The sequence below is a fragment of the Canis lupus genome, chromosome X (genome assembly GCF_048164855.1).
Source record: "Canis lupus baileyi chromosome X, mCanLup2.hap1, whole genome shotgun sequence".
NCBI classification, from domain to species: domain Eukaryota; kingdom Metazoa; phylum Chordata; class Mammalia; order Carnivora; family Canidae; genus Canis; species Canis lupus.
The window spans coordinates 2,583,663-2,652,538 of NC_132876.1; the positions used below are offsets into that span (position 1 = coordinate 2,583,663).

Consider the following 68,876-nt stretch of genomic DNA (forward strand, 5'->3'; position numbering starts at 1 on the left):
GGCGGTGGGGGATGTGGGTGCGTCCCCCTTCGCACACGGGCGCACACGGAAAGGGCCTCATGTGGGCCAGTCCTCGCCCAGGAGGAGCCACTAGTGCACGCGGGCTGGGGGTGCCTGGGGTGTGGGGCTGGCTCGGTGAGGAAGGACCTTGCGCCGGGCCCTGTGTCCCGTGTGGCTTGGCCTGAGGAGGGCCAGGAGGCTGCTGTGTGGGGAAGGCAGCTTCGCTGTCTCTGCTCGGCATTGGGGAGCCAGTAACCTGCCTCTGGGGCCCCGCCTGTGTCACCAAACAATGGGGCAAGGCAGGGCGGGATGTCTAGAAGACAGGGAGAGCAGGTGAGAAGGGGTGGGGTGGGTGGGGCGGCCACGCCCGAGAGTGACTCGCATGAGCAAAGGCCTGAGCCTTGAGCCAGCCGGGCCCTCTCGGGGGACTAACTAGGTCAGAGTGACTAGAGCCGCGGCAATGTGCAACGTACAGGAATGGTGAGGTCGGAACGCAGGCAGTGGTCACCTCGGGCCACCCCCGCGGCCGGGGCGAGGGCTCTGGACTGACCCAGGGCGATGGGGAGCCACAGAGGGTCGTAGGCAGGAGAGGGGCAAGAAGTGATCTCTGTTTCTACGGGCCTCTCAGGCTGCTCTGCGGAGAACGGACTAAAGCCGGCCTGGGCGGGCGGGGGGTGGGGGGACAGGATGGCAGCGGCCGGAGAGAAGAGAGCGGGGTTGGGGTTGCCGTGTTGGAGGGGAGCCGCCGGCCTGGCTGAGGGCGCGCGGTTCGGGAAGGCCGTCTAGGGCGCCAGGTCGGGGTGCGGGGTGCTGTTGAGCTTCCGCAGCAAGGCTGCTTGGCCGCCTGCCCCGCGACAGCACCCACCGGGAAGAGGGGCACAGGCCAGGCACGGCAGCCGTCAGCCCCGGAGCCCATACCAGGCAGGAGCTGGAAGGCCGGGGACCGCCACCCGGGGGGAGGCCGAGCCATACGGTGCCCGACGGGGCTGCGCCCCGGTTGTCTAGCCTCGGGGCTCTGGGCCGCCGCGTTGCTGATGCCAGGAGGGCCCCTTCTCACTCGGGGCCGGGGCGGGCCGCCAGCCTGAGCTGTGGTCTCCGGGCCCAGCGGTCTCTGGCCCCCAGCTCGGCCTCTCCTGGCCCCCCTCCCTGGGCCACACTGCTTTGGGCCCCACGCACGCAGCCGGGGGCTGCCCCACTGCTGCCTGGGAGCAGCGGCGTGCTGGGAGCGGGTGAGCCTATGGCTGTGTGTGCCTGTGTGCGCGTACCTCCCTCTCTGAGTGTGTGCGTATGTAAGCACACGAGTGTGGGTTCCGCATAGGTGTCAGTTGCTATTTTCTTTTACTGAGTAAGAGGAAGCGAAAGAACAAGATGTATGTGGGAAGCGCCCGTGTTCACTGTCACATGAGCCCGTTGGGTAAGAGTTTCCGAGATTGCACGAGCAGCCCCCCGCCCCCCGCCTTTTTCTGTTGCTACTCACAACAGTAGACTGTGGGCTCAGGGTCACACGATCGGCCAAGCGATAGTGGACTAAGGCCCGCAGGCCGCTTGCGCTGCCCCCTCGGTGTCAGGGAACGCCAGGCTGCAGAGACGTCCACGCAGGCGCGCTGCGGGGGGACCCCTCCCCGTGGGCATGAGACGGAGCCCGGACATGGATGGCAGTGGGCTGCTCAAATGCAAATGATGGGTTTGGGGAACTCCTCTGTGTTTTTGTTTGTTTGAAGATTTTATTTATTTATTCATGAGAGACACAGGCAGAGGGAGATTGGGGAGTCCGATGTGGGACTCGATCCCAGGGCCCTGGGATCATGACTTGAGCCAAAGGCGGACGCTCAACCGCTGAGCCACCCGGGTGCCACTGTCCTTTGTTTCTACGATTACTGGAAGTTTATATAATTTCATTTCTAATCATGGTGGCGGTCCATAATCTGCTCTTCAAATCCCTAAGCATTTACCATCTATCAGAACGGCTGCCATCGAAAAGACAGGCCACAGCAAGTGCTGGTGACCACGTGGAGGGACTGGGAGAAAAGTAAGATGACACAAGCACTGTGGCTGTGTCTTAAAATGTTCAACGTGCACCTGCCACGGTGACCCAGCAATTCCACTCCTCGGTCTTTACTTACCCAACAGAGGTGAGTTTATGGGTCCACACAAAGAGGCACACGTGACTGTTCACGGCACCTCCATTCATAACAGTCCGGGACTGTTGTCCCTCCGCAGGTGGCACAGGCCACAGCGCCTCCCTGTCCCGCCACGCGGCTGAGCAACGACGGGGCTCTTGACACCCAGCAGTGGGGGACACACTCAGGGTAATTATGCTGCACGGAAGGGGCCAGACCCACAGAAGCAGCCCCACCGCTCCAGCCCACCCTGGCCAGCCACCTGCCTGTCGTCACATGTCACGGCCCGATAAGCCATGTCCACATCTGCCAATGGGGATGTGTCTGTGATCGGGAGCACACTGGGAGGACGTGGCACGCAAGCCAACCAAAACCAGAATTATTGTGGTAGAGGGACGAGACCCAAAGTAACAAGGCCGGGAGCCCTTCAGCTTGTCTTCGTGTAGGACATCATGGGATGACGACAAAGTCTGCACCAGGCCACGCACGAGCCTCAGGCAGAAAGCTGGAGCCACGACCCAGGCCCGCCGTCCTGCCGTGCTTTCTTCGGGGACCCACTGGGCGTTGGCACTTCCCGCCCACGATGCCTGGCCTCGTACAGACTTCCTACACGGCAGACGAGTGTGTGCCACACTCACACAGCCCTCCCCATGCACCAGGTCACACAGGGTGCAGCCCCGCTGCCACAGGTGCCCCCCCACATTCTTAGATGCACCTGGTTCACATGTGCGTGTATGATTCTGCATAAATGAAATTTAAAAAATATTTATTCAGGAGAGACCCAGAGAGAGAGGGAGAGACACAGGCATAGGGAGAGGCAGGCTCCACGCAGGGAGCCCGACGTGGGACTCGATCTCGGGACCCCAGGATCATGCCCTGGGCCGAAGGCGGACGCTCAACCGCTGAGCCACCCGGGGGCCCCTGACTCTGTATAAATGGTATCTTATTAGATGCCGCTTTCAAAAACTCCTAAGCACCCGTCCATTGTTTCAGAGCCTCTACGGTCCGTCTCCTGGGGGTTCAGGTGCATCGCCAGGATTGTTGCTTCAGTGTGTGCTGCGCTATCCCCTGTCTCGTGCAGACATTTCCTTGGTCTTGGCAAAGGGACAAAACCCAGGATTTTGATTCACCCTTTCTTTCTTCCTCTCTTTTTTCCCCCCATTTTCTGCTTCATTAACGTCAGCCCTTTATTTTTTTTATAAATTTATTTTTTATTGGTGTTCAATTTGCCAACCTATAGCGTAACACCCAGTGCTCATCCCGTCAAGTGCCCCCTCAGTGCCCGTCACCCAGTCACCCCCACCCCCTGCCCTCCTCCCTTTCCACCTCCCCTTGTTCGTTTCCCAGAGTTCTCCTGAGGGTTTCTAATCCTGTTGGATAATGGTGTGAGGATGTCTCGGGGGTGTATGAGTTTCCTAGGGCAGCCGTGCCAAAGCGCCGCACGCCGGGGCGCAAACTCGAGGAACCCCTTCTCCCGCAGACCAGGGGCCGGAAGCCTGAGAGCCAGGTGTGGGCAGGGTTGGCTCCTCCCGGCGACTCAGAGGGGACGGTCCTCTCCTTTCCAGTGGCTCCTGGCAATCCGTGGGGCTCCTGGGCTTGTGGAGGCGTCGCCTGGATCTCCGCCTTCAGCCCCCCCACCGTGGCCTTCCCCCTCTGTGGCTGTCACTGTGTCCCGCTGTCCCCTTCTGATACAGACACGGTCCCGTTGGATTAGGGCCACCCCCCAATGACCTCGGAGCACCTTGATCACCGCTGGGCAGACCCTGTCTCCAAATAAGGCTGCATTCACGCAAACCGGGGCGGGGGGCGGCAGGACCCCAACATCTCTTTCTGGGAGGGACACAGTTCAGCCCATAACAGAGGCCAAATCTGTCAAGAACTTGGAAAACATGTTCCACAGACTGAAAAAAAAATGCATGTCCTTAAGTGTGCTCTTCTATATTTCTCCAGGAGCTGGTGTGACAGTCGTACTATGTGCTTCACGCTTTTGTCGACGACATCGATCCACTTCTGTGGCTTTATACGAAACGGTCCCATAATAACTGCCTTTTATTGACATGTGCCTGCGTGGGTAGTAGTTGTGCGTTCGTGCTTACGGCCTCATAACTGTCTAGCAGCCAGGATTCCCCTGAGAAACACAACCAGCACGATATATACACAAGAGACGGGCTCACAGGTCTGGGGCCGCTCGGGTGCCAGGGCCCACCCACAGGAACGCAGGCTCAGCTGCTCGCCTCAGGCTCTACCGATTTCAGTGTTAGTGTCGCCTGAAAGATCCCTTCACGGCCACATTGACAGTGATGTGTGACCAAACCCTGGGGCCCCTAGCCTAGACCAGCTGACACACAATGAACCGGCACCAGGCTGTTCTCTGGGCTTCTGCTGTCCCCCGAGGCAGCACTGCCCACTTTGCGTCCTGAGGCCCCTGCCCCGCTGGCTCTAGCAGCTTTTCCTTTACTAAACAGTCTGTGAGGGCAGCCCCGGTGGCCCAGCGGTTGAGCACCACCTTCGGCCCAGGGCGTGACCCTGGAGACCCGGGATCGAGTCCCGCGTCGGGCTCCCTGCGTGGAGCCTGCTTCTCCCTCTGCCTGTGTCTGCCTCTCTCTCTCTGTCTCTCATGAATAAATAAATAAATAAAATAAAATCTTAAAAAAAAGTCTGTGAGCTTTGCTGCCCCCCCTCCCCCGCTGGCTGAGCCACAGGCCGGGAGTGAAACCCCGGGGCCACTGTGCATCTGCCCTGCACGCATTTCTCCAGCTTCAGGCCTCCAGAGCTGCCCGGGGAGCCGGCCCGCTTCGATCCACTTCTCTGGCCGATTCCTTCTGTTTGGAGCTTCTAAGAGCTACGAGGGTGTTCAGGAACGTTCACCGGGCAGTGCCCAGCTCGCTGGCAATCTGCTTGGGGGCCCGGTGAGCGCAGGTGATGTGCAGCCGAGGGGCCTTTGTCTTCTCGAGGAGGTTTTCTCTTCTCAGCTGTTAGCCTCTTCCCTTCCTGATCCTGCTCCCTAATTCTTATCTTTTGGCTGCCATCCCAGGCAGCTCTCTTTTAATTTAAAATTTAATCGTATTTTTCTTCGTTCCAGCTTTATTGGGGGACAGCATACAAAACCTTGCATGCAAGCACCGTGCACACTGCTGAGTTTGGAGTCCCTGGAGTGGGGCGAAGTGCAACCGTCACTATAGTCCCAGCGAGGCCAGAGGGGGCGGGGAGGGCCACGGGCTCCTGCGGGGCCCGGATCGTCCCTGCCCCCGGAGCTGGGTGCATCAGTTGTGGCCCCAGGCCCCCTGCCTCTGCGCCCTGCCTGCGTGAGGAAAAACTCAAGGTCCTGCCCACCCACAGCCCTCTCCACAGGTGTGGAAAAGCAAGCAAACCATTTCACTGCCGCATAAGCATTAAGCAGACGTGGCCACCGAGCATGCGCACACTGCTCAAGATCATCCACCCAGGTTCGTGGCGAGTTCACCCGCTAATCGCGGTGGCCCCCTGGGCTGGGGAATTGCCTTCATCCTAAGGACAACGCAAGCTTGGTCTCCGTGGCGTGCAGGGGGCCAGAGCCCAGAGTGGGAGCTGACGGGCCTACCTGCCTCGACGGGTGCGTTTCAAAGAGGTGCCCCTGGGACCCTAAGAAGAAACTTCCTGGGCTCTAAGGCTGGCGGGAGGCTCGTTGGGGTTTCTCACGCAAGTGCTCTAGGGAAGGGACGAGACAAAGGTCTCCTTCTAACAGGGAAAATTCTGCTGCTTTTGATCCGCAAATGCAGCAGATGCTGATGATGCATCAGCAAATGCGGCTGATGCTTCCAAGCCGGGTGAGGCGGGCGTCCAGGCCGAAGCTCACCAGGGCAGTTGCAGGCCCGAAGCGCGCTCAGGTGTCCTCCGAACTGCCTAGATTCTTCCTCGGACCGCTGTCTGCTGGGTGCAGCGGTCAGCGTCCTGGCACGCTCTGCGCCTGGCCTCCCAAATGCCTGACGTGGATCGTCCCTCCCCGGCGATCTCCCCTGCGATCTCTCTGCCTCTTCTCACCTCCACCAACCTGGCCAGACTAGGAGTCCTGGGAAGTTCTTGTTTTGCTGGCCTGGGCCTGCCCCACAGGCAAGGGAGGGAGGGCAGGCCGTGGGGGGCCAGCACACAGGGCGACGGATGATGGTGGCAGGGAAGGGCTGGTGGCCCGCCAGGCAGGGGGGTAGCAGGAGGAGGCAGGCTGGCTGACAGAAGGCTGGGCGCAGACTTTGAGGCCGTTTCTCCTATTGGAGGCCAGAAATAGGAGGGTATGTGGAGTATGTGGAGCATCTTAGCTGCCCGCCAGGGCGTGTCAGGTTGGGAACCTGGAAATCCTACTCCTGGAGAAAGAGGAAAGAGAGCCAGGAGTCGTGGACCTTCCCCGCACACGTGTCTATTGGGCCCTGGCCCCGTGGGGACAGCGAGAAGACACCCAGCATGGGCTTTGCAGCCACAGAGCCTCAAACACACCATGCGTGTCCTGTCTGTAGGGGCCCGAGTGGAGGCCATCCGGAGGATCTGTAGGTACGGCCGCATTAAAGATCTGGAGATGAGACCGTCCAGGATTACCTGGGTAGGTCCGGAAGCCAATGACAAGTGTCCTCGTGAGAGGCAAGAGAAGAGACCCAGAGAAGCCCAGGTGACATTGGAGGCGAGGATGGGAATGATGTGGTCACGAGCCAGGGAGCTGGAAGAGGCGAGGCAGGACACTGAGGTGCTCAGGATTCAGTACGACCAGCTGCTCGCGATGGACGGAACTGCAAGGAATCAGCCCCAAAGGGGAAAGGTTGGGGAAATGACAAGACCAGCCCGGAGCCTGTAGTTTGGGCAACAGTCAGAGGGAAGTTAGCGCCAGGCCCGAGTCCCCTCCGCACATGCTGGCACTCTGCCAGGAGGCGACAGACTCGCACCCTACCCCAGGCTGACCTCATCTTTCCTAGTTCTATCTGCAAAGACCCTATTTGCAAATAAGGTCACATTCTGAAGTCACCGGGGGTTAGGACCTCGACATATCTTTTGGGGGGACATCATTCAATCCATCACATCACCCAATATCCACTCTAGCCCTCTTTGGGGACGAGACCCCCGTTCTGTTCAGAGCATCATTAGGCTCAGCCTCAGGCGACAGGTCCTCTCAGGACAATCCTGTCCCCAGGTTTCCCCAGCCTCTCTTCCAGCTAAGGGTGGCCATGTGATTCAGTTCTGACTGAGACTTACATGGAAATCTCCTGGGCAAGTTTCGGGAGAAATTGTTGTTTTCTTGATAAAAGGGGACAGATGCGGTTGTCCTAGTCCTTTCCCTTTTCTGTCCTTGAAAGCATATGTGATGGCAGGAGCTTCAGTGGCCATTTTGTGATCACGAGGCAAAGCTACACTAATTGCATACTGTGCCTTGCCAGGGCTCTGCTGCGGAACCGATGCCAGCAAGCCACCCCTAGATTCCTCACATAAGAAAATCAAATCTCTATTTCATCACCACAGTCAGATTTTCTGTTCTGTTGACCCTTGAACAACATGGGAGTTAGAGGTGCTAATCCCCTGCAGAGCCGAAACTCTACGTGTCACTTTGAATCTCCCAAACCTTTACTATTAGCTGGCCATTACCTGGAAGCCTCATGAATAACAACAAACCCTAGTCACACCTATTTTGGATGTTGTAGGTATTATGTGCTTCATTCTCACGATACATCAGCTACAGAAAAGAGAATGTTCTTTTTTTTTTTTTAAAGAGAATGTTCTTAAGAAAATCATAAGGAAAGTACACTTACGGTATCGTACTATACGTAACACGGAAAAAATCTGCACATAGGTGGATGCGTGCGGTTCAAATCCATGTGGTTCAAAAGTCACCTGTACTCATGGCTACTTTCCTGATAACCTGTGTGTGTTTCTACTTTCTACACCCCATCCCCTCGTCTGAGGAGATCACCGAGGTGTGTGCTACTTTCCCTGCCCCTTGTCTTTCTCTCCCCACCCTTTCTCTGCCCGCCTGGCTCATTCTCTGTCCACCTCCTTTCACCTTGTTCCCATCGAAGTAGCCAGAATATGGAAGAAAGCACGTTATATATTAAGCAAGGAATTTTTAAATAGGATTTATATGATTTTTAACATATATCACAAAAGACCAAAGATTAATTTGGTCAAGGCCGTTATCGAATACAAGCTGCGCTACCCAAAGGCATCATAGGGACAAATGCATGCTCCTGATTCGGAAGGGAGGCAGAGAGTCATCCTCTCCTCCCAGCACCCGCTTAGATGTTACTGTATGTCTGTGGGATGAATGAGTGAGTGCACGCGAGTGCAGGGTCACCAGGGATGGTTGGAACAGCAACCCTGGAATCAACCAATGCTGACACGTGTGTAAGACTAGGATGTTGAAGTCACAAGCCGTTGCCGAGAGGAAGTAGGGAAGGCCCTCGAATGAAGAGCTATGTGATGTCCACACACTGGAGGGCTTGATCTTGTTTAGATGTCAGTCCTCCCGCAAATGATGTATGGATCCGATGCAATCCCACCCGAAATCCCAGCAGGCTTCTTTTTTCATATAAATTGACACCGTACTCTAAAACTCCTACAGAAATGAGACAAACCGAGCATAGACAAAAGAGGTTTGAAAAAGAACCACATCAGAGGATTCACGTTACCTGGTTTTGGAGACTTTTTATAAAGTCACAGTAATGAGGAGTACCACAGTGGCAGAAAGATAGACAAGCCCGATGACGGAGCGCCCTAAAGCGTGCGGAGGCAGACTTCCGCACAGCCAGTTGCTTTTCCACCAAGATATCAAGGCGGTTCAGTTGGGGAAAAGATCATCTTTTCCACAGACAGAGCTGGAGAAAGTGGATACCCAGATAGGAGAAAATTAAACTGTTACATCACCTCACACCACACGCAAACCTTCACTCCAAATGGGTCATAGATGTAAACGTGAGAGCGAAAGCCCTGCAACTTCGACAAGGAAACAGGATCCCATCGTAGTGGCCTGAGTTTTGCAAAGACGTCTTAACTGTGGTACAAATGTGCGAACCATAAAATGAAAAAAATCCATACACTGGGCTTCTTTGAAATAAAACAAATGCGTGTTCTTTAAAAAACGCTGTTAAAGGAATCCCTGGTGGCTCAGCGGTTTAGCGCCGCCCTCGGCCTAGGGTGTGATCCTGGAGTCCCGGGATCGAGTCCCACGTCGGGCTCCCTGCCTGGAGCCTGCTTCTCCCTCTGCCTGGGTCTCTGCCTCTCTCTTTCTCTCTGTGTCTCTCATGAATAAATAAATAAAATCTTTAAAAAATATTAAAAAATTAAAAACGCTGTTACGAACATAGAAAGGCAAGCCTCAGTCTGGAAGAAAATGTTTGCAAAACATGTGGGACAAAGGACTCGTATCTAGAACTTTACAACTGCATGAAAAGACAAACGAATCAATTATGATTTGGTGAAAGATTTGAACAGACACTTGGCCGAGGAAGATGTATGAGTGGCTCAGGACGCGAAAAGATGGTCACCGTCATTAGTCAGCGGGGAAATGCAAACGGAACCACTACCCGATGCCATTTCATACCGACCAGGGTGACTAGAATAAAGAGGATGGACACGCGGAGAAACCAGGACCTGCAAACACTGCTGCTAGGGACGCAAGACTTTGTCCCGAGTGGCCATAGAGCTCCCGGAGGACCCAGCACTTCCACTCCTCACTATATGCCTGGGATAAACGAACACACGTCCACGCAAACACCTGTACACGCGTGTTTGTAGCGGCTTTGTCTGTCATGGCCCCAAACCGGCAACAACCCAAGTGGGCATCCACAAGTATTCATTCGACAGGTCCTGTGGTCCAGCCACACAAGTGCTCAGCGACAGAAAGTGAAAGATTGGTAGGGGACACACACCAACCTGGATGCACCTCGAAATCATTCTAGAAATTGCAAGCTCATGTCTAGGGACAGGCACAGAGCAGGGGTCGTGGGCCTGGGAAGCAGGGAGGGGCAGGAAGGAGGGAGGGCTGGAGAGGGGCCCGGGAAGTTTTGGGGGTGCTGAGTGTCCATGTTCACCGTCTTCACTGTGTTGATGGCTTCGTGGGTGTATACGTGTGAAGGCTCATTTAATCGTGCACCTTAAACACGCACAGGTTCCTGTTGTGCCAGTGACACCGCTATGTAAGAAGGATGAAGCAGCCGTGACCTCACATCCTGGAGGGCCCCAGCACGCTCTAGCAGCCAGAATTCACGTCAACTCCCCCCCCCCCCAATCTTAGAATGATCCTTTCATGTTCACAAGAAATTGTCCCTCATCGGGAGTCACATCCACACTTCATCTGGCCTCCCAGGCTTTCCTGCTCTCGGCTTCCCATGGCCGTGTACCCCACAACCATCCTCCAGAAACTCCTCTGCTCTCCCAGGCTCCTGCCCACACCCTGTGCTCCCCCTCCTTCCCTCCATCCTGCCTGAAGTCCCTTGACCCCTACTTGGTGTTGCAAGAGCTCCCCTGATACTTCCTCCTGCTCTGGCCTCAGGACACCGCTTGTCACCTCTGCCACCTAACGAGACGTGCACTCGGCACCCGTGCTGCCCTAATGGCCAAGCAGAACCAACCCCGGGGGGTGAGAGCAAACCGTTCCACAGACATTTAGAAGCTAAGGGTGTTGGGCAACAATGGCAATGGGAGCCTGAGCGCCCCCTTCCCAGGCCTGCTTTTCCCTCCCTTGGGGGCGAATCCGAGTCCCACGAACACGGCGTCGGCCTATGTGTTTGTTCAGAGCACCTGCCAGCTGCGCAAAACACAGCGAGTCTTGCAGGCTCTCTGAGCGAGGTTCTAGACAGCCCATGCTTGCAAGGTGTAGAGCCCCAGCGTGGGTGCTGCCGTGAGCCGGGTGAGCACTGGGTGACCCACCCTTGCTTGCACTCAGACGTGGCCGCGCGCGCGGACAGGACAGCTGGGGCAACCAGGATCCAGAGCGGACGGGATCTGGTGGCTCAACGATTATACCGATAGGGGACAGAGGAGAGGACCAAGGGCCCTGGATGTGGCCGGGCGAGGAGGGGGACAGCTGGCAAGACCAGGAGAAGGGGCCTCCGGGCCCACAGGTGGATAGGCGTCCACACTGGAGCCCCTCCACGCAGGGAGGCCATGAAGCAAACCACAGAAGGGGGAAGGTGGAGCCGCCTTCCGCACACAGCCCCCCGGGGCCGGACAGGGCACCCACCCGAGGGCGGGGGTGCCGCCACGCACCCGGAACACACAGAAGCCACTGGAGCCAAGACACGGCAGTGTTTCTCAGGGCACTGCTGTGCCGCTCTGCCCTTCCTGGCTTCCACGTCCCCGTGTCCCCTGGCCTCGGATGGCCGCCCCGCGTCCGAGGTGTCTCATCCTCCAGGGTTTCTGCTCTACCTTCACCCCGAACATCGTCCCCTGGCTTGGCCCCCGCAATTGCACACTGGTGACTTTAACCCAACTGCTATCTGGTGACCCTAAACCACGAGGGTGCTCCTTTCAGGGCCAGCACTCCCACACCCTCCTTCGATCGCACCCATAGTAAATGAATTCAGTCAGGACGATTTACTCGTTACACGGGGGTACCGCCACGGCATTTCTTTATTAATTTTTATTTGTTTTTTAAAGATCTTTATTAATTATAGAGCAAGAGGGAGAGAAAGTGCACGAGCGGGGGGAGCAGAGGGAGAAGCAGACGCCCCGCTGAGCAGGGGACCCGACGCGGGGCTCCATCCCAGGACCCTGAGATCGCGACCTGAGCCGAAGGCACACGCTTCACCGGCGGAGCCCCCCAGGCGCCCCCTGCCACGGCCTTTCCACAGCTCTTGAAAAGTTCACAGCTCTCCAAAGCTTCAGAGGGCAAGTGGTGCAGAGGCTCAGGCTGCGCGGACGCAGCGTCTCCCGGGGCCAAGTGTGAAGCGGGCGGCCCTCCAGAAGTGCAGGGGCGCTGGTGTCCAGGAAGGTTCTTGGGAAAGGTGCTTCCAGTACATTCCGAGGATCCCCAGAAAGCGAGTGTGGGCCATCACTGCTGTCCCCACACAGCCAGGGGTGGGAGCCCATTTTCCAAGCACTTTCGAAGGAAAAACACAGATGTCCATCCCCCGCCCCCCCGGCCCACTCTGACTTTGATTCCAGCCACCCCTGCCCAGCTCACCCTGCAAACCTGCTCACCAGTCAGGGGGGAAATGGTACTCCTGACTGCCCCGCACTGCAAATCTCAGGAAGACAAGCAAGAGCATAAGGACAACTGACAAAAAAGATGCATTGCTGTGCTATTACAAATGTCGCGTATCCGGGTAAGCGTTTGGGGACCGTGGGGCCTTATCAGGGCGCTCCAAAGCCAGGGCACGCGTGGCCAGCATCTCTCTTGGCAGATCCACTTTCTGCTGAGAACACCTGTCCATTGCCCCCCACCCTGTACTAGTCATCTGTGGACGTGAGTCCCATGAAAAAAAGAGCTCACGTTAATAGTCAAGTTGGCTTGTCCAGGAGAACCAATGGGCTGACACTAGACTGGCCTGCAGGAGTGACAAGGGTCACTTACCAGAGCGATGGAAATGGACATCAGAGCCCACGGATCTGGTTTCTTTCTGGTTCCCCTCACGTGGCACGTGTTGCCCCAGTCCGGGTCAGGCCACAGGTGACCCAGATGAGGCTGGAGTCCCAGTGCATGGCCTCCTGCCACTGTCCCTTGCTCTGCACAGGGACGGGTTTGCCAGCCCTGACGAAGATTGTGCGTCAGGAAAACACAGACTTCCCGATGACCCACGCGTGGGCTTCCAAGGCGCTTCCTGATACTCCTTTTTCCACTGGAAAACCCCACGTTGCAGGTCTGTCTGAGCAGAGCTGGAGGTAAGGTGCTAAGGGGGCCACAGCCACGCCAAGTTTATGATGCGCCAACAAGGACGAACGTGATGCAAAGAGCAGAAGACAATCAAAGGACAAGGGGATGCAAATCCAGTGAAAGGGAACATGAGAGAAAAGCAAGTTATAAGAAGGCTAGAACTTTCCAAAAGTTGTAAATGCCTGAAACTCATTTGAACAGGGCTATGTCAAACTTCTACGTCAAGGTCTTTGTTTCTATCGGTATCTCTCACTTCTGGAGCCGTCCTAGTGACTGGAGCTCCAAGAAGCGTGCTCGGAAGGAACTCTGCTTCCGGGTCTTCCCACGGGGTCCTGATGTCGCGGCCAGCCGCCCCTGGTGGCAGGGAAGGTGCACGCTCCTCGGAAGCCCAGCCCTGGGGCTGCCAGCACACGCTCACCTGCCAGAGATCCCGGCGGTGAGGACGGCTGGAAGGAGGTGGCAAGCCGATCAGGACGCTGGGTTGAGAATCCCCGGGGCAGAATCCCTGGGCCCAGCTGGGGGGGGCGGTAGGCAGTGTGGACGGAATAGGGGGAGCCTGTCCGCCGCTCGCCACCCCCCGCCGCAGCCCGGGAGCCTGAGGTCAATGCCATTTAGAAGGGTGTGCCCTGTCTCCTCAGGGGTCTGCTTCTCCTGCCTGAGTGCACCTCACAGGGTGCGGGGGGGGGGGGGGGCGCGGGGGGCGGTGATTCTTATTTAAGGAGTGATTCACCAACACTCTCATATGGCAAAAATCTCCATCTTTAACTTACGTTACTCCTGAATGCAAAAATATCCAAAGCAGCCGAACCTGCAATATTATAAAAATGTCCTGTGAAAGGCAGATCGAACGAGAGAGCCGTTACGGGGCCCGCTCTGTGCAAAATCCGAACCCATCCTGTTTCTTTTCCGATCCGACGATCGGCAGCAGCCTCGACGTGGGGGGGGTGGGCGGCTGCTTGAGGGGGAGCAGCTAAGTGTGAAGCTTCAGGCACTGAGGGTGGGAGGAGGGGCAGGGAGGCCGGGGTGGTCATTGCTGGGGGTCTGGGGGGGCAGAAGGCAGCGAGGAGGGTGAGCCTGGGGGGCAGGGGGGCAGCTGGTGCCCTGTCTTACCCGGAGCCCACACTGACGGGAGAGGCCGGAGGGTCCCCCGTCCCCCCGCCCTGGCCCAGGGCTCCGAGAAGAGGGGACCTGGGCGCTGCTTGGCCTCTAGAGGCAGCCGGGGGCGCCCATGGGAGGCAGTGTTCAGGCACAGGGACAGATGCTGTCCTGTTTCTGCCCACGGGGCAACAGGCTCAGAGGGGAGGCGTCACCTCCTGTGGCCTGACAACTGGGCACGAGCAGTCCATGAGTTTACTGGCCCGAGTCCAACCTCAGACCCTTTCGCGATGACTTTGAGGTGATGTCCCAGTCCGGCCACAGCCTGGTTCTAGAAGTCTCTCCAGTCCCCTCCATCTACAGGCTCCTAGAGGATTAAAGTGCTTTCAGTGCTTCTACCTGGAAACACTAACAAGTCTTGGTGTGAGGCGAACGGTCCCACAGGAGGAGACAGACTGCTCCCCCGGAGCCCCAGGCACCCGAGCCCACGGCCGGCTGTCCTCGCACTTGCATGCGTAGCTGCGTGCATCTGCCCAGATGTCCGCTCTGCACGTGTGCCGGCACGCCGGTGCACGCCGCATCGTCACTGAGCACAGGGAGGGGAGCCGGGGGGCCCCGTGTCCTAATCCCAGGCCTGTCCTGGACCGGCGCCGTCACACCGCGCTGGGGGCGGCCGCACATCCCGGGTCTCCCTGGAGTCTCCGAGCCGTGGGGTGCCGCTCAGACGCGGCTCTTCGGAGGGCCAAGGACGCCAGCGCCTTTTTGCCGCCACTCTTCTCCGAGGGCTTCCCTGCACCACGGGTCTTCTGAGGACGGCCCGGCCACGATCTGCCCTCGAAGGCTTTGCCACACTCGCCACCCGTGGCGCCCTGGCCGCCTGCACAGGGCTCCTTGCCCTCCGGGGCGCGCTGCTGTCCGGGCAGCTGGGCGCCGGGGCCACCCTCGCCGCCGGGCGCCAGCCGGTGCTCCCGCCGGTGCTCCAGGAGCACGAAGCCGCTCGGGAACGCCCGCCCACAGTCTCGGCGCCCGTGGGGCCTCTCCTGGTGGTGAGTGGCCTGGTGCTTGAAGAGGTTGGCCCGGCGGCCGAACGTCCGGCCGCACTCGCTGCACTCATAGGGCTTCTCGCCGCTGTGCACGCGCTGGTGCTGACTGAGCCCCGAGCATCCCCGGAAGGCCTTCCCGCACTCCTTGCACGCGAACGGCTTCTCCCCGCTGTGCACGCGCTGGTGGTGGATGAGCTGGGAGACGCCCTTGAAGGCCTTCAGGCACTGGCCGCACGCGTAGGGCTTGGCCCCGCCGTGGGTGCGCTGGTGCTCGATGAGGTTGGAGCTCCGGCCGAAGGCCTTGCCGCACTCGGGGCACGCGTACGGCCGCTCGCCGCTGTGCACACGCCGGTGCTCCAGGAGCGCGAAGCGGCGCCGGAAGGGCTTCCCGCACTCGGGGCACGCGAACGGCTTCTCGCCGCTGTGGATGACCTGGTGCTTGATGAGGTTGGAGCTGCGCGTGAACGTCTTCCCGCACTCGGGGCACGCGTACGGCTTCTCGCCGCTGTGGATGCGCCGATGCTCCAGGAGCGCGAAGCTGCGCCCGAAGAGCTTCCCGCACTCGGGGCACGCGTACGGCTTCTCGCTGCTGTGCACCACCCGGTGCTTGATGAGGTTGGAGCTGCGCGTGAACGACCTGCCGCACTGCTGACACAGGTAGCGCCTCTCCGCGGCTGCCGAGCAGCGCGGCCCGAGGACCGGCCCCGGCCCGGCCCCCCGGCCACTGCCCTGCCTCGCCTCTCCTGCCTCGCCCGGGCAGCCGCTCTGGCCTTCGTCCCCGGGGCGGTCACCCCCGCTGCAGCCTGCCTCTGGAGAAGAAGCAGCTTTCCCTCTGTGCCCCGGTGTGTCCCCCGGTGGCCCGGCTCCCTGGCTCTTGTTATTACCGGCTGGAAGGTCGGTCCTTGGGAGTTCCTCTAAGCAATGTTTCGGCTTCGAAATCGATGTCCTGGTCTTGATCCTGTCGTCTAGAAAGACAGAGAATACCCACTAGTGTCACTCGCTCCCTGGAGCTTGATTTAGGGCTCGTTCTCCCTTCTTACTCCCACACCAGAGCCCAGGAGGGATGAATCCGGAGAGGAGGACCGGCGGGAAGGCGCAAGGTGATTGCCCACACACAGGACAGGAAGGCGGGAGAACGTGGGAATGAGCTGGAAGCAGCAGAACTGCGGTGACCCCGCAGGAGGTGCTTCCTTCATCTGGAGCCTCAGCGGGAACTCCCTGTGACGTTTAGGTCTGCCACAAAAGCGAATTGCTCACCCAAAGTGGTGGCACTACCCTCCTCTGACTGCTGCTGTTTGTGAGTGGTGCGGGTGAGGCGGCCCAGGGCCCCACACTCACCTGTCTGTATCCCTGCGGCGGCCGGTGTTCCACACATGTCTGCTCCCCAGGGCCCCTCTCCTTGTTCCAGCCAGGAGACCAGGTGAGGCTTGGAGGACAAAAAGCCTGTCCATGGAAATGAAGCAGATCAGTCACTCTGGAACCCAGCCCAGCCTTAGTATCTTCAGGAACAGAGAACAAAGAACTTTCTAGAGAGGGCCACTGGGAAGGTCCAGAGTAAGGACAGAGCCTCTGTAAGGAAGGAAAGGACTATGAATGTACATGGGCCAGGCGGGCATGGTGGCGGTGAGGGGGGCCAAGAGGATAATGATGTTACCATGTTGTCTGCAGAGAGGACCGGAGGCTCGTGGGAAATGGGGAATGTGAGTGGTGATCCCAAGGGACAAGGGGCTGGAGCAGGGACCCAGAGGGGGCAAGGCCCCATGGGAGTATTAGGAAGCAGACAGAGCTGAGGAACGCCTGTGCCCCAAAAGCCCCGTTTCCACCATTCAACGGAACAGATGTCTCAGTTCCTTAGGCCAAACTCAACCGGCGATTCCAGAACTCCCCTTGAGCCTTGGATCTGCGCAGAGGGTCAGAAAGAACCAAGGGGAAGAAACTAGCCTCCCTCTGTGTGGTGAGATTACAGAGATGAGATCTGTAGGGAAGAGATGCAGCAGGGGAGCGTGCCTAGCTCCTTTCTGGATTTCTCCAGGCTCAACACCAAGTGCCCGTCTTAGCCTCGATACAAGGAAAAGGAGCAGCTCCGCTCTATAACGTGAAATGAATGTACGAGTCAACCTTGAGAAGAATGAGTTAAGTCTACAACAGTGGATATAAATATTCAAGGATAATGTGCACCCATCTTTTGCATAGAAGAGGTGCATGTGACCCCTGAGTTCATATGCAAAGTAAGTTTGATCCCCCCACCCCCACCCCGCGCGCATTTACCACTTGCAAGTCAAAAGCATCTAGCTGCAAACCATTCTACAGACACAGAAGCCAAAAGCTGGGCTGCAGCAGACTACTGCTCCCATGCAAAAATGCATTTATTCTTGGGCCCACAGTCACCAACAAAGCAACTTAAAAATAAATTGAGTTTGGAGACAGAGTAGTGGGACCGGACACGTGTGTCACATCCTTACCCAGTGACTCCAAATGGCCATAGTTCTCCAGCATCACTCTCTTGTATAGGATCCTTTGTCGGAGGTCCAGAAGCTTCCATTCTGTCTTGGTGAAGTACACAGACACGTCTTCAAATGATACCAGCACCTAAAACGAGCCATTGCTATGGCTGAGGGGCATTCGCCCCCATGAGTCCCAGGATAAGAGGGCAGCAATTAAACATGGGGTGGGGGGACCCGAGAACCCAGCATTTAAGGGGGGACCGGGAGTTGCAGGAGCTGCAAGGTGGGGGGACACGTGGAGGCGGCAGATGGAGACAATCAGGGAGCCCCACTCACCTTGGGTCTGGCCTTCAAGAGGATGGCTGCCATCGCAGGGGTGCAGACAAGCTATGGGGGTTGGAAAAGCCCAGTGTGAGATGAGGTGCACCCAACTCCACACGACCTCATCCAAGTCAGGTCCCATTCCCAGCAACTGGGGGACAGGACTTCGCCACATCCTTATGGGAGTCAGTCCAACCAACTGACACTTTCCCAAACCGAGCTTCTGTCCTCGCTCGTCACCTGGGCAGTGGGCCATCAGACAGGGAGTCTTTCTTCCTCTTTTTTGCTTCCTTCTTGCCATGCAGGCAGCACCCCACCCCGACTTTCCAGCCACCCATAGAAGCTCCACTGTCACTACCCCTTTTCCTCTGAGTGCCGGGTTGCTCACAGGAAAACTGTAGCACGCACACACACACACACACACACACACACACACAGCACTCCACCCATAAACAGACTCACTCTCCAGGAAAAGAGAAAGATGAGAATAGCAAGACGCACTTTGGGGGGATCTGCAATAGCTGGAGGGGCGCTCTCGGAAGGGGTGAGCTGAAGGCTGAGAACTGAAGGCTGGGGGCAAGCACAGACAGTAGCAGGTAAGGGCATGGCCCATATCCAGGCCTCAGACAGGCCTGGGCTTAGGGGTCCTGGTGTTGAAACTGGGGGCGGGTGGGGAGTGCAGAGGGCGAAGCCATGTGGCTGCTCTGGGGACAGAATCAGATTTCGCTGGGTCAGTTCTCAATGCTGGAGAACAGTGAGGGCAAAAGGGACTTTGCTCTGAGGATGTTATCCCCACCAACTGGAGACCACAGTGTGGAACTTCCTGGTGGGGAAGCCGAAGAACCAGGTGGTGGCTGGTGGGGCAGTGGGTCCAGGGTGCTTAGGCTGCGTGGGTGACTGCAGCTTATTTCTGCTATAGGAGAGAGGGCGACATTTTTGATACCTGCATTCTGTCATTTGGGATATTATGCTGCTTGAAATTAGCATCTCTAGCAAGGAGAGAGAGGGTATTTTGTGTATGTGTGTGTTAAGGATTAAAAACGACTTTACAGTCGGAGAAGGACAAACATTATATGTTCTCATTCATTTGGGGAATATAAATAATAGTGAAAGGGAATAGAAGGGAAGGGAGAAGAAATGTGTGGGAAATATCAGAAAGGGAGACAGAACGTAAAGACTCCTAACTCTGGGAAACGAACTAGGGGTGGTAGAAGGGGAGGAGGGCGGGGGGTGGGAGTGAATGGGTGACGGGCACTGGGGGTTATTCTGTATGTTAGTAAATTGAACACCAATAAAAAATAAATTAAAAAAAAAAACGACTTTAACACAAACAGCAGACTTCCTTAGGGTTGAAGAAACCTTACTGAGAAACAACAAAATGGGAAAGTGTTATTTGGCTCCCTTATGACTTAGGAAATTCAAGACTATATTGGCTTTATCAGGATGAAGCAGGCAAACCAAAAAGGCTGGAAAACACCCTCCACATGATTAGCCACGGATCTTCTAAAATTCTCAGAAAAGTAGTGAAGCAATGCCAGCTTATCTCATTCCAATAAGAGCTACCCTTAGAGTCAGGCCAAGGGCGGACTGTCCTGTGTGGTCGGTGGGCCCAGTGCCCAAGGGCAGGCTGTCTCGCGATGGGTGCAGCTTCCATCAAGTGCCTAGGATGGGAAGGACATACACAAATGAGACTTGAGAAATAAAAACTCCTCCTCCTTCAAAAAAAAAAAAAAAAAAGAGAGGGCGAGGGGACAGGGTCCCAAGGCACTTAAATTCCTGCAAGGTCCCTCATCACCCAGGATCAGCTGTCAATCAACATTGGCCCAGAATAAGTAAACTCATATATCAGATGAAGAAATTTCTATTAATCAGAGAGGAAGACTCCTTTTGGGTGGGATGCACACTGAGACCACTGGGTGGAAGACCCAGGGAGAGGGGATGGCCACATGATGTCAAAATGTCCTCCCCTGTGCACTGCTGGCCACGCGACAGAAAACCAGCCTGAGGGCTGGACGGAGGCAGCAAGGACCTGCTGTGAGGACGGACGCCACCCCAGGGGAGCGCCCAAGGCTCTTGCCAAAGCTCCACCCAATTCTCACCCAGCCTTGGGACCCCACACCCAGTTCATAGGGAAGAAGGAGCACTTCAACCCGCCCTGTGAGGAAGCAACCAGCACGTCTGTCTTCGGCTCTTGTCTTCGGCTCAGGTCGTGATCCCAGGGTCTTGGGATTGAGTCCCCGCAGGGAGCCTGCTTCTCCCTCTGCCTGTGTCTCTGCCTCTCTCTCTCTCTGGGTCTTTCATGAATAAATAAATAAAATCTTAAAAAAAAACGGCCAGTAGTCAAGTGCACCCTCCTGATGAGACGCTGGCGTGCAGGAAAGGGGAGTCAAAGGCACCGGGGACTCTGACAGGAGACTGCGGGGCGGCTCTCGGAGGACAGCGGGCGGGGGCCCAGTGGTGCTGCTCACAGTGGTGTTGGATGGATAATGGCCCTGGGTCATGGAAGGACATGTCCTTCTGGAAGCACTTAGGGAGAAAGCAGCGTGGGAACTTATTTTAAAATATTAGCCCTTAGAAACGACAAATACCCACCATTTGCTTCGACGTGGATGGACCTGGAGGGTATTATGCTGAGTGAAGTAAGTCAAGCGGAGAAGGACAAACATTATATGGCCTCATTCATTTGGGGAATATAAAAAATAGTGAAAGGGAATAAAGGGGAAAGGAGAGAAAATGAGTGGGAATTATCAGAAAGGGAGACAGAACATGAGAGACTCCTAACTCTGGGAAATGATCAAGGGGTAGTGGAAGGGGAGGTGGGCGGGGGGTGGGGGTGACTGGGTGACGGGCACTGAGGGGGGCACTTGGCGGATGAGCACTGGGTGTTATGCTATATGTTGGCAAATTCAACTCCAATAAAAAAATCTAAAAAAAAAATATTTCAGCAAAAACAAAGGAAAGAGAAAAGGGGGGGAGGGAAGGGGAAACAAAGCGAGGAGCAAACATGAGGCAGGAGGGAGGCCTCTGAGCTGAACAGCTGCGCCCTATTAGGCTCCCCCCCCCCTCTGTTGGCTTAATGCCCTCCCGCTCTGATCAAAAGGGAAAGTGGTCTGCTGCCGCCTCAGGACATCAACACAGCGACCACGTGACTCAGCACTTTCACTCCCAGGTGTATGTTCAAAAGACCTGGAAACAGGTGTTCACACGACACCGTCTGCAGCCAGGCTAACTGCAGCCTAGGACAGCAGCCGGAAGGCGGACACGACCCAAGGCGGTGCACAGACCAGATGTGGTCTGTACACACGACGGAATGTTCTGGCGCCGTGAAGGGGAGTGAGGTGCTGATCCACGCTACAGGGTGGATGAACTTGGGAGCCACCGCGCTCAGCGAGAAAAGCCAGACACGGATACAAAATGCCTCACACAGGATGATTCCACGTATATGAGGAGACCTGATACTTCACAAGAGTTGTCTTGACCTAGTTTTGAGGTCAGGTGCGAAAATTGTCTTTTCTCTGCCCTTTGCGGGCACTTTGCTAAGCCCCCGCCCCAATGATCTCCCTCATTGGGGCGCCTCCCTCTGGGACCACTAAGCACACCCCCCCATCTGGCTCCCACACTCCGGGGCCAGGTACCAGACAAGCAGGGACAGCTCCAGTGCCAGAGCCGGAGGATACCATCCCCACTCTGCACGGGGCTCCTGCAGGAACTACCGACCCCTACCCCAGGTGCCCCCCCACGTGGCCCCACGGGGCAGCTTCCTGTCTCTCGCAGCCCTAAGCAACACAGTTCTGCCTTTCATCACTCCGAATGTCACTGACCTGTGATTTGCCATCAAAAAAATCTTTGAGTCTTATAAAAGGGTGGCCCCTGCGGCACAGGGAAATCCCGAGGGTCAGAGAGCAGATGGGGAGGGCATGGAGACCAATGGCTCCATGGAAGGGGCTTCTCCCTGGGGTGATAAAAAGGTTCTGGAACTAGAAAGAGGTGGTGCTTGCCCAACACCGTGGATGTATTTCATGCCCCTGGATTGTTGGCTCTACAGCCAACAATTTTATGTTCTGTGAAAATCATCTCAAAAATCAAAGGGGGAAGGCGGGACGCCTGGGTGGCTCAGTGGTTGAGCATCTGCCTTCGGCCCAGGGCGTGATCCCACGGTCCTGGGATCCAGTCCCACATCGGGCTCCCTACAGGGAGCCTGCTTCTTCCTCTGTCTGTGTCTCTGCCTCTCTCTGTGTGTCTCTTATGAATTAATAAAATCTTAAAAAAAAAAGATTAAATGGGGAAGGTGTCACTGTCAAGTAATCCTTCTGATGTCCACAGGTTACATATGTTTTGAGAAATAGCACAAACTTCTTTGCCATGACTGTACTGCTAGGTCATGATCCATTTTGGAAAATCCACAAGTCGAAAGGAAGAAGTGTTATCCCTAGCCCCCCGCACCCCCAGCATGCTGGGCTCCCCTCTGAGCCCCCAAGAGAGAAGAGATGCTTGAGCTGTGACCTCCTGAGGGAAACACCATGCACAGGGGGAGCCAACGCTGAAGCTCAACGCCACGAGGCGCACCCAGGCGAGCCAGCCATGCGAAGCGGTCACACCCAAGTGTCCATCCCTGAGACCTAGGCCCCCAAAGGCAGCATACTTTCAAGTCTCGGAAAGAAAGATATGGCAAGCTCTCCTTATGGACCCTAATGCCAAGTAGGAAAGGGGGGACACTCCTGAGCACGCGCATAAGGAAGGACCAGGAAGGTGGGATGCCTGAGCAAAGGAGAAGCTGAAGGATGATTGCAGGCCATGAAAACTCAGGTCTCCCCGAAACCCGAAACCCGAAACCCGACACTAAGCATACAGGGGAAGGGCCTCAGAGAGCAGTGCCTCAGGCAAGAAGCCAGGAAGGCCCCTCGGCCTGGTGAGCAGGTGCCCGGCATCCTCCAGGGCTGGCGCACCCCAAGGAGGGGAGCGGAGTCCCACCGTGCTCCGTGCTCGAGGCCTGGCCCAGGTGAAGCCGAGTGTGACCCCCGCCCCCGCCCCGGGGAAGGAGACCGGTGCTGCGAAGTGACATGCATCATGGCTCAGGGAAGGGAGAGGCAGCCCGTGGGCTTCGCTGCTGATGCCTCCAGGAGACCACGAGATGGGGCTATTTCCCCAGAAAAAGAAAACAGAAAACAAACAAACAAACAACGTGAAAGGCAGGCAGCACTGCCACCGGCCGATGAGGGAGACAGAACATAGACCCCTAACTCTGGGAAACGAACTAGGGGTGGTGGAAGGGGAGGAGGGCGGGGGTGGGGGTGACTGGGTGACGGGCACTGAGGGGGGCACTTGACGGGATGAGCACTGGGTGTTATTCTGTATGTTGGCAAATTGAACGCCAATAAAAAATAAATTCATTATTAAAAAAAATAAACTAGAAAAAAAAAGGAATTGGGGCTGTTTCATCTGCAAGGAGTGACGCAGGGCGGCTGCAGTCAGGCTCCTTCCTTCCTGGTGGAAGTTGCCCTGAGCTCCAGCAATTCAACACCCCAAGTCCCTCCTCCTGGCGCCGGGAGTCTTCCCTGGGGATCACAGCACTTGCTACCCACCTGGTGGAAGGGCCTGGGGCCCCAGGGAGGCCACAGGTCAGCCCAGGGTCTTCAGGGCTGCCCGACCTGGCAAAGCCCCCACCCATGACGATCATCCTTGCTACTGCTGTACCCCTGCCCTGGGGGACGGGGGGGGGGGTGGGCAGAGGCCGAAGCGCACATAAAGAGAGCCATCTCCTAATGGGGTTCTGTCCTTCCCTGCTCAGCGGCCTCCCCGGGGTGCCCGCCTGACCCAGAGTAAACCCACCTGGCCCTTCCCCACCTCACCGTCCCCTCCTCCCACCCGCTTGCTCCCTGTGCTCCTGCCACACTGCCCTCTGAGCATTCCCTCCCGAGCACCATGCCACTCATACCTCAGGGCCTTTGCACTGGTTGTTCGTCGGTGTGGAACAGTGTCATCTCCTAGCCACACTACTTAAACTTGTAACCCAACTCCTCCCCAGCCTTCCTCTGCTCTCTTCCCTCCGGGGCACGCACCGCCATGGAACACAGCCTAATTCGGAGTTTACAATGTCTGTGCCCTGCCACTGGCACTGGACCCCCGGTGGGGCGACAGGTCTGCAGCGGCCTGGCCCACCCTGGCTGCCCCGATGATCTGCTGGGCCCGAGGGCTGCAAGAACTAGTTCCCCCGGCTCCGCTCGGCTCACTCCCTCTCCGGCTCTTGAGGGGCTTCCGTCCCACCAACGTTTGGCACCAGCAAGGGGCAGGCCCCTGAGGCGCGGGGACACGTGCGGGACCCTCACGGCCTGTGCCCGCGGAGCGGAGTGCGGGACCTCGCACCGCCAGCCACCCCGCGCTCCCCAGCACCGAGGCGCAAGAACCCACACTTACCCGGTGCCGGTGCTCTCTTCCAGCCCTGGGGGCAGGGGCAAAGCGCGGTCGCAGGAGACGACCTGGGACACACAGAGGCTGCCTTTCCCGGGGCGTCCCCTGGCCCCTCGCCCCTCGCCACCTGCCGGGCCGGCGTGCCGGGCTCCGCGGGCCCCCTCCCCGCCCAGGCTGTCCCCCGCCCCCCGCCCCCCGCAGGCCCGAGACAAGGCTGCCGCCTCCGAGAAGCCCTCCGGGACAACGGCCCCGGGAGACGGCCGGATTCCCTGCCGGGTGTCGTCCCGGCGCCGCTGCGGCGAGGCGCGTTCTGCGGGGCCGTCGTCCGTCCAGCGGACCAGCGCCGAGCGGCCCGGGGCGCGGGCGGGGAGCAGGCGGGGCCGGAGCGGCGCGGCGTGGAAACCCGGCGCGGGGGGTGGGGGGCATGGAGCATGCGCGGCGCGGCGGGAGCGCGGCCCGGCCTCGCGAGTCCCCGCGCGCCCCACGGGGGTCCTGGCCCGACTCCCCGCGCGCGCCCCGGCACCTCTGCTTCCCATCCGGGCGGCTTCCAGGACTTGGGGCGCAGCGGTCCGCCCGCCGCGGTGCCCCCAGGGGACAGGGGAGGGGCGGCATTGGCCCAACACCTCCCATGGGACAGAACCGGGGCCTTTCCGTCCGGCCTGTCGTCTGTGCAGCGGTTCCGGATCCATGAGACCCTGCAGGGCACCCAGGAAGACACGGGCGCCCTTAAGCCAGGAGGGCAAAGCTGAGAAAATGGGGTGCCCTGAGCAGGCACTGGGGAGGGGCCCCGCCCGTGCAGACACGGAGGGAAAGAGAGTAGTGAGAAGAGCTGCATCCGTCTCCCCTCTGCCGCCCCCCCCCACCCCCCGCCCCACCTTCTGCACGGTGAGCCCTTGGGGTATCCTTTTTCCAACAGGTCACCATTCAGGTGGCAGAACCAGGATTGAAATGCACGGCCTACCCGGGACACGCGCCACCCCCCCCCCCCCACCCCGCCCCAGAATGAATTCCTGGAGATCAGGACTGTGAGAAAGGAGGTCAAAGAAAAGCAACAGGAAGACGCAGCTTACTGTGGGGCTCCCCCTTGTTTCACCCAGTCCCAGGGTGGGGGTCGGGGTGGTGGGAATTGAGCACAAGGTGGGCACCCCCTCTGCCTCTGAGCTGTACCCCTTCTTACAAAACCAGAGCTCAGGCACTTCTTTCTTCCCAATGGCCCTAAGCCCTGGTCGGGACAGCCTTGGTTTTTAGTGAGAGCTCTTCAGCATGCCCATGCTTTCGGGAGGGCAGCCGCTTGCCCCCCGCTTTAGCGGGAGAGCTAGGACACCCACTTAGGGTGCTTCTGGCTGCAGGGAGCAGGCCTCATAGGAAGCCAAGGGCAGCACAGCTTTGGGGACCCTTCCTCGGAACTGAGGCAGAGAGGTCGCCTGTGGTCCCTCTCTGAGCTCTGATGCTCAATCTTGTCCTCTCACCTGGTGACTGGCTGAGCCGGCCTGGGTCTGGGCTCTTGAGGTACAACTGGGTGAACAGTGGTCCCTCAAAAGATGTGTCATGTCCTAATTCGTGGAACCTGTGACTGACCTTTTCAGGAAAAAGTATCTTTCTTCGCAGATGTGATGGAGGTAAGAATCTTGAAATCATCTTGGGTTCTCCAAATGTGCCCTAAATCTGATGACCAGGATCCTTATTTTTTTAATAGTATTTATTTATTTGAGAGAGAGAGAGAGAGAGCACGTAGAAACAGGGTTGCAGGACGGAGGGAAAAGTAGGCTCCCCACTGAGCAGGGAGCCTGTTGTGGGGCTCTATCCCAGGACCCTGGGACCATGATCTGAGCCGAAGGCAGATGCTTCACTGACTGAGCCCCCCAGGCGCCCCGACAAGGGTCATTATAAGAGACAGAAGATACACATGAAGAGAAGTCCACATGCTGACAAAGACAGAGGCTGGGGTGGTGCAGCCCCAAAGCCAGGAATGCTTAGAGCCCCATGAAACTGGACAAGGCAAGGAAGACGTCTCCGCTCCCTGACTCTGGAAGGAGTGCAACCCTGCCCACACCTCTATTTTGGGCTCTGGCCTCCAGAACCATGAGATAATACATTCTTACTGTTTCAAGCTACCTGGTTTGTGGGAATTTGTTGCAGCAGCCCCAGAAAACTCATACACAAGGGAGGGGCCTGGTCATGAGCCAGCAAGGGAAGGGGCTGCGCCTCTATGCCCCCCATCAGCTAGGAGTAATGGGAGGGGGCAACTGTGGATAAGGTAGCCCCTTTGGCCTTGGGCATTCAACCCTTACGGGAGGGAGGGAGCAAGAGCCTGAGGACACGGGGAAGGTGCTAGAAGTGCATTCCAGCATCCACTGCAGCGTGCAATGGCTGTAACAGGGCTATACAAATAGAGAAAAGAGAGACAATGCACAATTGTGTTCCACGGTTTTGGGTTACCATTAACTAAAGTTAGTTGGAGGGTATTATGCTGAGTGAAATAAGTCAATCGGAGAAGGACAAACATTATATGGTCTCATTCATTTGGGGAATATAAAAAATAGTGAAAGGGAATAAAGGGGAAAGGAGAGAAAATGAGTGGGAAATATCAGAGAGGGAGACAGATCATGAGAGACTCCTAACTCTGGGAAACGAACTAGGGGTGGTGGAAGGGGAGGAGGGTAGGGGGTGGGGGTGACTGGGTGATGGGCACTGAGGGGGGCACTTGGCTGGATGAGCACTGGGTGTTATTCTATATGTTGGCAAATTGAACACCAATAAAAAATAAATTTATAAAATAAAAAAATAAAGTTAGTCTGGAGAGCATCAGGATGCCTGAAGCAAAAGAAATGGATAAACCAGGACATCTGGGGGACTCAGTGGTTGAGCGTTTGCCTTGGGCTCAGGGTGTGACCCCGGAGTCCCAGGATCAAGTCCCGAATCAGGCTCCCCACAGGGAGCCTGCTTTTCCCCTCTATGTTCCTGCCTCTCTTTCTGTGTCTCTCATGAATAAATAAATAAAATATTTTATGGTCTCATTCATTTGGGGAATATAAAAAATAGTGAAAGGGAATAAAGGGGAAAGGAGAGAAAATGAAAATATCAGAGGGAGACAAAACATGAGAGACACCTAACTCTGGGAAACGAATAAGGGGTAGTGGAAAGGGAGGTGGGCGGGGGTGGGGGTGACTGGGTGACGGGCACTGAGGGGGGCACTTGGTGGGATGAGCACTGGGTGTTATGCTATATGTTGGCAAATTGAACACCAATAAAAAATAAAAAATAATAAGTTAAACATTTTTTTTCTTAAAAAAAAAAAGAAATTGATAAGCCCATAATTGTTATCAGGGGGAAAATTTTCCTTCTAGATTTTTTCTATTTTTTTTTTCTTATGAGGAGTTTCAAACACACACCAAGCCTAGAGTAATGAAACGAAAGCCCGCGGCACAGTGGCCAGCTCCAACAGTGACTTGCACACGGCCATCCTGCTCCATCCCTCCTCCCACCTCCTTCCCTTATTGTGGAGGGAGGCCCAGCCTTCCTTGAGAGAGGCTGCCCCACCCCCACCCCCCACCCCAGCCAGGGAACGGTGCCCTGAGCGCCACAAGCCCAGATTTGGCCACTCTGCAATAGGTCCCAGGGACCTCAGTGGGGAAAGGGACTGAGGAGGAGTCCAGGGGAATCTCAAATTGTCAGTGGGAAGTGAGGGAGCCTCTTGCTGGGGAGGAAGGGGCTTGTGCCAGGGGTGGGAAGGCCAGGCCTAAGGAGGCCATGGGACAAATTTGCAGGGGGCGGCCTCTGGGGTGGTGCCTGCAAAGGATACCCCCCACCCCCCTCCGCTGTGTGCTGTGGCTGACTTGCTCTGCCAGCCCATTCATGGAGGGGGCGGTCTGGGGCACCTGCAGAGCCTGGAGTGGTGTCCTCTAGGCCCCAGACACTAGCTGAGGTTGACAGAGCCCAGGCCTGACTACAACATGTGAGGTGAGCTTGTTTGTGAACAGATGTACAAGACAAGCTGTTTCTTTTCTTTTTTCTTTTTCTTTTTCTTTATTCATTCATGAGAGACGCAGAGACACAGGTAGAGGGAGAAGCAGGCTGCCAGTGGGGAGTCCGGTGGGGGACTCGATCCCAGATCCCAGAATCCCAGGGGTCATGACCTGAGCCGAAGGCGGACGCTCAACTGCTGAGCCTCCCAGGCGCCCCAAGACAAGCTGTTTCTATGCAGGTCCCCTCACCTCTGCATGGATGGAGTGTGGAGGGGCGTCCAAACCGTAGCCCTGGGAGACAGGGGCCCTGGGGCGCGCTGTAGCTGGGGACGCACATGGTAGTCGGTGCTCCAGGTCACATGGTCAGCACACCAAGTGGCGCGTGGCTCATGTGGTGGGGGATGTCCTGTCACACGCGGGGCCAGTCCTCATACCCTTGGGGCCCTCAGAGCCAGGCTGGTGGGGGCAGCGATGCTGGGATTGGGTGCCAGGAGGGAGCAAAGCCCTCCCTTCCAAACAGGCCACTTTGGCATTTGTGGGTCAGAAGCTCAGCTGGAGCCGGAGGTCTTCTGATGACTGCAGTTGTTGCTCCGGGCCCTGAATGTCCCAGAGGGCAGCCACCATGGTCCCTTTGCCGTGTCTCCTCACTGTGGCCACCACTGTCCCCCACCGTGTGTCCCTAGGTGCCACACTGCCCCAAGACCCGGCCTCTTTCTAGTGTCAAGTCTTGGCTCTGGCATCCGGCTGCTCTGTGGGTCGGGGAAGGCCTGTCGGTAGCAATCGGGACCCGCGCTTCCTCGATCCCGCCCAGAGAGAGAGAAGCCCTCCTCAGACAGAATGTGGATCCTTCCCTTCCTCTCTGTGGGCCATCTGGGTGATGGGCTGCCCAGATCACTAATAGTCGCCCTAGGAATGCCATGCGCCGCTGGCCTTGGACCACTCAGGTGTCCCTCTGGGTTTGAGGATGGGGGGTTACCATCCCTTGAGCTGCACGGGGGAGGGACAGACACACGTAGCAAAGATGAAAGGGGAAATGGCTTCTGGGCGAGCAGCCAGCAGTGTCCTGTCTCCAGGCATTCCTTTGGGCGACAGGGACTGTGGCCAGAAGGAACACCAGCTTTTCCAAGATGTCCTGGTGGAGGGGAGGGTAACTTTGCAGGAGCCCAGGACAGTTGCTCAGCCCGAGGCCGACCTGCCACCAGCTGTACCTCGCTCTCCAGTGACCATTCTCACTAGCGGCCCATCCCCTGGCCCATGCCTACACTTGGGAGGTGGGGGCAGGTAAGGCATGTCTGTATGTGGATTTGTCCTTGGGCCGCCTGGAATTTTCCATGACGCCCCACTTCTGTCCCAAGCCCAGACGTGTCCTCAGAGTCCCTACCCCTTATATCCAGCTGCATTCTAGACATCTGCACTTGGATGCTTCCAACTCACATGTCCAAAATGGAACTCATGATTTTCTACCCAGGCTGGTGCTTTTCCCGAGCCCCCAGCCACAGCGAGTGGAATCCCCGTACACTCACGCCAAAGGCCAGAAATTGAGGCTGTACCCCTTGCTCACCTTCCCCATCCAATTATTCCTAGTGTTTGGTTAGGTCTCCACGTGTTTTAGGTCTGTTAAATCTGCCCCATCAGTTCCATGCCACTGCCACTGCTGTTGCTCAGGCCACTGCCATCTATCATGGGACAGCCCCCGGTGCCTCTCAATAGGCTTTCTGCCTCCACTTCGTCCCCCCCTATCATTCTTCCAAAAGAAAGCCAGATGAAGGATCTGGAAATAGAATGTGATCATGTCACACGCACACAAGTGAGTGCACTTGCACCGCTGACTTCGAACTTTTCAAGGTGTTCCCAACTCTTTTAGGTAAAGACCAGCCTCTCCTTGAGGCCCATGAAAACTGCCCGGTCTGTTCTCTCTAGCCTCAGTGCATGACACTCGCCTCTGCTCCTGCCACACTGGTCTTCTTTCAGTCTGATGCTCACCAGGTTTCTTTCAGCCCCAGGACCTTTGCACAGGCAGTTCCGTCAACTGATGTGTAGCCCACCTCCCCAAAGAAGAGCAGAAAATGCCAGGTCTGCATGCTCTCAGCTTCCCTTGGCTAATGCATGGTTTCACGACCCTGGCCCCATCAGTCAGAAGCACCTGCTGCCAACTGAATCCAGAGCTGGGAAGAAGCAGGGGCCACACATATTCCACTAGAGTGGGTGGGTGACAGCAGGGGCAGTTAAGACCTGTTTGCTGGGGAGTGGCTGCAGCCGTGGTTCTCGTGACAGCGCTCGCATCTTACATTGCTGGTGCAAACCAGTGTCTGTGCCCAGTTGTGGGAGGGGGCTTCCGAGGTGCCTTCACTAGCCCAGAGCAGCAGTGGGATTCAGACCCTCGCTCCTCTCTGCAAAGCCTCCAAGGAGGGCACTTGATGGGATGAGCGCTGGGTGTTATCTGTTGGCAAAATCGAACTTAAATAAAAACAAATTAAAACAAATAAAAAAAAAAGCCTCCAAGCCTGGCCCTCCAGCCCTCTGCAAATGCCTGTGGGACACCCGCCATCCTTCAGCTTATTCCCTTTGTGCTTCCAGCAACCAGTCTGCTTCTGTCATGTGCAACTAAGAACTACGATGGACTAAGGTTCTGCAGAGGCTGTGTGATCTCCCACTGCGTTAGGTAGTCCCTGCCCCGGGCTCAGGGGGGCTGTGGGCTCTTGGAGCTTGGCAGGTCTTTATGCAATCCTTTATCGGCTCTTCTTACTCCAGCCTTCTTTTAACATTGCTGTTTGTTAATAGTTATGAATATTTAGAGGCTTCATATTACTTGTTGGAAACCAGATTGAGAGAAAGGATATGTTTTGAGAAACTGAGAGGAAAAAAGATCTAAAGAAAGAAAGAAAACAACGGAACAGAACCCCAGTGATCTGTGGAACAGTATGACCAAAGGCTTAATGTGTGTATTTGGGATCCTAAGAGAGAAGAGAGAGAATGGGAGGAAAAACTGCTTAAAGAAAAAGTGACATTTTCAAAATTGGGAGCTAGACACAATTTGCAGATTCAACAAGTTCTGTGAGCCCCAAGGAAGAGAAATAAAGAAAAGTCACATGTAGTCGCATCCTGGTCAGAATAATAAATAAAGAGAAAATCTGGAAAACAGTCAGAAAGCAGTACCTTTAGCTAACCTTTAACAAGAACCCCACTGAGTTCTCATCAGAAACAATGGGCATCAAGAGTCAATTGGACTGCATTTTAAAGGGCTGAACAGGGCACTTGGGTGGCTCAGGGTGTGATCCCGGGGTCCTGGGATTGAGTCCCACATCAGGCTTCCCGCAGGGAGCCTGCTCCTCCCTCTGCCTGTGTCTCTGCCTCTCTTTGTGTGTCTCTCATGAATAAATAAATAAAATATTTAAAAAATATATAAAGTGTCATACAACAACAAAAGACAGCTTTCAACTCAGAACTCTCTATCTCTGGGGAAAAGATTATTCAGAAATGAAGTTGAAATAAGGACCTTTTCAGAGAAATGAAAGCCAAGAGAATTCCTCAATAGACCTGTGCTAATAGAAATGATAAAGGAGGTCTTTCAATCTAAGGAAACACGATAGTGGAAGGAAAATTTGATTTTGGGGTAGAGATGACGAACACCAGAAATGGTAAACACGTAGGCAAATATTAAAAAAAAAACCCACATACTTGCTTTTGCTTTGTTTTTAATACATATGACTATTTATTTATTTTTAAGATTTTATTTATTTATTTATTTATGTATGTATGTATGTATGATAGACATAGAGAGAGAGAGAGAGAGAGAGAGAGAGGCAGAGACACAGGAGGAGGGAGAAGCAGGCTCCACGCCGGGAGCCCGATGCGGAACTCGATCCCGGGACTCCAGGATCGCGCCCTGAGTCAAAGGCAGGCGCCAAAGTAGGGATGAGCCTGGCTGAGCCACCCAGGGATCCCACATACTATTATTTAAAGTAAATATTATAATTGCATATTGCAGGTTTTTAAAATTTTTTTTTTATATTGCAGGGTTTATACTACAGGTAGACCTAATACACATGGCAACTACAGCATAAGGACTGAGGTAGGCGGGGAATGAATCTATCTGGTGGAAATCTTTTACTTATCTAAAGTAGTACAGTATTGATCACAAGTAGACAAGTGAACAGTTAAGGATATATATATATAGTCTCTAGAGCAACCACAACAAATCAAGGCAAAGTGATAATTTCTTTAAAAAGCAATAGACAGGAGGTGCCCGGGTGGCTCAGTCAGTGAAGCGGCTGCCTTCGGCTCACGTCATGATCCCGGGGTCTTGGGATCCAGCCCTGCGGGCTTTCTGCTCGGCGGGGAGCCTGCTTCTCCTTCTCCCTCTGCCGCTCTATTGCCTTCTCTCAAATAAATAAAACAAATCCTGAACAAAAACAATGGACAAGTGAAAATGGAATTTAAAATAATCATCTCAGGCAGGAAAAGGGGAACATAGGAACAAAGATAGACTAAACGTTTGTGTCCTTACCAAAATTCACACATCACATCCTCAGGCCCAATGAATTAGGAGGTAAGGACTGGGAGGTGATTAGGTCATAGGGAGGAGTCTTTTTTTTTAATTTTTTTAATTTATTTTTTATTGGTGTTCAATTTACTAACATACAGAATAACCCCCAGTGCCCGTCACCCATTCACTCCCACCCCCCGCCCTCCTCCCCTTCTACCACCCCTAGTTCGTTTCCCAGAGTTAGCAGTCTTTACGTTCTGTCTCCCTTTCTGATATTTCCCACACATTTCTTCTCCCTTCCCTTATATTCCCTTTCACTATTATTTATATTCCCCAAATGAATGAGAACATATAATGTTTGTCCTTCTCCGACTGACTTACTTCACCCAGCATAATACCCTCCAGTTCCATCCACGTCGAAGCAAATGGTGGGTATTTGTCATTTCTAATGGCTGAGGAATATTCCATTGTATACATAAACCACATCTTCTTTATCCATTCATCTTTCGTTGGACACCGAGGCTCCTTCCACAGTTTGGCTATCGTGGCCATTGCTGCTATAAACATCGGGGTGCAGGTGTCCCGGCGTTTCATTGCATTTGTATCTTTGGGGTAAATCCCCAACAGTGCAATTGCTGGGTTGTAGGGCAGGTATATTTTTAACTCTTTGAGGAACCTCCACACAGTTTTCCAGAGTGGCTGCACCAGTTCACATTCCCACCAACAGTGCAGGAGGGTTCCCCTTTCTCCGCATCCTCTCCAACATGTGTTGTTTCCTGCCTTGTTAATTTGCCCCATTCTCACTGGTGTGAGGTGGGATCTCATTGTGGTTTTGATTTGTATTTCCCTGATGGCAAGTGATGCAGAGCAGTAGGGAGGAGTCTTTGAATGGGATTAGTGCCCTTGTAAGGGAGACTCCAGAGAGGTTCCTCATGCCCTTCGGCCATGTGATGATATGAGAGATGATGAAGAGAAGGTGAGAAGATGGCTGTGTGTTACCTGGGAAGTGGGCTCTCTTCAGATATAGAACGTACCAGAACCTTAATCTTGGATTTCCCAGCCTCCAAAAGTGTGACAAATAAAGGTTTGTTGTTTGTAGGAACCGCAATCTATAGTATTTTGTTATAGCAGCCTGATGAGCCGACAAAGACAGTAAAAGCATATACGTAAAAAAACCCAAAAAACAAAAAAACAAAAAGAAAAAAATAAAAGCATATACATAATTCCTACTATTCAAAAATCATACTCAGTGTTAGTGGGCTACACAGTCGGATTTAAAGGCAGATATTGTCAGAAGAAAGAGCAAGGATTTTGCTATTTCCAAGGGACACAACTTAAAAATGAAGATTCAGATAAGGACGCCTGGGTGGCTCAGTGGTTTAGCATCTGCCTTTGGCTTAGGGGTGATCCTAGGGTCCCCGGGATCGAGTCCCACATCGGGTTCCCTGCAGGGAGCCTGCTTCTCCCTCTGCTTGTCTCTCATGAATAAATGAATAAAATCTTAAAAAATAAAAGAGAGTAAGATATGTTAACGGTAAGAGAATCCCAAATTATATACGATGCAAAGAGTGAGCCTAAGAAAGTGGGAATGGATATATGAATATCAGACAGAAGGCGCTTAAGGTACTTTGACTGTTACCTGACATGAAAGGTAGTGATGATGTAAGGGTCAATCAGCCAGGAACACGTAGAATCGATCAACAGGCTTGCACCCAACAACAGAGCTTCGAAACACATGACAGAGAAGTCGACAGAATAAAGACAGAAACAGGGTCTTGCATAATTATTGGTGGCGATTTTAATATTTCCGCCACAGGGATTGACACCGCCCCATAAGATCTCAATAAAAATATAGAACATTTTGAGGACGTTACCAACCACAGTGGAAAGGCGACTTCAAAAGAAGGAGCCTCGGTGTCCATAGACAGATGAAGGGATCGAGAAGCTGTGGTCTGTGTATAGATGGAATATTCCTCAGCCATTAGGAACGACAAATACCCACCATTTGCTTCGACGTGGAGGGACCTGGAGGGTATGATGCTGAGTGAAGTGAGTCAATCGGAGAAGGACGATCATCAAATGGTCTCATTCATTTGGGGAATATAAATAATAGTGAAAGGGAATAGGAGGGAAGGGAGAAGAAATGTGTGGGAAATATCAGAAAGGGAGACAGAGCATGAAGACTCCTAACTCTGGGAAACGAAGTAGGGGTGGTGGAAGGGGAGGAGGGCGGGGGTGGGGGTGAGTGGGTGACGGGCACTGAGGGGGGCACTTGGCGGGATGAGCACTGGGTGTTATGCTATATGTTGGCAAATTGAACAGCAATAAAAAAACAATGAAAAAAAAAGGAAATGGGAGCCACGGCCCAGCGGGGCGCAAGGCCTGCCCTCCAGGCCCGGCCGTGGCCTCCTCCCCGACGGCAGGTGCCCGCCCCCCGCTCGCCGCCCCTTCGGGAGCCTCCGGGCCTCGCTCGGCTCCGGGCAGGTGGATACAGTAACACTTGCCGCGTCACGTGCCCGCCCGAGCCAATCATCTGCCGGCTCCACCGACGCCCCGAGAACTTTCTCTCGTGTGCGCCTGGGGGCTTCTGGGAGCTTCCGGAAGCCCTCGAGGCCTTAACGTCGCGCGCGGCGGAGGCTCGGCCTCTTGGTTCCCGGCTGCGCAGCTGAGGCGACCTCTTCAGCGCTTGGCTTCGGCGCGGGCCTGTGGAGCTGTCCAGGACCCGGAGGAAGTAAGCGGCCCCCGGGGCTCGCGTGGGCCCCGCGCTAGGGGGGGGCGGCTGGGGGGCGGGGGGGCCCGCTGAGGGCCGGTGTAGGGCCGCTGTGGGGGGCGATGTAGGGCCGCTATGGGGCCCGCCGGGGGTGGGGGCCGCTGTGGGCCGCGCGGCGGGGTGGGGGCCCGCGAGGGGTGGGGGACGCTGTGGGGGCGGCGGGGTGGGGGCCCGCGGGGGGTGGGGGACTCTGTGGGGGCGGCGGGGTGGGGGCCCGCGGGGGGTGGGGGACGCTGTGGGGGCCGCGCGGCGGGGTGGGGGACGCTGTGGGGGCGGCGGGGTGGGGGCCCGCGGGGGGTGGGGGCCGCTGTGGGGGCCGCGCGGCGGGGTGGGGGCCCGCGGGGGGTGGGGGACGCTGTGGGGGCCGCGTGGCGGGGTGGGGGCCCGCGGGGGGTGGGGGACGCTGTGGGGGCGGCGGGGTGGGGGCCCGCGGGTGGTGGGGGACGCTGTGGGGGCCGCGCGGCGGGGTGGGGGCCCGCGGGGGGTGGGGGACGCTGTGGGGGCTGCGCGGCGGGGTGGGGGACGCTGTGGGGGCCGCGCGGCGGGGTGGGGGCCCGCGGGGGGTGGGGGACGCTGTGGGGGCCGCGCGGCGGGGTGGGGGCCCGCGGGGGGTGGGGGACGCTGTGGGGGCTGCGCGGCGGGGTGGGGGACGCTGTGGGGGCCGCGCGGCGGGGTGGGGGCCCGCGGGGGGTGGGGGACGCTGTGGGGGCCGCGCGGCGGGGTGGGGGCCCGCGGGTGGTGGGGGACGCTGTGGGGGCCGCGTGGCGGCGTGGGGGACGCTGTGGGGGCCGCGTGGCGGGGTGGGGGACGCTGTGGGGGCCGCGCGGTGGGGTGGGGGCCCGCGGGGGGTGGGGGACGCTGTGGGGGCGGCGGGGTGGGGGCCCGCGGGGGGTGGGGGACGCTGTGGGGGCTGCGCGGCGGGGTGGGGGACGCTGTGGGGGCCGCGTGGCGGGGTGGTGGACGCTGTGGGGGCCGCGCGGCGGGATGGGGGCCCGCGGGGGGTGGGGGACGCTGTGGGGGCCGCGCGGCGGGGTGGGGGCCCGCCGGGGATGAGGGAGCCATAGCGGCCTGGGGGCCCGCCGGGGGTGGGGGACGCTGTGGGGGCCGCGTGGCGGCGTGGGGGCCTACTGATGGCGGGGCCGCTTGGCGGCATGGGGGACGCTACGGGGGCCGCGTGGCGGCGTGGGGGCCCGTCGGTAGTGGGGGCCACAGGTCGCCGTGAGGGCCCGCCGGGGGTGGAGGACGCTACGGGAGCCTCGTGGCGGCGTGGGGGCTCACTGGGAGTGGGGGCTGCGTGGCGGTGTGGGGGTCCTCCGGGTATGAGCGAGCCATGGCGGCGTGGGCGCCTGCCGGAGGTGGGGGACGCTGTGGGGGCCCGCCGGGGGTGGAGGACGCTACGGGGGCCGCGCGGCGGTCTGGGGGCCCGCTGGGAGTGGGGGACGCATGGCGGCATCGGGGATGCTACAGGAGCCGCGTGGCGGTGTGGGGGTCCACTGGGGGTGGGAGCCGCATGGCAGTGTGGGGGTCCTCCGGGGATGAGGGACCCATGGCGGCGTGGGGGCCCGCCGGGGGTGGGGGCCGCATGGCGGCGTGGGGAATGCTACGGGGGCTGCGTGGCAGCGTAGCGCCGTGGGGGATGCTGCGGGGGCTGCGTGGCGGCGTGGGGGCCCGCCGGTAGTGGGGGACACTGGGGGTGCCGCGTGGCGGCGTGGAGGCCCGCCGGGGGTGGGGGACGTGTGGCGGCGTGGGGGACCCTACGGGGGCCGTCTGGCAGTGTGGGGGCTCGCTGGCGGTGGGGACCGCAGGGCGCCTGGTGGCCCGCTGGGGGGTGGGGGACGCTGCGAGGGCCACGTGGCGCCGTGGGGGTCTGCCGGGGATGAGGGACCCATGGCGGCGTGGGGGCCTGCTGGGACTGGGGGCCGCCTGGTGGCGTGGGGGCCCGCCGGGAGTTGGGGAGGCTAGGGGTCTGAGTAGCGGCGTGGGGGCTACCCGGGAGTGGGGGACGTTATGGGGGCCGCGTGGCGGCGTGGGGGCCACTATGGGGGCCAGTGTGGGAGCAGAGGGCTCTGGACGGTAGGAAGGGTTGCTGAGAGAAGGTGGGGGCCAAGGGAACGGCACCCCAGTGTTGGGGGCCCCGGAGGCGACCTGCTGGCTGTGAGCGGTCTGGTGCGGGACATTCAGGTGGGGGGGGGGCCCTGGGGTGCTGCGGGAAGGCGGCAGGGCACGATGGCCTAGTGGGGTGCTGAGAGCACGTGAGGGTAGCTTTGGGGCGCTGGGGAGGAAGGCTCCTGAGCGCCGGGGAGGCGGGGGAGCGCTGAGGTGTCCTGGGGGGGACGGGCGGGGGAGGGCCCCCGCTGAGGTGGCCGCAGTGGAGCGGGCTCTGGGACCCCGGAGGCGGGAGGGGAGCTGCGGGGCCTGAGTGGGAAGGCAGGCGGCCTCGGGCCTCTGGCGGGAGGGGGGGCTGCCGGCGGGGCGGGGCGGAGGGCACGGCTGGGGACACAGCCGCTGCAGGCGATGGCGCAAGGCGCGCACGGGGCGAGGCACGCGGCTTCTGGGGGCCACGGAGAGGGGGATGGGCCGCGGGCGGGGACCGTGGGAGGGGAGAGCTCCCCGCGGTGAGGCTGCAGGGGAAGGCTAAGGTCTCGGCCGAGGGGGCGCCCCGCTTCCAGGACGCTAGCGGGCTCCGCCTGCGGGGGGCGCGGGCCGCAGGACGCTCGCTCCTCCGCGGTGGCGCAAACAGGACAGAGCTCGCTGGGGGCGGGGGGGGGGGGCGCCTCCGGGGTTCCGGAGGGGCTCTGGGACCCCGCACCCGGAATCCGACGGGCCCGGGTGGCTTCCGTGGGAGATGGCAGAGGGATTTTGGCAGCAGGAGGGGTGAAACCTTGTTCTCGACAGAAACTAGAGTTACGGAACAAGAGTGCTTCGCACCCATATAACACCATATGCTGGGTCGTAAAAAAGTCCGTAAATTTTAAAGGATTGTGCTTTTACGTACTAACCTTTCTGGTCTCGGGGTATTTTATTTAAAATTAAAGATAGGGGCACCTTGCTGGTTCAGTTGGTTAAGCGCCTCACCCTGGCTCAGATCATGAACCCTCGAGTCCTGGGATCGCCCCGCCTCCGGGTCCCCGCTTAGCCTCACTCCTGGCCCCCTCCCCGGCTTGTGCGCACGTGCTCGCTCTCTCAAAGAAATAAAATCTTAAAAAATAAAATGAATCATGATAGGATAGCTTGAAATATTTGGAAACCCATGGCTCAGAGAAGAAAACACGAAGGAACTTAGAAAATATTTCAAACTGAATAATAATAATAAAAAAATACCACTTACCCAATTTACTGAGGCAGCTAAAGAAGCAATGAGAACAAAATGCATTACTCGAAGTACATATATTAGAAAAGAAAAAGGGCATAAAGGTAGTGACCTAATGGTTCATTTAAACAAACTATAAAAAAGGTAAAATAATGCAAAATGAGTTGGCTGAAGAGATACTATACCTAACAGAAGAAATCAGTAATGTAAACCAAATTGGAGGCTTTTAACAAAGCTATATGTTGGGTTTTTATTTTATTGATTTTATTTTTATTTTTATTTTAAAGGTTTTATTTATTCATGAGAGACAGAGGCAGAGACACAGGCAGAAGGAGAAACAGGCTCTCTGCGGGGAGCCCAATGTGGGACTCGATCCCAGGATTCTGGGATCATGACCTGAGCCAAAGGCAGATGCTCAACCACTGAGCCACCCAGGCATCCCCCCTTTTTTTTTAATTAAAGAGAAACAAAACTGCTGAAACCCTAGCGAGTCTAATAAAGAAAAAAAAAAAAGCCACTTAACTGCCAACACCAGGAATGAAAGAGTGCTATCACTACACATCAGACATTAAAAAGAAAATGCAAAAAAAAAAATAAAAAAAAAATAAAAAAAAAAAAAAAAAGAAAAGAAAATGCAGTGAATATAATGGGAAAGTGTATGCCAAAAATGTGAAAACTGGACATAGTTCTTGGGGTGAAGTAAGCAACTTCCTAAAAGTAATGCCTGGAGCAGTAGAAAATATGACTACTTCTATACGTCCTAAATCAGTGTATTATCAGAAAGGTTTTCTAAAATCAAACAGAATGGAGAGTGGACGCACCACAGGCCACCACCATGAGGGACATGGGGCTTTGGCTATGTGGTAGGAGGTGGGCTGTGTGGTATGAACGTGACTCTCACCCCACTGCACCCACAGACTGAGGCTCACACGGTGACAGTCTGTGTGCACCTGTCCAGTCATTTCTCTCCATTCTCAGGTTTTCAGCAATGGCAGTGCCACTGGCAATACTGCATGACTGGTGCAGGTGGATGGGCGTGAATGCACACCGTTCCTTGCTCATCCTGGGCATCCCAGATGACTGTGAGGAAGAGGAATTCCAGGATGCCGTGAAGGCTGCCCTGTGGCCCCTGGGCAGATACCGAGTGCTGGGCAAAGCATTCAGAAAGGAGCTCGGATCCAGGGTCGCCTTAGTGGAGTTTGCTCAGTATTTAAACCGAAGTTTGATCCCCCGACAAATAGCAGGCAAAGGAGGACCCTGGCCTGTGGTCTTTCTGCCCCAGGCTCCTGATTCAGACTCACAGGATAGACCCGATTTCCCTGCGCAGCCCCAGATGGAAGCAAGGGCCGGCCAGGCAGGTGAGGCAGGAGCTGTAGGTAAAGAAAGGGCTGCAGGTGTCACAGGAGCTGCAAGTGAGGACAGGCGTGAAGGAGAGGAAGGAGCTACAGGTGAGGCAGGAGCTGCAGGTGTGGCAGGAGGTGCAAGTAAGGAAGGGCGTGGAGGTGAGGAAGCTGCAGGTGAGGCAGGAGCAGCAGGTGAGGCAGGAGCTGCAGGTGAGGAAGAAGCCATAGGTGAAGTGGGAGCTGCAAGTGAGGCAGGAGCAGCAGGTGAGGTGGTAGCCGCAGGTGATAAAGGATGTGAAAGTAAGGAAGAAGCTGCAGGTGTGGAAGGAGCTGTAGGTGAGGCAGGAGCTGTAGGTGAGGCAGGAACTGAAGATGAAGGGATAGTGTTAGATGAGGGAGCTGAAGATGCAGGAGCTGTGAGTTTGGTAGGAGAAGATGGAGGAGTACTCGGTGAAGAGGGAGCTGCAGGTGTGGCAGGAACAGGAGGTGAGGCAGGAGCTGCCGGTGAGGCAGGAGTTGCCGGTGAGGCAGGAGCTGCAGGTGTGGCAGGAGCTGTAGGTGAGGCAGGAGTTGCCGGTGAGGCAGGAGCTGCTGGTGTGGCAGAAGATGAAGGGGCAGTGTCTGATGAGGAGGGAGCCGCAGGTGACACAGGAATTGCAGGTGTGCTGGGATCTGTGAGTATGGCAGGAGCAGCAGGGGAGGCGGGCACTGCAGGGGAGGAAGGAGCTGCAGGAGCCGTAGATGAGGGAGGATCCTGGATCCAGCAGTGGGGCCAGGCTTGGCAGCCTGTGCCAGAAGACGCGGCCTACGGGGAATTGAGAACCTTCTCCGGGATGGAAGATCCAGACCAAGAGTCCTTTGAGGTCTGGCTGGAGCACGCCAACGACATGCTGTTCATGTGGCGCCACGTGCCAGAAGGGGAGAGGAGGCGGTGGCTGATGGAAAGCTTGGGGGGCCTCGCGCTCGAGTTCATGTGCGGCCTCCTGGCAGAAAATCCCAACATGCTTGCGCAGGATTGCCTGGCCGCAATGGTCCAGGTGTTCGGAGACAAGGATCCCTGCGTGACCGCACGGCTGAAGTTCCTGACGTGCGCCCAGCGGCCCCAGGAGACTCTGTTTGCCTACGTGATGCGCCTGGAAGGCCTGCTGCAGTCGGCCGTGGAGAAGGGGGCCATCCATCCCACCATCGCGGACCAGGTTCGCGCCAGGCAGGTGCTGATGCGGGCTCGCTCCAACGAGATGCTCCAGAGCAAGCTGAAGAGGATGCGGCTGGAGAGGAGACCACCCGGCTTCCTGGGGATGCTGCGGCTCATCCGCGAGGCCGAGGCGTGGGAGGCCGCCCCAGCTACGGGTGAGCAGTTCCAAGTGGAAGAAGGGCCCCCCGCGTATGTCAGGGTCCTGGCTGTTGTGCCGGCTGCCGCCGCCAGGCAAGAGCTTGCCGAAGCCTCCCCAGCCAACGAAGATGCTTCCCAGGCGGCCCTGGCTCGTCAAGTCCTCACGGAGGGCGCCCCTGCCGGGGCAGGTGAAACCAAGGCCTCCCCAGCCAATGAAGATCGCGCCGAGCCTGCTCCCGCCGACGTAGAGGCCGATGAGGCCGTTCCCGGCACTGCCGAAGCTGGTGGAGCTGCTCCTGAGCCCCACGATGGTGCCAAGGCCACCCCTGCCCCTGGGGAGGCCTCCAAGGTCTTCCTTGCCACTCGGGAAGATGAAGATGCTCCCGCCTCTGCAGGCCTAGGTCAGGGAAGATCCTCAGAGGCCCCTGGGGGCCCCACCCCTGCCCAGATGGGCGCTGCTTCCAGGGTGGGCCCAGGAGGTCCTGGCTGTGGGCCAGAGGGCCTCGCCCAGGCAGGAGACCGGGAGGCTGGGGATCCCCTTGAGGAGGGGCTCAAGCCCATCCCAGATGAGCCAGGAAACGAGGATGGGGCTGGGGGGACGGGCCTCCCCAAGTCCTCCTCAGGCAAATAGGCTCAGAAGGCCCAGGGGCCCCCTCTCCTCTCAGGCTGCCAAGTTCTGGAGGCAGGGGGAGGCCAAGCCAGGGCAGCAGCCTTGCCCCACATGAGGAGCAGGGCTGAGCAAAGGGCCCACCCGGCCCAAACAAATTCCCACGACCCCACCTTCCCAAGGCACCCTAGCCACCACCATTAGCCCTTCCAAGTGACCCAGATGGCCATGCTTGACACCAAATGGGGCGTGGAGAGCTGCCCCCTCCCATGGCAGTACCACCCCAGCCCCAGCCCCAATGCCTGTCAGCTGAGGCAGCCAGCCTGGGAAGCCCCCCAGTGTGGCTCCTGGTCTAGGTGAGGGGCACTTGAAGCCATCTTCCACCCACACTGCACTAGGAGATGTTAGAGGCCGTCTCAAAAGTGCCAGCCTCTTGGGCCTCCCAAGAGGGACACCCTCATTCACTGAACCCCGGGGCACGTTGCCCCATGTTCTGGGAAGCCCACTTGTGTTTCTGTGGGCTCTTCAGTGATTCACGTGTCCAGTTACTCCCCCCCACTAGTTATCATTTCCATGCAGAACCTTGAGGTGTGCAGGAACCCGCCGTGGGTGTCCTGGCCTCCGGGGCACCCACCTGTCAGCACGGGTGCCGTGAGCTTGTGTCCACCAAGGCTCTGCTCGCTCTCCTTCACTGTGGTGAGCTCAACCTCCGCTTTCTCGGTGTAGATTTAGGCCGAATGCTGCTTGTTCTTGTGGAGACGTGTGTGTGTGTTCTTAACTGAGCAGCTGCCCCCACCCCACCCCGGAGACCCTGACCCAGTTCCAGGAGACGGCGGGACGGACGGAGGAGGGCACGGCTGGTGCTCATCCCTCGTGACCTCCAGAAGGAAGAACTGGCCCAACGACAGAAGTGGCCTGCGGCTGTCTCCATGGGAACTGTGCTATGATGTGCCACCTGTTGTCACTTGTGACTCAGTTTCCTTGGCTTGGCCGAGGGTCCCCTGCTGCCTTTTCCAGCGTCCTGGGACTGTCCCGTGCCGGCCATAGGGCAGGACCAGGCCCCAGCATGTCTGCCAGAGGGGGGGGTGTCCTGGCGTGAGGGGACATGGCCAGCGTCCATCATCCTGGCCAGAGGTTGATCGTGGGGCCCTGGGGAAGGGAGACTGGCAGGAGGGCCATGGGAGGGGGGGACGCGGAGGTCCCTGAGAGGAGGAGGGCCGTGACCTATGGGCTCTAGTGACGGTTAGACATTCCTCTCTCAGTTGTCATTCCCGGTCTTCAATGGTTGCAATATGTTTTCTTTTCAATAAATTTCATTGAATGTTTCAGCCATGTCTCGCCTCTGCTCTGGGCTATGGAGGGAACAACGGTCTACTGGGGCTGGAGGAGGGATCCAGAAAAAGGATTGTCTAGTACCCATGGGAGACTTTTGCAGTGAGAGGGTAGGTGAGGCACTTGGATGAGGAGACTAGGGTATGATCAGGCCTGCCTTCTATTTTATAGGTGAATCTTAAAATTTTGGGGGTTGCATTGGTCCTCATTTTAGGATGGTGTCCCCTTTTCCCTTTCAAAATTGGGAATAATCATGGTTTTCTTTACTAAGCTATTGGGGCCACTGACATCCTGGGACTGAGGATTGCTTAAGGCGTGCACTGCATGGAGTGGGATCATGCAACAAAGAGCTGTGATGCTTCTAACGCCCATAGCATCCTTGGTGAGAAAGGCAGCATTAAAATGTGATAGGGTTTTTAAAGGGTGCCAAGTGTGTTTTAACTTGAGTTGTCCTAAATGTGAAGATCTCACCATGGAACAACATTAACAACACTTGGTGAGCAACTGAGAAAATCTGGACACTTGTGGGGTTTCTAGGAGAATGGGCACCAACATTTTCATGGCACCTCCACTTGCAAACAGACTTGCTGTCAGGAAGAAGAACCAGACCAAGCTACTGAGCTGCACAAGGCCGGTGGACCCACAGTGGCTGGGGGGGTGTTGCTCTCTGAAGGGGTGGTGTTTAGGGATGGGGGTATGACTGGGTTTCACAGTAAGGGCAGCAGGAAGCTGTTGGACCATGTAGGTGAGCCCCATGGGCACTGCTCATGTCTTCTGTCCTAGAAAATTGCTTGATGAGGCTGAGCTCTGCTCACAAGAGGAGCAGAAAATGCCAGGTTGGCGCTCTTTCTGCCTGCCTCGAAGCAAGGGCCTGGGCGTGTGGCGGATGAATCTGGGGCCACGTAGGTTGCACTCGGGTGGGCTGGTGCCAGCAGGGGCAGCGAGGCTTGTGTCCTGGGGAGTGGGCCGGGTCTGTGAGAGGAGCCATAGGAGTGCTTTCACCTGCCCAGCGCAGCAGTGGGATTCAGAGCCTGGCCCTCCAGCCCTCCCCAGGTACCCTGTGACACCTGCCATGCTTCAGCCAACTTTCTCTGGCTTCTGTCAGCTGCGGGGAGATGCGATTGACCAAGACTGCGTGGTACAAGAGCCTCCGAATGACACCTGCTGGAAGAGCACCGGCCGTGGGCACAGGAGAGGATGCTGGTACTGCGCAGCTCCTGCTGGGTGGCTGGGAGCTGGGAAGGCCAGGTGGGAGCCACCGGTGGCGGGCTGCGGGAAAGCAGGTGAGGGGAGCTTAAGGTCTTGGCCCCGGGGTATGGGTCAGTGTGGGTGGGCCTCTGCTTCCTGTTCCGTGGAACGGAGTGCTACCGCTGAAGTCAGGGGGCGTCAGTCGGGGCTGAGCAGCAGGTCACGTGCCTGAGAGCCCCTCTCAGGCCCAGGTGAGGCTTGCGTGGGAATTGGAGGAGGAACACACTGGCTGAGCAGACTGCTGGGGGAGCCCCTGTCCCTAGTTCCCCAGAGCCTCTGGTGCCGTACTTGCATCCCAGAGGAGGCGGTCACAGACGTCCCCGCAGGCCTCGATACCCCTGTCCACATTGCCTTCTCATCTCCTTCCGGCGCCCTCTGCCTGGCCCACAGTGCAAGTCCACGTCTGTCTAGCCCTGTCCTGTTGCGGCCTGTACCCTGGGGCAGCTGGTAGAGCCCCGAGGAGTGGAGAGCCGCTGTACCCCCCCAGCCACCCCATTTCCAATGGGCAGGGGACAGGTGCATGGCTGATGGCTAAGGGGCAGACGCTGAGGGAGAGCACTGCCTTCCTTGCAGACCAGTGCAGATGCTGCTGACATCTGACCTGGCCCCAGGCCTATCCGGGTCCCAGCCCATCTCCTGTCTGTAGAGGGGGTGACTGTTCAGCAAAAAGCCACTAGGACTCCACTATGGAATGCCCTGAACCATGAAAAAGAGAGAAGCCTATTGACTGCTTGAGTGGGGGGTGCAGCTTTTTGCTTGCCCTTGGAGGGCACCCAGGAACGGGCCTCAAGCAGCTCAACAGGGGCTCCGTGAGGGGGCCTGAGTCTTGTTCTGCAGACTTATCTGATGGCCTCACTGGGCTTCAGGGGACAAATCCACTGGAGCATGGCTCAAGAGATTCTTCTAGAACCCAGGTCCCCAGGGAGCCAACTTACTTCTTCTGGGTAAGTGGGGATCCTGGCTCAGGGTGGCCTTGAGGGAGAGCTTGGTGAGCCCGTGCTCCAGGGACCACCCTCTGGGCCCCAGAGCTCAGTCTTTTCCAGGTTTAGGGCTGGAGAGGCAGTGCAAGCCCGTTCCCATGATGGCCCACTTCCGTCATTGTCGTGTTAAGTCGCTGCTCTTGCCATCTGGTGCGTTCCAGATGTGCTGGGATCCTGGTGGACTTGGGGAGCTGGCCCAGAGGGCTGCACCAGGAACTTGTGCTTGAGCTGGCTCCGGCGCTGCTGCGGGGCCGGTGCTCCCTGGCCGTGCTCCCTGCGTGGCTGGGCCGGGGCAGTTTCCCCTCCGTGATCCTCTCTCCCAGCCCCGCCCACCAGCACCCACAGAGACAAATGCCCACTGGGCTGTGGGGGGCTGAGGGAGCCTCAGGCACATGTGCTTCTGAAACACAAATGGATGTCCGCTCCCCAGGGTAGACGGGGGATGGAGAGGGGCAGAGGAAGCAGGGAGGCACCCCCAGATATGGGCTAAGCTGCAACTAGTTCTCCCAGAATTCCCTGCTCTTTATGGTCTCGAGTTAGCGCTGGCCATGGGAGAAATTTGCACAAAAATTGGAAGGGAGACATGAAACAAAGGTCACTTACAAATATGCTCAGAACGTCCGGGTAGCACAGTGTTGTTGACCTGATGCTGCCACCAAATCGCCTCCTACCCCTTCCCCGAGTGCTGGGTCACGGGTGAGTGTGGCTCCGTGGGGCCAGGCACTCACCTCCTGCAGGTCACCTGCCTCGTCTCGGTGTGAGGTGGTGGCACGCAGATGTGGCTCCCACTTTGTTCTCACCCCACCCCTGGGCCTCTCACCATCTCCGTCTCCCTGGTGCCAGCTCTGCTGAAATCAGCTCCCAAAGGAACAGTTCCCCTAACTGAGAGGGGGTGATCCCCATGGTACATCACCTGCACCCCTTAGGAAGTGAGGCCTGATCTCGAAGGAGCCTTGGCAGCCCACAGCGTGGGCTCGTACCAGGCCGTCGGCCACCCACCCTGCCCACAGAGACCTCCGTGCCCGGGGCCGCCTTGCCCGGGCCGCCCCCCAGCCCGCGGCTGCTGGCTCCTCGTTGCCCCCCGCTGCGCTCTGTCCTCCTGGCAGCCAGGGCCCGCCGTCGTGCCTCGTGGTCCTTACTGCCGTTGCCTTTTGGGGGCCACTTCAGGCCACGTGCTCTTTAACTTCTTCCCAGGTGAGTGAGAAGCTCCAGTCTCACGCCCTGCTGGGTGCGGGATTAAGAGCAGCTCGGACTCGGGACTGCCCAGGAAGCTGTACCGCGCCCGTCCAGGGGGCCAGAGCCAGGCCAGGAGGCCCTAGTGAGCAGCTCAGCCAGAGGCGGGTGGCGCTGGGGTGCTCCGTGCTCCGGCCGGACTGTCAGCTGCTCGGGCTGGGAAGGACTCTGACTTAATAAAGGAGATCCCTTTGTAGATTGCTGCTCTGAACACTGGGGTGCAGGTGTCCCGGCGTTTCAGTGCATCTGCATCTTTGGGGTAAATCCCCAGCAGTGCAATTGCTGGGTCTAGGGCAGGTCTATTTTTAACTGTTTGAGGAACCTCCACACAGTTTCCCAGAGTGGCTGCACCAGGGCACATTCCCACCAACAGTGCAGGAGGGTTCCCCTTTCCCCACATCCTCTCCAGCATTTGTGGTTTCCTGTCTTGTTAATTTTCCCCATTCTCACTGGGGTGAGGTGGGATCTCATTGTGGTCGTGATTTATATTTCCCTGATGCCAAGGGATGCGGAGCATTTTTTCATGTGCTTGTTGGCCATGTGTAGGTCCTCTTTGGAAAATTTTCTGTCCATGTCTTCTGCGCATTTCATGATTGGAGTTTTTGTTTATTGGGTGTTGATTTTGATAAGTTCTTTTTCTTAAGGATTTTTTAAAAAAGATTTTATATATTTATTCATGAGAGAGAGAGGGGCAGAGACACAGGCAGAGGGAGAAGCAGGCTCCCTGCAGGGAGCCCGATGCGGGACTTGATCCCAGGACCCCGGGGTCATGTCCTGAGCCAAAGGGAGGTGCTCAACTGCTGAGCCACCCAGGGGTCCCAATTTTGATAAGTTCTAGATAGATCTTGGATACTAGCCCTTTATCTGGTAGGTCATTTGCAGATATCTTCTCTCGTTCTATAGGTTGTCCTTTAGTTTTGTTGACTGTTTCCTTTGCTGTACAGAAGCTTTTTATCCTGATTAAGTCCCAATAGTTCATTTTTGCTTTTGTTTCTCTTGCCTTCATGGATGTATCTTGCAAGAAGTTGCTGTGGCCAAGTTCAAAAAGGGTGTTGCCTGTGTTCTCCTCTAGGATTCTGATGGATTCTTATCTCACATTCAGATCTTTCAACCATTTTGAGTTCATCTGTGTGTCTGGTGTAAGAGAGTGGTCTAGTTTCCTTCTTCTGCACGTGGATGTCCAATTTTCCCAGCACCATTGATTGAAGAGACTTTTTTTTTCCAGTGGATATTCTTTCCTGCTTTGTCGAATATTAGTTGACCATAGAGTTGAGGGCCCATTTCTGGATTCTCTATTCTGTTCCATGGATCTGTGTGTGTCTGTTTTTGTGCCAGTACCACACTGTCTTGATGATCACAGCTTTGTAATACAGCCTGAAATCTGGCATTGCGATGCCCCCAGCTTTGGTTTTCTTTTTTAATATTCCTCTGGTTATTCAGGGTCTTTTCTGGTTCCATACAAATCTTAAGATTATTTGTTCCAACTCTGTGAAGAAAGTCCATGGTATTTTGCAATGGAATAAACTCAGCCATCAGAACGGATGAATACCCACCATTTGCTTTGACGTGGATGGAACTGGAGGGGGTTATGCTGAGTGAAATAAGTCAATTGGAGAAGGACAATCATCATATGGTTTCACTCATACGTGGAATATAAAAAATAGTGAAGGAATTATAAGGGAAAGGAGGGGAACTGAGTGGGAAAAAGTAGAGAGGTAGACAAATCGTGAGAGACTCCTAACTCTGGGAAACAAAGGGTTACAGAGGGGGAGGTAGGTGGGGGATGGGGTAACTGGGTGACGGGCACTGAAGAGGGCACTTGATGGGATGAGCACTGGGTGTTATCCTATAAGTTGGCAAATTGAATCCAAATTTTAAAAAGTAAAAATAAATAAAACTTAAAAAAATAAAATCCCTTGGCATTTCCTGTGCTGAAGCAAAAAAAAAAAAAAAAAAAAAAAAAGATTCCTTCAAGGCCTTGGGCTCTTTTCCTCTGTAGTCGGAGGGGAGAACGATGGGCGGGCTTTGCTTCAAAGACAGCTTCAAAGAGAGAAAACGGCATTGGGAACTGTAACAACCCCAAACCACAGATTAGGACACTCTCCAGCCAAACATTGCCATGTCTGGCCGGGGGTGGGGAGCCAGCTGGGTCAGCCAGGGCTCCCTGGGAATGGAACGAGACTCAGACTGTTCCAAAGTCAAGGAGCACAGTCTGGAAAGTCATAAAAAAAAATAAAAGAAATAGCAAACAAATCTCTGGTTAGACGAATGAAACTTAAGGTCAGGCCTCAGGAGCAGTGGGACATCACTGTGGAGACCCAGTCAGGTACCGTGGGGGCCAGAGACCACGTGGACATGTGGGCAAAATCAAGCACATCCCCAACACACCGTGGGGCCTCTCCATGAACTGGCAACAGCAACAATTGCACAAACAAGAGGATGAAAGGAGCAGGAGTAAACGTTAGCCGAAAGCACACCGCAAGGGAACGTGACACCCAAAGTACAGGAAGAGTCTGGACAACAACCAAAGCGAACCAAAATGCAACAAAGCCTTCCACTGATGTACAGCGATTCCAAAAAACGTGAGTTCTCAAGAGAAAGGTGGATTTAAAGAAGAGATGGGAAATCTCTTGCCATCAGGGAAATACAAATCAAAACCACAATGAGATCCCACCTCACCCCAGTGAGAATGGGGAACATTAACAAGGCAGGAAACCACAAATGTTGGAGAGGATGTGGAGAAAAGGGAACCCTTTTACACTGTTGGTGGGAATGTGACCTGGTGCAGCCACTCTGGAAAACTGTGTGGAGGTTCCTCAGAGAGTTAAAAATAGACCTGCCCTACGACCCAGCAATTGCACTGCTGGGGATTTACCCCAAAGATACAGATGCAGTGAAACGCCGGGACACCTGCACCCCGATGTTTATAGCAGCAATGGCCACGATAGCCCAACTGTGGAAGGAGCCTCGGTGTCCATGACAGATGATGGATAAAGAAGCTGTGGTCTATGTATACAATGGAATATTCCTCAGCCATTAGAAATGGCAAATACCCACCTTTTGCTTCGACATGGAGGGAACTGGAGGGTATTATGCTGGGTGAAGTAAGTCAGTCGGAGAAGAACAAACATTATATGGTCTCATTCATTTGGGGAATACAAAAAATAGTGGAAGGGAATAAAGGGGAAAGGAGAAAAAATGAGTGGGAATTATCAGAAAGGGAGACAGAGTATGAAGACCTAACTCTGGGAAACGAACTAGGGGTGGTAGAAAGGGAGGTGGGCGGGGGGTGGGGGTGAATGGGTGACGGGCACTGGGGGTTATTCTGTATGTTAGTAAATTGAACACCAATAAAAAATAAATTTATAAAAAGAAAAAAAAGAAAGCCGGAGTGCAAAAAATAAATAAAGAAATAAAGAAATAAAGAAGAGATGGTGAGAAAGCAGAAGGAAGCGAAAGGAAGAACTCGGAAAAGAATTGGAAGAGAGGAATACAAAGAGCACTGAGATGTGAAAGCCATCCCAGAGCAGTTCGCACTTGGAGGGAAGGTGACCGCGGGGACCACGTGCACCCTGGTCTCCCGGGGACGTGTCTATAAGTCCTGGACACAATTCGAGAGGGCAGAGGGCCGGAGGGAAGGTGGAAAAGGAAATTCTCCATGTGGATGCGAAAGCGCTGTTCCCGAGAGAGAGCGCAAGGGAAGAGCAAGTTCCATCGACCTTGTGCAGGTCGAAAAGCGGAGTCAAAATGACCATCGGACGATGAAGAGCAATTTAATTAAACAAAGAGCACACAAGCCAAAGAACAAACCCTGGATCCGCGTACGTGCAGGCCTCATATTCCACAAGTGCTGGTTCTGCACGCACACCCGGCCTGCTCTAGGGCACAATGCAAATCTTAGAAACCTTGAGAACGCAGAAGTCCCAACATAACACGAAGCCGGGGTGGAAACCCGAGGGGTGGGACGACGGGCACGGGACAACCTCTTCGTGTGTCAGAGCGGTCACTGGATACCGTGTTGGAACATGAAATTAAGCATAATGTCTCGGGTATTTAAAACCGCTTAGCCTTTTTCATAGTTCCGTTCCTTCACTTTTGTGGGATCTTTTAGGAACTAAGACTTCTAGAGAAACATTTATTACGATTTCAGCAGTTCTTTTCATTTTCTGTTTTTTTCCCCCTTTGTTCACGAATACAAGGAGTGTGATATTTTAGATTCGACATCAGGCATATGCCATGACCCTATTTTTACTGAGATATGATACACATGCCCTTTTCGTGTTCGAGTCCGTGCATTTGGTACTGTATACTCACAAAGTCATGCGGCTGTCATGACCGTCGGCTCCCGGGACTTTTCCGTCCCTCCCAAAGGGGACCCAGTGCCCATTAGCAAGCATCCCCCCATTCCCTGCTCCCCCAGCCCCTGACACCTACTGATCCGTTTGTGTTGCTTATGGATTGGCCTGTTCTGGACATTTCATATCAATGGAATCATACACTCTGCGGCTTTTTGAGTCTGGCTTCTCCTGCTAAGTATACTGGACGATCGTTTGGGGGAATAGTTCTGACTCACCTGCCTGTCCCTGCATCTGTCCACATTTTCCATCATTGCACACCCGGGGCAATGTAAATTGGTGGGGATTTCTGGTTGCTGGGATTTGGGCTGGATTCGATCTCATCTCTGGACTTTTCTGGAACACTTGACTTGTTCCGCCATGCACGTGTCCTCTTGCATTGTCTCCTCGCTGGTTGCCTCATGGTAATCTCTGTCTCCTGCTTATTTATTTAGGAAGTGTTTAGCGTATCCCTTCCATATGCAGTTGGCAAATAGTGAGGACGGGGCCTGGGACACAGTAAGCACCGGGCGGAGTGGACAGGGTCGGTGGCAGGACTGGCAGCAGCAGTCCCTGATGGGTTGGCGGAGGGTGCGAGCTTGTGGTCGAGGAAGAGAGTGGAGTCAAGGACGTGCTTGCTCCTAATCTGGGCTGTTCTCAGGTGGTGAGACGGAAGGGCCCTGGGCTAGTGGGACCAGGAAGCCATTGGACCAGAAGTCATACAATGCCTTACTCAGTGTCCTCTGCTGGAAGTGCCCTCTGCCACTGCAGTGGCATCTACGGCCACAGGCTCCCAGGAGGTCAAGGTGGCTTTCGTGGCTGGCCTGAGGGCACACATGGTTTATATGGGGAAAGAAACAGACTGGAGTCTCAGGAAGCTACTCTTGTATCAGTCTGCCCTTGGGGTGTGTGTATGTTGTGTGTGTGTGTGTGAGAGAGAGAGAGAGAGAGAGAGAGAATGGAAGAGAGAGAGAGAGAGAGAGAGAGAGAGAGAGCGCACTGCCTATAGATGGATTCAGGCGCTCTCTATGGGAAAGCAACACCTTCCAGCGCCCAGTGGGGCCCTCCCATGGTACCACACCTCCTCAGCTCTGGAACTGCGTTGGGCGACAGGGAACAGGCAGGAGGCCAGAGTTACTGCTCCCTTCCCCAGTAGCCTCCCAGTAAGAGATGGGAGAGGGCACTGCAAGCCCTGTCTGCTTCCAAGCAACAACTGCAGAAGCTTGTCTTGGCTTGAAGCTTCCCAATGTGTGCAAAGCGACGCTAGCACTCTCTCCCTTTTTGTGTTTGTGTCTGTCTCTGTCCCTGTCACACACACACACACACACACACACACACACACACACAAAGCCTACGGGCCCCCGAGGAAGGCTGAGACCCCACTGGGTACAAGGTAACTCTGTGTGGCTTCCGCTCGAAGCCAAGAATGATCTAGCCCTTCCTGTTCAGTTTCCTAGACAACGTGTTTTGTGTAATCACGGTCAAGGCAACGTACGTTTCTGCTGAGAATCAAGGTCCCAGCATAACACGAATTCACCACGGCAACGGCAGACTACTCATCTGACACGGGTGATGGGATTTGCAAGGAAACCACTCCCGGAGTGCTCGTTCCCAGCCTAGCGGTGGAGCCTGCTGGCATGGCCTTTCTGCCCCACAGAATAGGCTCTACCCTAGTGGAATCTGGAATCCACATCCTTAAAAGGCACAGAATCCCCTATAAGTTCAACAGAAGCAATTTGCCATCCCGAGCCAGCGGGGCACATGGTGCCATTGATAACCAACGTGTCACAACAGGAGCCTTCCCTCCTGACCTGGCTTTTTTTTTTTTTTTTTTTTTTTTTGCAAACAAATCCCTTTATTGTATAAGCCAGATAGAGCTGGGTTTCTCTTGTCAAGGAAAGCATCCTAACCGTGATCCAAAAACCATAAGTAAAATGCCTTTAGAGCTAACACATTGGAATGTATAGGGAAAGAGTAGGAAAAGTTTTGAAGCCAAGACCAGGTACAACAGAAACACATTTGGAGGCAGTATGGCTTGATGGTCAGAAAAGAAGGCAGTGAGCATAACTCATGTTCTGTCGCTAGTGTTGGCTGTGAGCTTGGGTAATCCGGGTGACTCTTGTCCTTGGTCCCTATCAACAGAGTAAGACTTGTACTAGATGACTGTTTCCCAGCTCTTTCACCATCAGTAGTTTTTATTATTGGTCCCTCTTGGAGATTTTGGATTTTTAAACATTTCCTGACCTGGCTTTAGCATTTAGGGCCGTCCACAAATTCGCCCGCGTCCCGTTGCCCTTGCGTTTGATGAATGCTGCCACGGGCTCCTCGTGGGCCTACCGGCACCTGCCCCTCGCGGGCCTCAGGTGAATGAGCTCTGACAGACAGTGGTTCTAGAACGAAACTTGTAGTTTAAGATTCAATCCGTTTCCCTGGTGCCCCGAAGCACGACTGTTTCTCGCAACTGCTCTCCCTGCAGCTGGAGTGAGACGCGGAGGGCCTCAGCGTCCAAGAGAGCGGGGCTGTGAGGGCTGTATGTCGGGGCTCTTGGGGCCCTGGGTCGGGCCTCAGGCCTTGAAGGCCAGTTTCAAGTTCCCCTCCCAGGCGAGGGGGGCATCTGGGGGACCTTTGGGGGCATGGCAGTAGTGAGACCCATGGCTCCCTGTTTGTGTCCCCAAGTGCCCCAGCTGGCAAGAAGGTGGCCCACAGGCGGTGGCAGGCATAGTTTGTCAAAAGAATCACAGCCCAGCAGGCCGGCAGCCTCGCTGGCCACCGGGGCCCTTGCCTCCTCAGGCTGGGTCATCTCCTCACATTTGGGACCCCTTCTGCCACAGGCACCTTCCCCCAGGGTCTCCTGCCTTGCCTCTGCTACTGCCTGTGACCTCATAGGCCACCTCTGTCTCACCCACAGGCCTGAGCCTCCCTTGGAGAGGGAGCTCCCTCTGAGGAGCCCAGCTGATCTCTTTTCTACTCGAGGGCACCATTTCCAGGAGCCCTGCCTTGGTGGTTTCTTTTTCTTTCTTTCTTTCTTTCTTTCTTTCTTTCTTTCTTTCTTTCTTTCTTTCTTTCTTTCTTTCTTTCTTTCTTTCTGATTTTATTTATTTACTCATGAGAGACACACAGAGAGAGGCAGAGACACAGGCAGAGGGAGAGAGAGGCTCCCTGTGGGGAACCCAATGCAGGACTCGATCCCAGGACCCTGGGATCACACCCTGAGCTGAAGGCAGGTGCTAAACCGCTGAGCCAGCCAGTCAACCCGGTGGTTTCTATTTCAGAACCCCGAGGCCTCCAGGTTGAGAAGTGGCCCTCAGTCAGGGACCATAGTTCCCAGGGTAGGGGACAGGGTGGGGGGTGGCCAGCGGTGACAAGATGTGTCTGGGGTCAGCAGCTCAGCTGATGGAAACCTGTGTTCTTACCTGGGGAGTCCCGTGACTCAGGCTGGGGTGGCCCAGGGAGGGCCCCAGGCAGCTTCTACGGCCACGTGGTCAGGTGATTGAAGCCTCCCTGCTGGGAAAAGCTCTGGAGTCCCCTGCTTTGGTCACCGACTTTCTGAAAGTCACATTCCGTTCAGATCTCAGTGTTCAAGGAAATACCAGAAGCGCCTCGCAGCGCTCTTCCACACTTTAGCCTCAGTTCGCCGTTACCAACCGTGATAGACAGGACCAAAGCGTGGACTATGTTAGGGAAACTGAGGCTCGCATTGGTGAGCGGCATGCCCGAGATGGCTCGGCCAGAGAGTGGCTCCGCTGTGTGGGGTCTCGTGACAGAGTCCTGCTCTGCTCGGAGCTCCTGTCGCCAGCATGGTCACTTCCTGACCCCACTTCTCTCCTGGAGAGACGCCCCTTCCCCTTTTGTGCCCACAAGCTCTGTGAGGGCCGGAAGGCTTGGCGCCCCGAGGCACCCCCAGCTCTGAGCCTTTGCGTCCTCAGGCCGGGTCACCTGGGAGGTGGGCCTGCAAGGACACCGACACTCACGGAACACCCACTCTGGCCCCCCTGGTCTCGGGGTTTGGGGCACACACCTGGTGCTCGGGGTTTGGGGAGGGACCAGGGAAGCCCCCTGCAGGCCTGGGCCCTGTGCGTGGGCTGCCAGTGACCGCGGAGGAGGTCCCTTGCAAATCGTGGCCGCAGCTGCCTGCCCCAGACTCACGCCCTGCGCGGGGCGGGTGGGCACCAAGTGCTGGGCATCCGTCCTCTCCCCACTCCCTCCCTCATCCTCCCCGGACCTTCCACCGGGCCTGTCACCCTTGCGCCTGGAACCTCTTACCTCCGCCTCCTGCCTCAGAAGGGCTGCCACTGCACTCCTTCCCTTGCCCCACATACCACGGGGACAAAAAAGGGGACCGGCACCCTCTTTGCCCTACAGCGTTAACTTCCTGTAGCTGTACTTCTCCCCGTGTGCATAGAACCCGGCCCTTTTAGGCTCACGTCACCTAGTTGGATCCCGGATCCCTCTCGAGTGTCCCTGTTGTTTGTGTCCACCCCCTCCTCCCACGGCTGCCTTGGTTCCCAGCTGTCCAGGCACACCCTGGGCCTGCTGCCGTTGCCCACTCCACCTCTCCCCGCCCCCAGGTGCCTTCTCTGGGCCCACACCTCCTCCTTCCGACCCCCCACCCACCTCTGCTCCTCTGAGACCCCTTGACCTTGATGGGAGACAGTGCCAGTCCCTGCCTCCACCCACCTTTGCCCAGCCTCTTCCAGGCTTCCTTTCTTTGCCACCGGGGATTCCAGGGCTGCCCTCTGACTGCCTCCTCAGCATCCCCGCCTCCCACGTGCCCGCCTATTCATCCCAATTATTGAGCACCAACTGTGTGCCAGGTACTCTGCTAGGTGCTAGTCTATAGCTGGGACATGATGGGCTCCCCACTCTCTGGGATTGAATAGTAGGCTCACAGTTACACGCACGGTTACAAATAGAACTGCCATGTAGGCAAATGTAGCCAGGGAGGAGAAGGGGCAAAGAAACGATCCTGGAGGGGTGACCCTGGTGCTACAGTCTGCGGGAAGAGGAGGACAAGGGTCCTCATCTTTAGCCTGCTGGAGCCATGTGCTCAGCCCTCTCTAGCCAGGGGCCAAATCATGACTGCTAAGTGTACGCGTTAGCTATCGCTGCATAGCAAATTACCACGAACTTAATGGCCTTTAACCAGCACCCATTTATCAGCTCATAGTTCTGTTGATTGAAAGTTCCAGGCAGGACATGGGTGGGTCCTTTTCTCAGGGTCTCAAGGGCTGTAAGTCAAGGTGTTGCCAGGTTGCCTTTTAGTCTGAAGGCTCATGAAAGTCATTGGCCATGTTTGCCTGTTTGTGGCTCTAGGAATGAGGTTCCTGGTTCTTGCAGCCTGTCAGCCAGGGGCTGCGCTTAGCTTCCAAGTGCCATCTGCTTTCTTTCTTTTTTTTTTAAGGTTTTATTTATTTATTCATGAAAAAACAGAGAGACAGAGAGGCAGAGATACAGGCAGAGGGAGAGGAGAAGCAGGCTCCATGCAGGGAGCCTGATGTGGGACTCGACCCCGGGTCTCCAGGATCACGCCCTGGGTGGAAGCTGGCGCTAAACCGCTGAGCCACTTGGGCTGCCCTGCCATCTGCTTTCATAGTCATGTGGCCTTCTCCATCTTCAAAGCCAGCAGGAGAATCTTCCTCTCCTTGAATCCCTTTCACGACTTGAGTCTCTGGCTTCCCTGTCTCTGGCTTCTGGATCCAGATTCAAAGGGCTCCTGGGATTAGGTGGTGGGCCTGGCTGCCTATTCAATTTGCAGGCTGGAGCATCACATATGGGGTATAAACCAGGGGGCAGGGAACTTGGGGGAGGTCAAAGAAAATCAAAGCTGAGGGGCACCTGGGTGGCTCAGCGGTTGAGCATCTGCCTTTAGTTCAGGACGTGATCCCAGGGTCCTGGGATCGAGTCCTGCATCAGGCTCCCTTCAGGGAGCCTGTTCCTCCCTCTGCCTGTGTCTCTGTCTCTCTCTCTATGTCTCTCATGAATAAATATATAAAAAATTTTTAAATAATAAAGAAAATAAAAGCTGGACCCTAAAGAGACAAGGATAGACTTTAATTAATAATATGGTACCACAATAGGGAAAAGAGCCCAGTGTAAACTCAACAGAGTTTTGATTCATAGGAGGTGAATGTGGATTTTCAAGGATGAAGGAAGGAGCAGGGAGGGCAGTTAGTGGGCTCAGTAGAGTAAGGGGAGTAAAAATCACAAAGAGCAAGAAGGGGTGGTGAGCCATATGAAGCCTGTCTCAGTTTGCTAACTGGTGCTTCTGGAAGTTAGGCTCCTGACGTCCTACCAAGACTGAGAGCCCCAGGTCTTATCTTCAGATATTGGCTGCAACAAAATGGAAATTCTTTTGGCCACCATGAATTTTATCAGCACGTTAAGGGGGAGTAGGCTCATCCTAGGGACACAGATTTGAGCTGTTTAAAATATGTTAGTGTTTGGTTTAAGTCTTTATAGGCCAAGGGTGAGGCCTGGTCAGGAAGAGGACAATGAGGAGCCTGCCTAGACTTTTACCAAGGCGGGTCTTTGTCAAGGTCATTTAGGAATGTTGCTGACCCGGTGAACCACTCACGGGGGTCTCATTCTGTTTATCAGTGGCTGGTTTAGGCATGGGCATGAATGGATCTGGGTTTGGGGGGCTTATGCAATTTGGAGGACCTTTTTTAAGAAAAAGGAGGTAAAATTATAACTACAAAATTGCTAGGCATCATCTCAGGACCCGAGAAGGAGCCTGTGTAGGTGGGGGCCCTGGAGCTTATACAGTCAGTGACGGGGGTAAGGGGGTTCATTGTCACTGGGCCAAGGTCAAGGTGTTGGCATGGCCATGTTCCCTCTGGAGGCTCCAGGGGAAGAATCCATTTTCTGGTCTTTTCCAGCTTCTGGGGCTGCATTCCTTGGCTCGTGGCTCCTTCCTCCCTCATCAAAGCCAGCAGCAAAGCATCTTCAAATCTCTCTGTTTCCATCACACTGCCTTCTTACTTGTCTTTCAAATCATCCTCTTCTAAGATGATACGCATGGTGGCCCACCCGGATGATCTAGGATCACCTCTCCATCTCAAGTCCTTAATCACCTCGGCAGTGCCTTTTGCCATATAAGGTCGTGTTCACAGGTTCCAGGGATTAGAATGTGAACATTTTGGGGGGCCACCACATGTCTCCTGGCCTTGGTCAAATGGGCCCTGAGCAGTTCAGGGAGGGACGGAAGCCTGGGAGCTCAGCCAGGGCAGAGCCGGCCTTCTCTGGAAAATTCTGCTCCCTGCCAGGATTTCTAGCACAATTCAAAAGGAATGTAGGGATTGGGGAACAGGTCGAAAATATTTAATCCCTGCAGCAGCTGAGTCCTGTGTACCTAGGAGTTGATTATGCTTATTTGGGAACATGGAAAGATTGGGAAGGCCCTGGCCCAGCTGGAATCCAATGACCTCAGAATCATAGCCCGTGGAGGGAAAGGCCATGGCAGTCACCTGACTGGGATGAAGTTGGTGAATTGATCAGTCTACTGGAGACTGCCTGGGGCTCAGACAGGCTTGTGGGGTGGCCTCTCATAACTGACTTGTTTCCCATTTTAGCTGCTTTTCCTGCTTCTTCAGGTTAGTAAGCATTAAGCAACGTCTCCTTTGGTACAAAAATTGAGGCCCGTCTTTGGCCTCAGAAGTGCTCTGTGCACACTGTACATCTTGTCCCTCCTGTCAGCTTCGGGTTCTCTGTCACCCTAGTTCAAGGCCCGAGAGTCATTTCTCCCACCTCCTTTTATCTTGCCATTTGGCCGATTCAGTTTTCCCACGTGTCACCTTCTCCATTCACTTTGCTCACATGTCTCCCCTCTCTCCTCCAGACCATTGTGATGGCCTCCTCTGGCTTGCCCGGCCTCCAGGTTGGTCTCCTTCAAGCCCTTTGCCACCCAGAAGCAGAGAGATCCTTGACAAGTGTAAGTTGCTTCTTGCCTCATGCTTAAAGCTGCTCAGTAGCCCCTTGCTGCCCCCAGGGAAGAGGCCACAACTGGCAGTAGCACTAGCCCCAACTTCCCAGCTCTGGAGGCCAGAAGTCTGAGATGGACATGTGGGTGGGGTTGGTTCCTTCTAAGAACTCCAGGGACAGTCTGCTTCTCCATCTTCAGGTAGCAGCAATCCTAAGCATTCTTTGGTTTGTGGCCGTTTCACTCCACTCTCTGCCCTCATGTTCACATGGTCTTCTCCTCTGTTTCTGTCTTTCTTGTCTTCTGTACCTTATGTGGACACTGGTCAGGGGTTTAGGGCCCATCCTAATCCAGGATGATCACATATTGAGATCCTTCACTTAATTGTGCCTATAAAGACCCTTTTCTCAAATAGCTAACATTCCCATCTTTCACGTGGACATGTCTTTTGGGGGACCACCAATCAACTCTTTACAAGAGGTGTATTTGTTTTCTATTGCTGCATAACAAATGACCAAAAACTTAGTGGCTTAAAATGGCACACATTTATTATCTCCCAGTTGCGGAGGTAGGAAAGTGGGCTCAGCTGGTGCTCTGCTCAGGATCCCACCAGGCTGCCATCCAACTGTTGGCTGGCTGTTAATGATGGATTAGAGGAAGTCCAAAAAAAAAAAATCACCATTAAAGAATTTAAAGCAGTATTAAAAAATTTCCCAGAAAGGGACGTCTGGGTGGCTCAGTGGTTGAATGTCTGCCTTTGGCTCAGGTTGGGATCCTGGGATCCTGGGATCGAGTCCCGCATCGGGCTCCCCACAGGGAGCCTTCTTCTTCCTTTGCCTGTGTCTCTGCCTCTCTCTCTGTGTCTCTCATGAATAAGTAAATAAAATCTTTTAAAAAAATTCCCAGAAAAAAATAGGCTCCAAGCACTTAAAAAAAAACTTTTCTTTTACCAAGATTTCAAGGATTTCCTAATTTATACAAACTATATCAGCTATAAGAAAATGAAGAGAATCTACCAAAATTTATTTTTATAAATCCTGTATAGCATAAAAATGGACAGGTATAGGAAGTTACAGCTATAAAATCCTAAAGAGAATATTTACAAATAGAATTCAATAACTAGGGGATCCCTGGGTGGCGCAGCGGTTTGGCGCCTGCCTTTGGCCCAAGGCGCGATCCTGGAGACCCGGGATCGAGTCCCACGTCGGGCTCCCGGTGCATGGAGCCTGCTTCTCCCTCTGCCTGTGTCTCTGCCTCTCTCTGCCTCTCTCTCTCTCTCTCTGATTATCATAAATAAATAAAAATTTAAAAAAAAAAAAAAAGAATTCAATAACTAAAGCCTCTGGTTTGTACATTTTAAAAGGGTGACTTTTGTGGTGTATAAATTATATCTCAATAAAGTTGTTATGAAAACACTGAATCTGGGACCCCTGGGTGGTTCAGCAGTTGAGCATTTGCCTTCGGCTCAGGATGTGACCCCGGGGTCCTGGGATCGAGTCCTGCACCGGGCTCCCTGCAGGGAGCCTGCTTCTCCCTCTGCCTGTGTCTCTGCCTCTCTCTCTGTGTCTCTCATGAATAAATAAATACAATCTTTTAAAAAATCTTAAAAAAAAGAAAACACTGAATCCCACTGTATATTAAGCCACACACATATTACAACTAAGTAAGATATTTCCCAGGAACACTAGGGTAGTTCAGCATCAGAAAAATGTATCATTGTTATTCAATGCATATCCAACTAAAGGAGAAAAATCATACTGCTGTCTCAATAGGTCCAGAAAAGGCATTAGACATAAATAAATACTTGTACCTGATGAAAATCCTTCTCAAACTGAGAATAGAGACAACTTCCTTAACCTAATAAAGATTAGCTACCAAAACACCTACAGCAGCCATCATAGTTGTTGGAGAATAAATTCCCTCTGCCTGCTACCACCGCCACTGTTTACCTTTGCATTGGAGGCACTAGCCAATGCAATGAGAAAAAGAAATGGGCAGGATGGGGATTTTTAAAAAGGAGACTAAATTATCAGTATTTGAAGATTATTGAATTGTGGATTTTGTATTACAAAAAAGAGAGAAGAGAATCAATGAGCAACTTAATAAAATCAATAAAAACCACACCAAGGTAGCTAGAGGATCAGCAGGTATAAATCATTAATATTCTTAGACACTATTAGTCACTAAGTAGAAAATGAGACAGAGACAAAGGATATACAATTCACAAGAGCAATACCCATGAAAAGGTATCTGTGAGTAAACCTAACGGAAACTGTGTAACACTTTTATGGAGATAATTATCAAACTTATGTGAAGAATGTAAAAGACTGCCTAAGGAGATATTTGAAGAGATATACTATACTCATGAATGAGAAGGCGTGGCATTGCAAATATGACAATTCTTACCCAAATTAAGCTCTGAATTAAATATAAATTCCATATATTTGTGGGAACCTGACAAGCAGATCCTAAACTTTATATGGATGCGTAAAGTGATAAAGATTGTACAGAATAGTTTTCTTTTTTTTTTTTTTTTTATTTATTTATGATAGTCACAGAGAGAGAGAGAGGCAGAGACACAGGCAGAGGGAGAAGCAGGCTCCATGCACCGGGAGCCCGACGTGGGATTCGATCCCGGGTCTCCAGGATCGCGCCCTGGGCCAAAGGCAGGCGCCAAACCGCTGCGCCACCCAGGGATCCCATTTTTTTTTTTTTTTTTTATTTACAGAATAGTTTTCAAAAGAATGAAGAAGAGTACTTGCCTTACCAGATCTTGAGAAAATTTTCAGCATTTGTAATTAAAGCATCCTGATGTAGGCTCAGAAATAGGAGGAGACCCTTATATATCTAGTATATGACAAAAAAGGTGTCATGAACAAGTAGTAAAGAAGAATGTCTTCTGTAAACAGTGATGGGACAATTCAGTGCTCCACATGGACAAAAAGAAAATAAGTTCTTATCTTACTCTCACTTCCAGGGGAGTTAAATATATAAATGTGAAACAGCGAAATTGAAATACCATTAAAATAAATTCCAAGACAAATGGTCTTGTAGTAAGAATTTTCTGAAACATTCTTAAATAAGACATAAAAAGCACAAAGGCAAAGAGCCTACATCCAAGTTAAAAACTGGATTGATGAAAGTCACCATTAACATGGCTTATAACCAAATGACAGACTGGAAGACGATATTACCAGTGTATAAAATAGACAAAGAATTCATTTCGAGACTTTAGAAAGAACTCCTACAGATTAGGAGGAAAATGGCGAATCATACAACAGAAAAATAGGCTGAGATCTAAGCAGAAAATTCATTGAAGAAGAAATAAAAATGACCAACACATCTATAAAAAGATACTAGCTATGATTAGATATCAGGGTAATATAAGGTAAAATATCAGCAAGTTACCATTTCTATTCACCAAATTGACCAAAGAAATTTCAAATGCTGGCAGGGTGCAGAGAAAATGGTATTTATTCTCTTACATTTCTAAGAGGGCTGTAACTTGATGGAGCCGTTCTGTTCTACGAAACAGTTTGACAATAGAAAGTAAAATAAGTGTGAAATCTGTGTGATCCATGCTTGGGCAGCTCTTGTCCACGTAAGCAGGGAGACATACACATGGATTTTCCCTGAGACATTATTTAAATAATAGGGCAAAATTGGAAACAATCCAAACATCCATCAGGAGGAAAATAGAGAAATAAGACATTGTGATTATGTGATGAAATGCTGCACAGCAATCCATTCATTCAACTATATTCCAGTCAGTGAGAAGTCTTGTGTCCTCATGAAACATACACTCTAAAGAGAAGAGGCTGACAATAAACGTGTATGTATAGATTATCAGATGGTGGTAATTGAGAAGAGCTAAGATAAAGCAGGTGTGGGAGGTAGTGTATGAGGGAGGGAACAGTAACAAGCAGGAATATATATATGTATGTCATATATAAGATTAAAAATATATATATATATGTCATATATATGTCAAGTTTATCCTTCAAAGCAGCAATCCCACTTCTAGGAATCTACTCTCAAGATATGCTTTTTAGCAAGATGAAAATGCATATACACAGTGTTATTTATTGCAGCTTTATTTGTACTTGAAAAATATTGGAAACTACCCAGATGTCTAAACATAGAAGAGTGATTGAACAGACTATGGTATATACACACAACAGAGGATTGCACAACTGTAAACAATGAAGAAGCTCTCTGTGAACTGATACCGGGTGGTTTACAGGGGTTCTTGTTGAGTGGAGAAAGTGAAGTGGAAAGTTAATAAACAGTGTGGTGTCTCAGTTAATAAACAGTGTGGTGTCTTTTGTGTAATAAAGAAGGGAAAGGCATCTGCTAAGTGTTACAAAAAGAAACACGAAAAGGATAACCCAGAAAACAAAGAAGTTGTTTATCTACAAGGGGTGGGGGAAAGGGAGCAGAGGGAGTATGGGAAGGAGCTGTATTTCTCTGACTATGCCTTTTTGATAAGTTTTGACTTTTGTGATCATGTTAATGTTCTTCATATTCAGAAAGAAAAAGCAGTAAGAATGGGAGAGGGGAAAAAACTGAGAGCAAACGAACCTGTGTATCAACTGTATACTATAGCCACATTGAAAGGGAAAGAGAACACCACGTAGCTCATAAACACTATTTTTGAAGATTCTTTTGAAAGCTTATTTGACTCTCTACTCTCAGTCTTGGGCAAAGTTGCAGAGGCAAAGGGGATTGCCAAGAAATCCCAAGCTCTTAGTAAGTTTGCTTTTGGTAGTGGGAAGTTGGAAGCAATTCTGAAACTACCTCTGATGTCTCATAGGACTGGGTAAAGGCGTAAACGTGTCATTGTTGGGAATGGGGTTTTCACTGTGGAAGGAGGGAGATACACACAGGAAATGGAGGAAGACAAAAAAGCAGCCTGTGGGGATGGGTGTGGGATGAAGACGCATGCATGTGTGTATGTACACAAACGTATATATGCACATTCCATATATATGGAAATATGTCTATGTGTATACGTTAATTAATTTATTATTTATTTATTTTTATATTTTTAAAGACTTATTTATTTTAGAGGGAGACAGTGAGTGAGCAAGTAGAGGGGAGGGGCAGAGAGAGAGGGAGAGAGAAAATCCCAAGCAGACTCCACGCTGAGCATGGAGCTCAACTTGGGGCTTGATCCCAGGACCCTGAGATCATGACCTGAGCTGAAACTGAGTAGGTCGCTTAACCAACTGAGCCACCCAGGCGCCCCTGCATGTGTGTATACATTTAAGGACATGCGTATAGTTCTAAGCTCCTTCCACTGAAAAAGCCCAGTAGCAACAAGCACACCCAACCATCAGATGTTGCTCCCTGTTACCATTTCTCACTGAAAGAAACCGGGGCTCCTCAGAAAAATGGCTAATCTCAGAACTGGAGCAGTCCTTCCTTGAGTGGTGTGTCAAAAGGACACTGGAGCTAGCCTCAATGAGCTTACACTGGCTAAATCTGGGGCACCTTGAGCACCAAATAAGTAAGGAAAGTAACAAACCATAAACCATTAAAAAATGGAAACTTGTGATTACAAACCAATGACAAAATAAGAGATAAATGAATAAATGAATGTTTGTTTTTGCTTTTGCTGCCCTTGCCTCGGGAGATATATCTCGAAAAATGTTGCTACAGTCAATGTCAGAGAAATTACTCCCTGTGCTCTCTTTAAGGATTTTTATGGATTCAGGTCTCACATTTAGGTCTTTCACCCATTTTGAGTTTATTTTTGTGCCTGGTGAAAGAAAGTGGTCCAGTTTCATCCTTCTTCATTGTGGTTGTCCAGTTTTCCCAATACCATTTGTTGAAGGGACTGTCTTTTTCTCATTGCATATTTTTGTCTCCTTTGTTACAGATTGATTGGCCATATAATCGTGGGCTCATCTCTGAGCTCCCTATTCTGTTCCATCGATCTATGTGTCTATTTTTGTGCCAGTATCATATTTTTTTATTACAGCTTTGTAATATATTTTGAAGTCTGAGATCGTGATCTCTCCAGCTCTGCTCTTCTTTTTTAAAATTGCTTTGTGTGTTTGGGGTCTTTTGTGGTTTCATATACATTTTAGGACAGTTTGTTCTGGTTCTGTGAAAAATGTTTGGGTAACATAGCAATTTTAACAATATTTGCTCTGATCATGCATTATCTTTCCATTACGTTGTGTTGTCTTCAGTTTCTTTCATCAGTGTTTTATACTTTTCAGAGTACAGGTCTTCCACCTCCTTGGTTAAGTTTATTTCCGTGACCGGGGCACTAGGGTGGCTCAGCGGTTGAGCATCTGCCTCCGGTTCAGGTTGTGATCCTGGAGTCCCGAGGTCGAGTCCCGCATCGGGCTATCTGCAGGGAGCCTGCTTCTCCCTCTCTCTGCCTGTGTCTCTGCCTCTCTCTCTGTCTCTCATGAATAAATAAATAAAATCTTTTTAAAAAGTTTATTCCCAGGTATTTTATTATGTTTGGTACAGTTGTAAATTGATTGCTTTTTAATTTCTTTTATTAGTGTACAAAAATGCAACAGATTTCTGTATACTGATTTTGTATCCTGTGTATTGTCACATTTGTTGTCTTTCTACCTTGTTTGTTTGAATCAGGAACCAATTGGCATCCATATACCGAAGGATATGTTTTTAGGTTTCTTTTCACCTGCAGGTTCTCCCTCTAGCTCTATTTTTTTCTTGTGATTTATTTGTTGAGAAAACTATATTGTTTCTGCCCATGGCCTGGATGTTGATGATTGCATCTCTGTGGGGGTAGTTCAAGGAGTTCTTCTGAACCTGAGATAGTTCCTGTAAATTAGTAGTGGGAATCAGTGGGCTGATCAGATCCAGGTCCAGTTTTTTTTTGCAAGACTAATTCATATATGGAGTGGGGAGACTTTAACAAACCTCTCTCAGTAATTGGCAGATCAAGCACACAAAATATCAGTAAGGATATGAATTTGAATCACTGGCAGCTTAATCTAACGAACAAGTACAGAACATTGCACATTCTTTTGGGCACACATGGAAACTTCACAAAAAACCTGACCATATCCTGGAACCTAAAGCAAGTCTTAACATGTTTCAAAGGATCAAAATTATTCAGAGCATGATCTCCGACCACAGTGTAATTAAGCTAGAAACACGTGAGAAAGGGGGGAGAAAGAACAAAACAGCAGCTTCTGACATTTGCACACTGGCCTGGCACTCACAGCTAGGCCATGTTGTTCTCTTACTGGATATAAACAATCTCACAGAACACCAAACCTCAAACAAGGTTATTCTGAGACCGTGATAAAAAGAGATGAAGCAAGGCTACTTCATGAATTTTTCTAAGCACAGATAAAGCCAAGGTCAATGTGCAACCCACAAATACCAAACATCTCCCTCTTGTTTGGCTAATATGTTTTCCTAATCACAGCTTTAGCCTTGCTATAGTCTGTTCTCCCTATAAAGGAGATTTATTGAGATATTTAATCACAGAATTGCCCTTGCTTTCTGACAGCATCTAGAACAAACCCTTACCTCCCTGGACTCTCCCCAAGAACACATAAAGCCCAGATGTCATTCTTCCTTATACACTCTTTCTGAGACACCCCACGGCTCCACATGGTGTGGTCTCCCTCAGTGCAAAGAGTAATAGGCCCAACTTGTTCACCTATATATGGGTTCCTGGGTGTCTTTGGCATCAGGGAGTTGACACTTCTAACAAAAAGATAATTAGAAAAATTCCCACATGTTTAGAAATGAACACATGCACACTAAAGGGGTGCCTGGATGGCTTGGTGGGTTAAGTGCCTGACTCTTGATTGCGGCTCAGGTCATGATCTCAGGGTCCTGATATTGAGCCTTGCATTGAGTTCCGTGCTCAGCAGGGAGTCTGCCTCTGTCTCTCCCTCCTTCTCTTTCTGCTCCCCCACACTGGCACATGGTCGCTCACTTTCTAGATTAAATAGTTTAATCTTTTTTAAATAAGAGAAATATACATTTAAATAACCTATGGTTCAAAGACAATAACATGATGGAAATTGGGAAATATTTTATTGAATGATTAAAAAATACTACACATCTGAATCAGTAAGTGGTCTGACAGGAAATGGATGGCATATGCAAACTAAGTAATTTGAGGAGAGTTACTTAAAGGGATTGAGGAAGCTCTGTAATGTGTCAACTTGGCTAGCCTGAACTACATTTCCCAGAATTCCCTTTCTTTTAGGTTTCAGTTCAGGTGGTCCTTATGAGACTTATTTATTTATTTATTTATTTATTTATTTATTTATTTATTTGATGGAGTTCAATTTGCCAACATATAACACCCAGTGCTCATCCCACCAAGTGCCCCCCTCAGTGCCCGTCACCCAGTCACCCCAACCCCCCACCCACCTCCCTTTCCACTACCCCTTGTTCGTTTCCCAGAGTTAGGTGTCTCTCATGTTTTGTCACCCCTTGTGAGAGATTCTGATGGAAGATTTGGAGAAGAGAAGGGAGACACAGGTAACTGAGAACATTCTCATAAATAGAAGATAGAAGGAACGAAATAACAAGAAAAATGCAGATAATGCAATAGAACAAATGGATCAAAGGGTTGGACAGACTTTTTTATAGTAGAAGAAGCCTAAATGGCCTATAAATATATGAATGGTACTCAACTTCATTTGCCATTACAGAATTAATAGTACCACGAGATAGTACACACCCACCCACCCACTTTTTGGTGGAAACCAAATAGTCTGAGGATTCTAGGAGTTGGCAAGGCCGTAGAGCAATGGAAACTTTCACATACTGCTGATGGGAGTCTGTGTTGGAAAACTGGTTGGTACTTTGTAGAAAAATTAAAGGCATGCTTCCTCTATAAGCTAGCATTTCACTGCCAAGTGTACACATTCTGGAGAAACTTGAGTACATTGGCAGCAGGAAACAGTGTAAATAGTTGTGATGGGTTCAACAGTGGCCCCCCAAAAGATATGTGCATGACACTTCAACTCCCAGACCCTGTTAATGTGACCTCATTTAGAAAAAGGGTCTTTGCGGTTGTGATTAAGTTAAGGCTCTTGATATGGGTGAGATTCTCCTGCGATATCTCGGTAAGCCTTAAATTCAGTGACAAGTATCCTTATATGAGAAAGGCAGAGGGATATTTGAGATAGACAAAGAGGAGGCCATGTGATCAGAGGCAGAGATTGAAGTGATGTGGTCATAAGCCAAGGACTGACTCCTGTAGCCACCAGAAACTGAAAAAGGCAAGGACGGATTTTCTCCTAGATCTTTCAGAGGGAGCAGAGCCTCACTGACACTTTGATCTTGGACTTCTGGCCTCTAGAACTGAGACAGTGAATTTCTGTTGTTGTAAGCCACCAAGTTCGTGCTGCTTTGTTATGGCAGCCACAGGAAACTAATACAAAGGTTTGCCACCGCATTTGTGTGCTGAAAACAGCCCAAATATCCAGCAGGGAGAGAGTGAGTAAATATACTATGGTAAAGTTATACTGTGGAATACTCTATCAGAATAAAAAGGAATGAATTCTCTATATACTACAGCATGGATACATTTTAAAGGCATAGTGTTGAGTGAAAGAAGCAAGATACGGAATACACATATTAGAATTGCATTTATATAAATTTAAAAGCAGGCAAAATTAAACCATGTTATTTATGAATAGATGTACGTGTAGGTGGCAAAACTCTGATGATTACCCCAGAAGTTAGGGAATTGATTGTGGGGAGACATGCTGGGGGTGGAGAGTGGGGCTCTAGCTCTTTTT

General features: G+C 53.8%; 2 protein-coding genes across 4 annotated transcripts; one reads left to right on the plus strand and one right to left on the minus strand.

Annotated features, from left to right (window-relative positions):
• Positions 1 to 13,759: 13,759 nt before the first annotated feature.
• Positions 13,760 to 24,626, minus strand: ZFP92 (ZFP92 zinc finger protein). Of its 3 annotated transcripts, none has more exons than XM_072818227.1 (6): positions 24,263 to 24,626; positions 19,412 to 19,509; positions 17,864 to 17,914; positions 17,546 to 17,672; positions 16,422 to 16,526; positions 13,760 to 16,048 (listed from the first exon to the last, which is right to left on the minus strand). In XM_072818227.1, the coding sequence occupies exons 3-6, from the start codon at positions 17,894 to 17,896 to the stop codon at positions 14,694 to 14,696; spliced, it is 1,620 nt and encodes a 539-aa protein (XP_072674328.1). In that variant the 5' UTR covers positions 17,897 to 17,914; positions 19,412 to 19,509; positions 24,263 to 24,626; the 3' UTR covers positions 13,760 to 14,693. The 3 variants fall into 3 exon arrangements, with proteins under 3 accessions (XP_072674328.1, XP_072674329.1, XP_072674330.1); XM_072818228.1 differs by lacking the exon at positions 24,263 to 24,626 and adding an exon at positions 20,003 to 24,229; XM_072818229.1 differs by lacking the exons at positions 17,864 to 17,914; positions 19,412 to 19,509; positions 24,263 to 24,626 and adding an exon at positions 17,025 to 17,171.
• Positions 24,627 to 35,303: 10,677 nt separating this feature from the next.
• PNMA6E (PNMA family member 6E) lies at positions 35,304 to 43,398 on the plus strand. Its single transcript, XM_072815197.1, has 2 exons — positions 35,304 to 35,438; positions 39,766 to 43,398. Exon 2 carries the CDS (start codon positions 39,776 to 39,778, stop codon positions 42,092 to 42,094), a length of 2,319 nt encoding a protein of 772 aa, XP_072671298.1. The 5' UTR covers positions 35,304 to 35,438; positions 39,766 to 39,775; the 3' UTR covers positions 42,095 to 43,398.
• The last annotated feature ends 25,478 nt before the right edge of the window (positions 43,399 to 68,876 follow it).

Coding starts and splice junctions, on each gene's coding strand:
- PNMA6E (XM_072815197.1), top strand. CDS start 39,776: ATGGCAGTGCCACTGGCAATACTGCATGACTGGTGCAGGTGGATGGGC.
- ZFP92 (XM_072818227.1), bottom strand. CDS start 17,896: ATGGCAGCCATCCTCTTGAAGGCCAGACCCAAG. Junction 17,673..17,863: donor TCTTGAAGGCCAGACCCAAG/GTGAGTGGGGCT, acceptor GGCTCGTTTTAG/GTGCTGGTATCATTTGAAGA. Junction 16,527..17,545: donor TGGCCATTTGGAGTCACTGG/GTAAGGATGTGA, acceptor TTCCATGGACAG/GCTTTTTGTCCTCCAAGCCT.